The 56063-nt window shown below is 33.2% G+C and overlaps 3 protein-coding genes across 4 annotated transcripts; 2 read left to right on the top strand and 1 right to left on the bottom strand.

The window, feature by feature from the left end:
- The first annotated feature begins 8463 nt into the window (after positions 1–8463).
- Positions 8464–15998, top strand: LOC140441607 (uncharacterized). The gene is made up of 5 exons (XM_072532448.1): positions 8464–8624; positions 10133–10371; positions 11382–11604; positions 13519–13648; positions 15797–15998. Exons 1-5 carry the CDS (start codon positions 8588–8590, stop codon positions 15948–15950), a joined length of 783 nt encoding a protein of 260 aa, XP_072388549.1. The 5' UTR covers positions 8464–8587; the 3' UTR covers positions 15951–15998.
- A 4579-nt stretch (positions 15999–20577) lies between these two features.
- On the top strand, positions 20578–41151 carry LOC140441606 (uncharacterized). The gene is made up of 5 exons (XM_072532446.1): positions 20578–20735; positions 29081–29298; positions 35651–35873; positions 38197–38314; positions 40958–41151. The coding sequence occupies exons 1-5, from the start codon at positions 20693–20695 to the stop codon at positions 41094–41096; spliced, it is 741 nt and encodes a 246-aa protein (XP_072388547.1). The 5' UTR covers positions 20578–20692; the 3' UTR covers positions 41097–41151.
- Positions 41152–49070: 7919 nt separating this feature from the next.
- LOC140441605 (nucleoplasmin-like protein) lies at positions 49071–54059 on the bottom strand. 2 transcript variants are annotated; one of them, XM_072532444.1, is made up of 5 exons: positions 53900–54058; positions 53585–53707; positions 52033–52182; positions 51742–51860; positions 49071–49470 (listed from the first exon to the last, which is right to left on the bottom strand). In XM_072532444.1, exons 1-5 carry the CDS (start codon positions 53919–53921, stop codon positions 49363–49365), a joined length of 522 nt encoding a protein of 173 aa, XP_072388545.1. In that variant the 5' UTR covers positions 53922–54058; the 3' UTR covers positions 49071–49362. The 2 variants fall into 2 exon arrangements, with proteins under 2 accessions (XP_072388545.1, XP_072388546.1); XM_072532445.1 differs by having other exon boundaries at positions 49320–49559; positions 53900–54059.
- Positions 54060–56063: the final 2004 nt, after the last annotated feature.

Here is a 56063-nt window from a genome sequence, read left to right as displayed (position 1 = left end):
CTTAAATTAAATTGACAAAAATCTTATGTACATATTTACAATTTGGTTTAGTCTTCTCAGTACCTGGCCTATTTATTCAAATTAAGCTTGACCTTGTCATATGGAACTAGTCTTATCGGCAAGCGAGTGTGTATCTGAAATTTTACGGTAACGTTGTATCGATTTAATAACAGCGGACGATAGGTACAAAGGAAGGAAAGGAACTCAACACGTCCCTTAAGTGATTCGGGTTAATAGGACACTCCTCGACAGTCTCAACACGACTGCTTCAGAGTAAGGGTAGTGAAAAGCTCAACACGCTTTTCGGATAGCGGTGGTATGGGAGACGGAACAACTTGTGAACTCAACACGTCCACAAGCCGGGGTAGGGAAGAAGAGAACCTTCAGTCAACACCTGTCGATTCTGTCTCTATGAGGAAATGTTGCGGTTTATATAGCGGAGCTGTGTAATTAGTTTTGCCCTTTCTACTGTCGATACACTCCTACTTCATGGGTTGGTTCGCGCGCACGCTGGTTTAACGGTGATGGCTTTGACTCATCGTTACAATCGAATGATAATGGATGTTCTGATTGTTGGATACAATGTTCTGAGATTTAGTAAAAAATGGTGTTAAGATATTTATATTAACAATATTAGAAAAAAACATCCTATGTAGCATATCTGGAGGATAAGAGTTTTCAATTAAAATATTTTTTAACAACTGAAGATCTTCTTGTAGATAATCTGGATGAGAAAGCTTTAAAACACGTTCTTTTGATCCTGTTATAAGGTTCGTTTTCATTTTCATGTTATTTGGATGATGAGAGTAATAGCTTATAAATCTATTACTACATATGGGTTTTCTGAACCATCTGGTTTTCAACATATTGTCTGTATTTCTTACAATTCTCATGTCAAGGAATGATAGAGAATTATCTACCTTTTCCTCAACTGTAAATTGTATATGTTGATTATGATTGTTGAAAATGTTGACTGTTTCATGAATTTTGTGTTTAGGAAGTGCCAAAGCTAAATCATATATATATATATATATATATATATATATATATATATATATATATATATATATATATATATATATATATAGAGTATCAGTTACACACAGTAGCCAGCGTATTATGCCGCACACAACACAACTGACCTCTGTAGTAGCACTTTGTGATATATACTCTGCAGTAAATCAAAGAAATTGAAATATTCTGACTTCACTTCCCCCTAACACAGCATAATTATTATTAAAATATTTTTTTGTTTTTTTAATCCTATCGAAATTAATTAAAATATGAATTTTATTTATTGTTCCAATAATATATATATATATATATATATATATATATATATATATATATATATATATATATATATATATATATTATGTATATCCCAGTGTTCCATCCTGTCGCTTAGTTGTCAATACATCTAGACACGGGAGTTGTTTTTGTCTTCTAATTCTAGTGTAAATTGGATTTTGGATTAGGTCATGGAGTTTATCTATCCTGTGGGATCAAATGACGAGAATATTATCAACGTATCGAATTCATAATTTCTGTTTGATATCGTCATCTTTTTATATAGAGCTTTTTTCTCGAAATGTGTCATGTAGCGGTTCGCTATGGCAGGAGATAGTGAAGATCGTATGGCTGCGCCTTCAATTTGTCTGCATATCTGCTTATTTTAAGAGAAATAAACATTCTTCAGACAGCGTTTCACAAATATTATATTACTTGCTGTCTTCATTCGTGGAAATTGAATTTAGCTCTTCGTCAATCGGGGATATTAAGATATAGAGATTTAACATCGAAACTGACTAAAATGTCACCTTGTTCTGCGGACTGTGCTAAAAGGATTTGAATTAGATGCTGCGAATTTCGAAAACATGATGGCGCTTTTTCGACTAACGGCTGTAGTTTTATGGAAAGGTATTTTGTATAGAGATCTAGTTTGTATAGAGTTCAGTTCAACGCACTTACATCAATCTGGGAGGAGCATATTGCTTGTGATTTTGGGCAAGTCGTGTAATTTTGGACATCTGCTTGGGTTTCACGTGAAATTAGGTCCTTTTTAACCTTTTACAGTAAAGTATAATTTAATTTTGGGATCTTCAAGAATACTATTTATTTTGGACTTATAGTCGTACTACGGTTGCGTTTCCTTTGTTTGCCAATTTGATAATAATGTTATCGTTGTCATTAAGTATTTTATGGTCTCTCTTTCTACTTTGGTTAGGTTATATCTGGACGGTATGACAGTTCTTACGATCTTTGATGTCTTTTGTCAGATTTGTTCTGCTATCTCATTGTCGGTGGATTGTATGGCAGACTATACTGCCGTCCTCAAATAAAACGCGGACTCTGGACTCTATATGTTTTGATAACTTCTTAACGCAAAACATGTTCTAATGATAGTTAAACTTTATTTAAAAATATATTCTTAAAAAAAATCATGTTTTTATCAAACCTGTAAATAAAAAAGGCATATACCGTGTTCTAATTGAGCAGCGGACATATTAAACTGGATCAGAAATAGTGCCGTATCTGCATTTTATTTGAGTCACCCATTTCCAAAATCAGTTAAATCCACTTGAAAAAATTTGTGGGAATAGGCCAATAACTAGTTGTGTACCTACCGTCATAGGGAACGTGATAAAGTTGTTATCAAAAAAAATTAAAAAATAAAGCTTTTTCCTAATAAAAATTGTATAAAATTAAAGAAAAAATGTAGGCACTGTAAAATATTAAAAATTTATTATAGCTGATTTTGGAACAGTAATAGGATTTAACTACTTTTGAAACTATTATGTCATAGTATTATATTGTTGTGAGGGCAAAATTTTTGCTTTAGTTAGATTGTTACAATAATGAAGCAATTTTTACTGAAAAGTTTTATTCGTACATTTTTTTAATAGTATTTGGTGTCTATTTTTTTAATCAATAGATTCGTCCTCAGCATTCAGTTCAAAATCATCTTCTTCGTCATCTACAGGATCGATTGGTTGTTGCAACATTTCCTCAAAAAACTTTAACTTCTGGTTGTTTTTCCAGTCTGTTCCATAATGGAGATCCAATAAATACTTTATATCTTTAATTTTCGCGTCTTTAACTGCCACACCTTCTGGTATTTCCGGAACAGCTTGATTTCCGAAAACTTTTCCTCTTTTTAAAACTGACTTGGGCTCACCCGTTTCAAAGTTGTAGTTGGCCTCTCCTTGGATCAAAGCTGTGTTTGGATTTCTTGTAGATCGTGTGAAAATGAATTTTTTAGCTTTTTGAAATTGGAAATGCCACTGTCCTGGAGGTTTTACCACAGCTTCTGTGACACTTTTCCAGTTACTGACAGAGCAGTCTGCACCCAGCTTTATCACAGTACAGGTATTTTTAATGATATCAGTGTATTCGTCTGGATTGTTGATAACACTGAAATTTTGAAACTGTCTTTCTAAAATTCCAAAGACTCGGTCTGGCGGGATGAACGAATGTCCGACTACAGGAAAGTATAGTACCACCTTATTCACGTTACGAGGAGCATCCTTAATAAGCCAACTGATAAGCATACCAACAACAATGGTGTTTTTATTTTGTCCCCCACAACCATCAGAAAAGAGTTTGACTGTGGTGACATTTTCAAAGTTCGAGTTCTGTAATCTATGGTACAAAGCAGATGCTATTTGATTGGATCCCTTTTGATACTGGTTTTCTGTCCAAAGATAGGAGAATGTGTTGTGGCAATTTCGTGTGGCTTTGGAGTGCCCCTCACATATAACAAAGTTATAAAGATACAACTGACGCTTATAGTACGCAGCCTGATCAGGTATTTTAGGCAACACCAAGTTTTTTTGGCAGTCATAGCTGAACACAAGCTCGTTATCATTGTTCTCTCGTAAGAACATATAAAATTTCTCAGCACGAACTTTATGGACTTTCAACTCCAATTTTAAAGCTGCTCGTTTGTCACCATCCTTTTCGGTTGCTGTCTCGCATTCAAGTCGTATACATGTAGAACACTTATCAGTGTATGGGGTATCAAACCCGATATTAAAATTGGTGGCAAACACGTTTCTGAAGAAATCATACTTGCATGTTAATTTGGGAGTTGGATGTTGCTCACTGTACATATACCACATTTTTTTAATGCTCAGTTCACTCGGAAGATATTATCTGTGTTTGTTCTTTGCTCTACAGTAGTGTTTCTGCACTGGTACAAAAGATTTTGTACCAGTGCAGAAAGATATAAAAGTTTTGATGCTTTCTTTCTTTGTGTTAAACTTTTCAACGTGGCGGGCTCCTCCACGAGTTTCAGATGGGAGTACACCTGTCTGAAGAAATTTTTGGCAAAGTAACTGCACCCGGTTTCGACTTTCTTGGAGTATTGCAAGTAATGCCGCTCGACACACTTTAATATTTTCTGTTTTATTGTGTCTTTGCTTAGGTAAGTAGAAACTAGTGCTTACCATTCTTTTTGAGGTACGAATCCGGGTTCTTTTTGCAGAAAAAACCATAACATGTTGCAGAATAAATTGTGTCTTCGATTGTAGGTCCGCATCTTTGTAATATCTGCGATGGATTTTTGTTACGTCTTGCAAGGAAAGCTCTGAGCATCGATACTTGCTTTTGCTTAAATGTTTGCAGTTTGGCATTTGAGGAAATCCCTTTGGACGGTGCCTAAAAAAACAAATTTGTTACACTTTCAGTTACCTAATCGCTTTCGCTGTAGTTGACGTTATGAGAGTTTAGGAAAGATTAGCCTGAATCTAAAGGTATAAGTAAAGACGAATAATAACGGATTATAAAAGGTGTCTCGTAAATGTGCCAATAAATTTCAGGGGATAAAAGTATACCTCTAAAAAACATTAAAAATGGTTATGTTAACATACCATTCAAAATGTGTCGTTGTTGAGATACTTTTTTTGTATTGTTTGCCGATATCTCTTAAAATTTTAGTACCTACTGTAGATATGATGAAAGTTTGTATACTAGTACTACTTGATAAAACAAGCATTTTTTTTTTAAATTGATCATTTCCAGAGGCGCAGATACAGAGTAAATTTTGGGTTTTTATCCCAATAACTTCTACGTCACTGTAAAATAATGAAGGTTGTTGGCATATTGACGAAACACTGTATAAATTTTTATTATAATAATTACAATTAACTTACCTAGATACTTTTGCAATGGTTTTTTTCCAAGTGGAAGGATTGCTTTTTCGTTTTTTGGCCAAAGAACCAGTTGCCTCTGCTATTACTTCAACATTATCAACGATTTCAGGATTTTCCGCTGGCCCCTCCATGATATTAAGAACTGTATCGGATAGTAAAAGCACCTGTTATGGTTTATTTTAATGTTTTGAAAAAAAAAATAGTGTTATGCTTTTAGGTTTGTCTCAATACTACAATACAAGCGCTTCTATTTCTCACAAAAAATGTTTAACTACCTGCTTCGGTGGTCGATTTGTAACTAACAGTGGCTGTGGCACCGAACTCATGGTCATGTGGGTTTAGTATTTCTTTTAACTTGTTTTGACACCGTGACAGATTTAACTGGTTTTGAAACCGACCACCGAATACATTTAACTGCTTTTGGAACAGTCCGAACTTTTCAGCCGGTATTTTCAACGCAATGTAACTGAGTTTGGAACAGTTTGAAGATACACACATGTAAGGAGACTAACAAAGAATTCATTGAAATCATAACGTCCATTTTTTTAAATTTTGGATTTAACTGATTATGGAACTGGGCGACACATTTATAAATAGGATATTTTACAAGGAAGTACAGTTTCCAAAAAAGAAAAATAAATGGCTTATAATTGTTTATTATGTACGCAAAATACATAAATGTTCAAAATACAAATAATAGGTGTATTTAAAAAAGGAAAAAATAATTAACTTAAAACCAACTATAAGCAAACAATTATGATGTATCTCTCTTCTCGTCACTACCGTTATCATTTGTAAGGAACCGAGAGTTCGATTTGGTGATGAAAACTATCATGGACATAAAAGTATGTCCAGGTTCGAAGTAGTTAAAAGTTATTTTTTCGGCTTGTATTTCGTTAGAATTTATCATTTTAACTAATAAAGTTAATAAAGTCCAATTCTTGTTCTGGCTGGCACAGTTGTCCACCCATATTATTATATTAGAACAGCAACAAAAATTAACACAAAATACCACAAAACAAGCGCCAAATTCAAAGCAAAATTTAAGAAATCAACAGTTCTTAAATGCAATGCACATACGACTGAACGAATATGAGATTTTTGCAACACGAGGCTCGATGAAAACGCGGTAAATGCCCTGTGCTCAATTAAAACGCAGCAAGTACAAGATACTCGCTAGCACATACCTCTTTTTAGTTGAGTACTTTGTAGATACCGCATTTTAATTAAGCAACTATTGAAATTTGGCACATACAGCATATGCCAATTTCTTTACTTTGCTAGTAAACAAAATAATACTGATTTTGGACATTGCAAAATAAATAAGGTCACAAGGAATCCACATATAGCAAAAACTCAATTTTCAATTTTTGTGCAGATACCGCGTTTTAAATGAGGACGGCAGTATACTTAAGCAAACTCTCTGTATAAATGGTTTTAAAAAACAAATCGAAACAAATTTTTTAGTACTTTAAAAGAAGAGTTAATAATAATTAGTATATATTTATATAAATAATATACATTAATCAATTAAATGTAAATAATACTTACGAAATAATAGTAAATATTGACTTTTTTATGGAAAAATTTAACTAATTTTTCCGGGATTTTTCGATTTTTACGGTAGGTGAAAATAGTACAGTTCTTATTATTTTATCGAGCTACTGTAATAAAAAAAATCAAGTTGCTGCTTACCATATAAACCAACATATTACAAATTTTTTCAGCGTGCTCCAATTTGAAGTTCCATTAAAAAAAAAACGAGTTCGGACAGACGGTATCATTTTAACGGGTTATACCTTTTTACTCCTCGGTATGTGCCATATATAAAATGGATCATAAAATTTAGATATTCGTTTATAATATGTTCAATTTTCAACTCTTAATGTTAAAAACAATAGAATCATGATTTAAGAATAAAAATTGACATCTTTGTTTGTATTGGTCACAGAAGGTTATATTTTTTAAGATTTTTTATCACTATCCGTAAGTGAACCTACTTACAAGCGGGTGACATAAAAAATAACAAAGTTACTGTAACTGTGTATAAGTTAAAAAGTCAGTCCTTTTTCAATTGCTGTTTTAATAACAATTTTAATAAAATGTTTATGTTTTTGCGATGTCCTAAATGCCTCTAGACTCACTTTTTGGGCAAGTACAGTTGTTTAAATAATCGCACTCTGGAATAAACGAACTCCGGGTCGAGCTAGTTGAGATTTAGCACACTTCAGTAATTTATTTATTGCTATAATTTCAAGTATATATTACATCTCATTATGCAAAAAACAAAGTTATTAACATTTAAAAATTACTGCAAAAATAAGAACTTTTTGCAATTATCTCGGTCAATATTGTTCATGCATTTTAATTTAGAAACTCACAATTGTAAGTTGTAAAGAATTGTTTAAGATCTACCACTTTTAGTTGAACTATTTTTCTCTAAATTGTATAAGAAACGTTTTATAGACAACAAATTATTTTCTCACTTTTTATGATTGTTTAAGCAAAACCAACCAAAATCAGATATACATCTTCAAAGATTTGTCATCAGCTATTCCTCATACACCTTTATGAACCTTCAAAAACCCGTATAGGATTTTTTCAGCTTTTTTTTCCTTTACTGTCCTATTTCCGAAATGAAAATCGAAACGTCAAAATAAATTTTTTTCAAACTAAAATTGTGGAAAATTTCCAATAAAAATAGTAAATGACTCTCTTATAATGTCTACTGGTATGGTTTGTCATAGATATATGTAAAAACTCAAGATGGTAAAGACAATAGAAATGAGATATTATTTACAATCAGAGAAGTCAAACATAAAGTAGTCTATAAGAAGAACAATGCAAAAACAAACCCAAAAAATGACAACCAAGAAAATTTGGATAAACAGAATCAAATCAGAAAGACAGAAACAGACTTTGGAAGATAACATGCTATTCATTATTTATCGTTACTTGTTGAAATGTTTGTTGCAATTAACCCTTATCTATGATCTTTGAGCTAAGATTTCAACGTAAAAAATTTAACAAATTTCAAGAAAATAGACGTAAATTAAATATACAAGAATTTAGAAAATAAAAAATACTGATTTCGTTGTAAATTACATAAAACAGTCAGGACCACTCCCTGATACCACCTTATCGGCAAATTTCGTAATAATTTTGTAGTCCATCTCCAATCTATAGTTGTTTACGTGTTGACATAACTAATATAACCTTTCATCTAACCTTCAATATCTTCCGTTATCGAAAAATATTGTTTCCTAAAAGTCATGCAATTCGTCTTAACATTTTATCTGTGTCAAAGATATTTTGTCAAATTAACCTTTGTTTTGAGACAGGTTCAAGAAATTCAGATAGCAGAAACTATATATAAACTAAATTTATAACTCATATTTTTGTAGTTGTTTTTGGCAAAACGATAGACTGACAAAATGAACAAATTTCTAAGCCTCTATTTGGTTGTTCTTGGTGAGTACTTACTTAAAAATTTGTATAATTTATTAGTGATTAGTAACTATAGTATAGGCATCTCCTTCTTAAGATACCGGTGCATGTCATTATAGACTTTATAACAGCTTTGAATATCCTCGATTTAGCCTCAATGTCAACGTTTTTATTACGTCATGTTGTATTGTTTAGACAGCTAGCTATTTTTGTTGTTCTCGTTGTTTGTTCTCTTACTTCTGCTTTTGCTCACCATAGCCTAATAGTTTTATACCTAAATATTTAAACTTGATCTCTTTTCGGATAATTGATCCATTTACCATCATTCTATATCCTCTCATTTTTCGTAGTTTTTTATTATCTCATCCATAATTGAATCAGAGTAATAGGCTCAGTAAGTTACTCTGACGAATGACATTCCCACCTATTATTGTATTGGTAATCATCATTATCATCCTGCCTTCTGCGTCTAAAGTTAAACATAGGCTTCCCCTAATCTCTTCCACTTCTGTCGGTCTTAAGCTTCCTGCAGCCAATTCCCGGTGATTCTTTTACGTCATCAATTCATCGTGTATATGATCTACCTCTGCTTCTTCTGTCTGCTGGTGGTCTCCACACTGTAATTTTTTAAGTTCACCGCTCGTCATTTATTCTGCCCAGTTTCACTTCAGCCATGCAGTACGCTCTATGACATCTGTGACGCATATCCTTCTTATTTATTCGTTGCTAACCCTGTCTCTGAGAGTTAATCCAAGTAACGATCGCTCCATTCTTCTTTAAGCCTCTCTGAGTTTGTTTGCTGTGGCCTGGGTTAAGGAAAGTGTTTCTGTGGTGTAAGTGATAACTGGAAGCATACATTGGTCGAACGTCTTCTTTTTTTTTGAAATAATTTGGCATGTTACTCTTGAAGATTTGTGATAGAGTCCCATATGATGCCCATGCCAAAGTAATTCTTATTTTGAGTTGAGTTGTTTCTTTATCCCTGGTAATTTGGATTTCATAACCTAAATATTTATATATATATATATATATATATATACATGACATTACTTTGACAAGTAATTGAAAATCATAAAATTTTTAAGTTTTCTTTTCGTTCTTATAAAATAAAACCTATCTTTTGCGGTTTTGTAAATTATTTCATCAAAAAGTTGACATAGCAAAAAAAAATGATACGTAAGTTAAAATCGAACAAATGAGCTCAGAGGTATAGCTCTTCAAATATAGGGTAAAAAGGGGTATTTTTGACCCTTTCTCGGGACATATTTCAGGCCCAAGAGCAGCTAGAGGGCTAAAAATAGCTATAGGCTACTTTTTAAGGTACAATGATATACTAAAATTTGGTAAAATCCGTGGACCTCCCCCCCAAAAAATTTAAGCTTTTTTGTACTGTTTTCTTTTTTCTAGGTCTTTTAATGTATTCAAGTTAAAATGGTCAACATAAGTATTTTCTTTGAAGACTTCTTTGATCTTTCTATTTTATTTACCTCATTTGTTATTAAATTTATAAAAAATATATTATCTTCTTACAGCTGCAAGCTGTGTAGTTTGCGCACCAAAATCCAACGATGGTGTAAGACATCGAGGAGTGATCGAGGAAGCAGATGTTCAGATCGGTGAAATCGTCAAACCATACATCGGCGAACGAAGAGTGTTATCAAAGGCACTGCAAAAGTTTCTAAAAGAATCCGATTACCGAGTAATAACAGATCTTTCTCGTGATTTCAACAGACACAAGAACAAGTGCGAAGATATTGAAAAGAAAATGAATGTAAGTAATTTTTTGTTTGTGGTTCTTTACGATTACGAATTGTTATCAGTAATATTTTGTTCGACATTTCTAAAAGATAACCAAATAATTCATATTTTAAGTTGCCGCTTGTTTTCTTTTAAGTTAAATATTTGGTTTTCTTTATATAAAAATTGGTGGTCGGTCTCTGACTTAACATCGTCAAGCTCGGAAACTCGAGGATGCCGATTGCTAGTCAGATCGCATACCATACCATCTTTAAATCTCCTACTCCTCATAATGTTTCACTGGGGATATATAAAGTGGTAGTTATTCCGTGGCTTTCTATATCCCTATGCCGTTGATTACTTAGTAGTTTATCCTCCTTTATTTAAAGTCGATTTCTCAACTCCAGAACAAAAAACTGCTCTGCCACTTACCAATTCATCCGCTTGAAGCCTTTGGTCAGTAAGTAAGGGATTTCTTATACCGGCAATCACTCGGACGTCTCAGAGCCTCGTTTTTTATCTAGCAGAATGCACCAAATGGTTATAATCAAGATCATCACTATACGTTACGTATAGAGGCTATACGTTACGTATGACTGTCCCTTACATCCGAAGTTCAGCTAATAATATATTGAATGCATCTATTACACTTAAATATTTCCCACGATGCTGGATAGTAGCGGCAATAACTATAATAGTGAAACCTGCAAAACAGTCATGAAATGTATTATCAGATCAGCCAATATCGTTGTTACCAATTGTGTAAAAAGCTGCTTCTGTTTAAATAAAACCTATAATGTAACAAAAATGTATTACCCTACTTCATCAATTTTGGTTTAGAAATAATTACGCGACAATAGATCAGGTTCACAAAATAACTGCTTAAATAAAAAACCACTAGAAGAAAAATGCGTGTGTTCTTCAGTCTAAATTTTCTATTACGGAGGTGTATATATTTTTAAATAACTATTAATTTACTATAGTAATATTCCTATCGTCTTCCCATCCTATTTTACTACTAATTAAAAACAAACTTACTTACAGGGCACCGTCGAAGACCTCAGCAACTGTCTCGAAGGCATTTCCATTGGATCTAATACCGTCTGCTCCACCGTCCGACAAGCAGTTAAGAAATGCGCCAAGCCAGTCATTGAATTAGTAAGCGGATGTTTACCAGAAGAATCCAAAGAACTTCCCGCCTTAGCTGAAGGAATTAGTCTCGGTCTTCTCAAACAAGCTTGCAGTTCTACAGTAGAAGAAGTGTTGGGTAAGTTATTTTTTAAACTTTCTGGTTTGTGGGATGGAGGTGATTGTAAATATGTAGGACAGATTGTGACTAAAGTAAAATAATCTATTTCCAGATACCAATATATGGTGTCAATTTTACTCAGCCATTGGACCAATACAATCAAGGGGTTTCCCCTTTAAACTTTACCATCTTGCAATGTAGCAATATTTCAATGATATATATCCCATAAAACACTGATCATAGTAAATTTTAAAACTAGGAAAATTTCAGCCCTCACGACGAACCAAGATAATTTCAGCTCTTGAAATTTTGTGTAATTTTCTTTAGCAGAAATCCTTCTCCTCATTTCTTGAGCCCTTCTCAGGCTCTTCTAAATACTATTAGCTTGCTGTCTCCATTGTCTGCGAAGCTGTGTCATATGGACGACTTCATGCAGGGATTTTCCTATCAGAGTCTTCATTTGGTCTGCCCATCGTGTTGGAGATCTTCCTCTTTTGCCTTTCTCTCTACTACCACTAGTTTCATGGTCACCGTTCTAATAGCTATGTAGCCGAAGTAAATTAGGTATGCTCGGTTTACTTTTTTTAATAGCCTGTCGTTTATATGAAGCTCTTTTAGAATGAACAGGTTGTTTCTACGTTCTGTCCAGGACACGCGTAGAATTCTTTTATAAACCCATTCATTTGAAGGTTTCGATCTTACTTCTATTGATATTTTTGAAAGTCCATATTTCAGTTGAGTATGTAGCAATGATAAAAATAAGGGTATTTATCAACTTGAGCTTAGTTTTCCTTGTTAATGTTCGGTGTTTCCAATTTAGATGTTGCGGTTCATCTTGCGGATCAGAAAGCCCAAGTATATAAATCTGTATACCACTTCGAAATTCGCCACTTGGTGTATGTGCGGTACGTTAATATTTGCTCTGTCTACGATTATTATTTTTGTTTTTCCTGAATTGGAAAAGAAAAATAAAATAACTTACGGTGAATTTTGGGTTTGTTTGATTATACCTTTTTGACTGAAATCTATGCTGATCCCTCGAATAGGGAATAACTGGGTGAACTGCATCCCAGGACTGCTTCTGGTTCAAAGCAGGAATCCATAGAATTAAAACGAAACCATAACAGATTTCTCTAAATCTTTCTAAAAGTTTCTAAAAACAGAAACATTTTGAACACCTATATTGACAAAGTGGTGTTCGTTGAGGGGACGATTATATAAAATACTTTTAAAAACACAACTATACCAGGAAAAGGTATACTCAAGCAATCACAGCACCGCTTGTACTGGTGTTGCTCACTAACTGGCTGCCAGGCCAGACTGATTTTAAAATGAATGCTCATTATCTCACATCGATGATCTCTCCTACGTAAAATTATCTTAGGGCGCTTTGCTTCTCGGCAATTGTCAACGTAAATAAACAATTGCATTATGTTTGTTCTACTTGAAGATTTTAAGATGCAGATTAAAAGTGTTTAATAAGAACTCACGAGATTTACAGAGAAAAAAACGAATTAAATTAAAGACAGCGGTTGCTGTATTACAAGTCAATTGGGCACTGTAAATAAACATTAAGATATGCGTTCTCCTTCGAAATTATAAGTGTTTCTCTTTTGAAAATTTGTAAGATGCAAGTTAAAACCTTATCAAATTTTTTTATGATATAGAGTGGAAAAAAATGCAGCAATTAAATGCTACTCGATGGGGATTAAATGCTACACTTCTGCGTTGTGAATTTTGATTCCATTGATGCCGTTGAACTTCATTTTGCGCCAAGCTACTGCATCTAATTGGTTGTGTCTAGTGGTGTTTAAGAGTCAAAACGTAACTGAACATAAAAAATTGACATCCTTAGTGTTTTTATAAAACTTTGTATTAATTAGTCAAAACCAGATTTATCAATTATAAAATTATCATTTTTACTTATTTCAGAATTGTTCAACCCATGCCAATGGAAGAGTTTCGGAAGCATTGAAAAAATAGATTCCTGCAAAGCCGTCGCCACTGAAGTAGAAAGTTGGGATCCCAAGAGACCACTTCCTACCACTGAAAACATTTGCACGTGAGTATAATTTTTTTTATTTTACAATTGTAAATTTATTTCAATTTTATTATTAAATTAGTAAAAATAATATCTTAATAAGTTAAAATCTTTTGAGGATGTTCTTCCATTCAAAGTACATATTCTAGAGTTGAGAAAATGGTAAAATCAGCGATACAATGCTCACGACATAAGTAGGTTTTACGTTCGTTTATTAAAAAAAATAGTTGATATCTGCTGAGTGTGTGTAGATAAGTTGTTATTTTTGTTATAGGAATAGTATCTATATTTGCAAAATTGTACAATTGAAGCTGTTTACAATATATGTGGCACAAGCATTAAATCGATAGAAGTAAAATACAAAAATCTGTTGAAATATTGGGCAAAACCAAGTTAGAAAAAAGAAATCATTGGTTTGATCATAAGTGCGAAATGGCCCCAAATAGAAAGAACGCAGCATATCAAAAAACCATCGACGCAGGTTGTACAAGGAGAAAAAAGTATAGACGTCTTAGAAAAGAGGAAAAACATATCCATCGACGAAAGAAGAGGGAATACGACTCTCAATAAGATACAAAGTTTATTCGATAAAAATGAAACGAGGGAATACTACAAACTTAAATAATAGCCGTCGAGAATTTAAACCACGATTGAAAAATTTGTAAAGACACTAATAGTGAAATTCTACATTAAAAAAACTAATATTCTTGGTAACTATACCAGTTATACACCCATCCAGATATTGTGAAATTCGTTAAAGTGCAGAGACTTAGATGGGTGGACACATTGCTAGGATGTCAGATCACGAATACATGAAGAGATTAACATTTTCAAAACTAAAGGGCACAAGAAGTAGAGGACGACCACGAAGGAGATGGATTGATGATGTGGAAGAAGACCTACAGATTCTAAGGGTTAGAAGATGGAGGAAAGTTTCCAGGAATCGACAGGAGTGACGACTTCTTTTTGAGCAAGTTAAGATCCACAACGGATTGTCGAGCCACTTATGATGATGAAAATACATTGTAATTAAGACCGATCATGTAGAGAAATATATATACTCCAGTCAAGGAAGACTTTGAATATGTAGTGTTGGTTGAAAAATTAGGTCTCGAAATAAATAGACCAAAATTGTCTTCTAATAGCAACTCACCAGAAAAAATTCCGACAAAAGCTAAAGAAATAAGAACACTTAGTATCTACAGATACTTAGTGAGTCGCATTTGATACGACAGGGAACACGACAAATACTTAAATGAAACATGAATGAGTTCTAGTATTAGAAAACAACAAAAATGTAACATATATGACACCTTTGTTAAAAATAGTCTAAGCTATGGTGAAATGAATGTGTTTAAGCAATACTTGAGCATATCCAGAAAGAGCAGCATTAGAAAAAAAATACTTTAATAAGCAATTAATGCTAAATATTTGGGGGAGGGCCAATGGAATAATAGAAATTGGTAAAAGTTATAGTATCAATGTAAACATATGGTTTAGTAAAAATAGTTATCTTTATAGCAGAAAAGATAAATACTACAGAGAATAATAGGTTTCATAGTATATACACAGAAGATGCAGGATTTGCTCTAAATCATCAAAACAGAAAACAATACAATACCGATACAGCAAATCATAATTTTTAAAAACACTAATTAAGAATTTTTGATAGGGGATCTTTAACGAAATTTCTTGTAATTTCTTCGCTAGTGAAGAACTAAACTACATTCATTTTACATATTCCCAATTGCTAACAGAAGCACGTGAAAGCCAAACAGAGTCGTACTGATGTGTATCATATGATTTTTAAAAATATTTACTTTTAAAACTATTAGTGTAAGAATTTCTTGAAATTTAATCATTAAACCACAATTAAACTAAACTCTAAAAAATAACACGACCAGTAAATAACTTAACACTAACTATAACGTAAATATAACACAGTATATTAACTTAAAAATCAACACGATACAATTTGAATTAAAACATGCTGGCAAGTTTGGATCTGTACCATCTGTCTGGTTTAAGGCAATAAATTATATTTAATAGCCTCTTGACGAATGAGACGGCGAATATCAACATGTGCGTTTGTTGTCAGATGGGAATTTGCTAAACGAATGAACTTTAGTTTAAAATATGTTTGCTAACCAAAAGTTGTTTTGATTTCAGAGTTTTGCCCAAAATCAAGAAATGTTCATCAGACTTCCACGGACAGTACTGCAAGAATCCCGTGACCCTCAGCTCCTTCGCCAAATTCCACAAGGCCGTCGAAGATAATACTGAAAAAATTTGTCACAACCCCGTCAAAAACGAAGTCGCTTAATTTATGAATGCTAGTTTTAGTTAAATAAATTTTTTACTGTTATTTTTATTACTTTATCTTTTATTTAAAACAAATTTTTGACCAGTTTTACATTTTTTTTATAAATAAACCTATGTCAATACTAAGTTGGCTCGGCACCGGAGCAATAAACAACCAGCAATACGCAATATGCAACAGACAACATATTTTGTTGGAACTTCTCTGGTATGTCAATGAATGGTCAAAAGCATTAGACAGAAAAGCCCCGGTAGACATTATTTACCTCGATTTTGCTAAAGCTTTTGATCGAGTTCCAAAGCGAAGACTATTACATAATTTGGAACACCTTGGTATCCGTGGCCAATTACTGAGATGGATCGACGCGTATGTAACAGATAGAAAGCTTTGTGTTAGAGTTGGTGACTCTTTTTCAGTTGAGAGAACGGTTTTAAGTGGGGTACCGCAAGGATCAGTTTTGGGCCCACTTTTATTCATAGCTTACTCAAGTGATCTACAATTTCACATTAAATGCAGCAAAGCTTTCTATGCAGATGACACGAAGCTATTTTCCGATCCCTCCGTAAATTTCCAGTTACTACAAGATGACGTTGATTGCATATCGGAATGGTGCTCTACTTGGATGCTGCCTCTTAATGTGGACAAATGTGTGGTTCTGTCATCGAATGTGATAGTCTGTGGACTAGTACGCATTTCGATGCGCATCGCCCCGCCTCGAATTTTCCCATTGGCTCTTAACCTGGAAATCCCTATTTATCGCTCGAACAGCGCATATAAATATTGGCGATTTTCAGGTCAGCCAAGTCAGTCCCTCACGGGCTCTCCGAGAGCTTAGTGCTCTCGGGGCTCTGCTCCTGTTCTATTTTCCATACTCTGTGGCTGAGAGTTATTTTCAACTTTAACTTGGTGTTTTTATTTCGACAATCCTTTGTCATTTAAGAAAATATCTTGTCTTTCTCAAGACAAGCTATCGGAAGATCACAACCTAATGTACCATTTTCGACGAGGAATCTGTTGTGTAAGAAATATCGTAATGTAAGTCAATAACCCGAAAATAGACTTAAGTAGAGGAGCTCTCGATAGTATATTCGAAGCCCTCTACAGAGCACCCGGAGACAACAGAAGGTGGTTAGACCCTTAATTGTTCCCCCGAGGTGACATGGCGCCCGACAACGTGGTTAAAATCCGAACCCACGACCCAGCTCGAATTCACAGAAGGCAACACACCATTGACTTCAACATAGGTTGAAGTCAAGAGAAGAATGTGGAGAACCACGTAGTGTTAGAAAGCAATACTCTAACACTCCGACATCGAGGCCTTCTGCAGACCTGACGCCTTCGACGTGCAGACACCTTCGACGAGCCAGGCTTATTCGAAGTTAGAAGCCGATGGAAGTCCCGGAGTAGACCCAGTCATCGCCCCCCTACCGAAATTGGTTGGACGACCACGTAGGCTTCGGCACACTGGTACTCTACGAAACCCCGTTGGATATGGCAGATGGGATCCGGACGACCGAGAAGAAGACGAGCCCGTTGGAGGACTTGGCACACCGACCGAGGATGGACCTGTAGGAGCTTGAGATGCCGTCATCTCCACCGACATCCCCCTGTAAGTAGTGCAGTTTTGTGTGAATTATGAACATTTTTACTTGTATTTTTATGCATATTTTTTTGTGTATTTTCACATGTATTTTTATTGTATTTTTTATTCAATAAATATTTTTTCCAGCCGCAGAGTCTCCAGAGGAGGGGGGATGTCATTGAATGCGATAGTCTGTGGACTAGTACGCATTTCGATGCGCATCGCCCCGCCTCGAATTTTCCCATTGGCTCTTGACCTCGAAATCCCTATTTATCGCTCGAACAGCGCATATAAATATTGACGATTTTCAGGTCAGCCAAGTCAGTCCCTCACGGGCTCTCCGAGAGCTTAGTGCTCTCGGGGCTCTGCTCCTGTTCTATTTTCCATACTGTGTGGGTGAGAGTTATTTTCAACTTTACCTTGGTGTTTTTATTTCGACAATCCTTTGTCATGTAAGAAAATATCTTGTCTTTCTCAAGACAAGCCATCGGAAGACCACAACCTAATGTACCATTTTCGACGAGGAATTTGTTGTGTAAGAAATATCTTCCCTTTTTCAAGGCAAGACACCGAAGATATAAATATTTTCCAAGTCCATAACCCGAAAATGGACTTAAATAGAGGAGCTCTCGATAGTATATTCGAAGCCCTCTACAGAGCACCCGGAGACAACAGAAGGTGGTAGGACCCTTAATTGTTCCCCCGAGGTGACAGTTCTTCACATGGGTAACAATAAGCCGTGTCTTTTTTATTCTATTAATGGGCTCGTGTTAAAAAGAGTGAAATCACATAATGATCTAGGTGTTATAATTAATAACAATCTAAGTTGGTCGGAACATATTTTGCATATTTCTAAAAAAGCTAACAGTAAATTATATCTACTAAATAAAATGTTTGCGAAAGTGTCATTTATGAGCTCAGTTCATCTGTATAAACTGTACATTCGTCCAGTTCTGGAATATTGCGGAACTGTTTGGTATCCGGTATTAGTGCGCGATAGTAATATTCTCGAAAAGTACAGCGGCAGTGCACTAGGATGTCTTTTGGTCGCTCAAGACCTATATATACAGAAAGACTGAATATGGCCAATCTCACTACATTTGAAAACGTCGACTTCGAGGAGATTTAAGTATTACGTTTCGGATAGTAAAATACAAATTTGGAAATATGAGGGATATGTTAATAACATTCCTGAACGTTGGATTGTTCGTGGTAGTCATATTCCTTGGTCATGTGGTAAGATATTAATGTAATTACTTAATGCATAAAAATCCCAAAAGAATACTTATTATTATACTTATAATACTTATTATAAATACTGCAGCAGTTTCTTTAGAACCAATGATGCTATTTAATATGAGACGATCTTTTATGGAATGTATTGACAAATGAATTAAAGAAAATGGTGGACATTCATGGAATATTCGTGGAAATTGCCTAAAATTTATTAAAAACTTTTTACAAAAGCGGTCTTTTTGTGTGAGAGTATTATAATACTTAGTCAGAGAAGAAAAGTGAAGAAAATGAAACACCGCAAGGATCAGTCCTAAGCCCTACATTATTCTTAGTGGCAATAAATAATATTATAATATTAATATTTCAATAATTATGTCTATTAATATGTTAATATTATTAACAACCTTACTAAACTTCTACAGGCTCGATTTACATACATTTCTAATCATTGATCGGACTATCGAACAGCTCAAAGTAATTACAGCGTTAAGTATAATAAACATGAAACTAGTCCATTGTTTGTAAAGTCAAACTAAATTCAATCCTAGATCAACAATACAATGACTGGATTAAAATTCATACAGACGCATCTAAAGGTGACCTTGGCGTTGGGACAGCAGTGGGAGCCCCTAATAGTCCTTTTCAATTTAAACTTTCTCAAAATTCCAGAATATATACTGCAGAACTATTTGGTTTGCTTAAAGCCATTAAATATGTAAATATTAAAAACAGCCTTTGTTGTCTAGTCCTTTCCTACTCTCTCAGCGCAGTCAAAGCTATGCAAAATGTACTTTGGACACCCCATTGAGAAAATTATGAAGGCCGAACTAATAAAAGCTCAAGAAAACTTCAGAAGACTTCACTTCCTGCGGATACCAGGATACCATCTCATATGAGTATAGAAGGGAATGAACAAGCAGATACTAGTGAGCGTAACGCTATCACAAATGACGCATCAGAAACAGAGTGTCGCTAGCGATCTATAAGTTTATTTTAAAAATATGGTGTTAAGTGCGTGGAATCGGGAGTGGAATGATTCCAGTTCTAAACTCAGAACCACCAAAAGTGACATTTCTTCATGGAAGTCGACTGCCAGAAGTAGAAGATCTCAAAGTATTATTTCACGACTACGACTTGGACACTGCAGGTATACTCACGCCTATCTCTTCTCAAATAGTGAACCTCCAAAATGCGAAATATGCAATGCAGTAGAGACAGTATAAAGCACTTCTTGATACACTGTCCTAAATATATAAATCAAAGACATTCTTACAATTTTCCAAATAACCTGAAACCATTACTTGACAAAAATTTTGTTCCGTACAATTTATTAGGTTACTTAAAATGTATAAACATGTTACACAAAATTTAACTTAAATTTGATTAAAATTAATTGAAATTTAATTAATTGTTACAAATGTTTACAAATTGTAATTAATTGTTACAATGATTGATTGTTACAAATATTTAATTTAGTATTGTTACAAATGTTACAGAAATGTCGCTAATAACCTTCGGGTGGATGCGACTTTGTTTTCTTTTTAATAAAAAAAAGACGAGCAGCTTTCTATAACATTAACAACTGAATCTGATTTATAAGTGATGAAGATTGGATCTGCAACTGGTGGAGAAAAAAATTGGTGGAACCAAATCGAAATTCTAAACCACAGAGATAAGCAAAAACTATATATTTTTGTAAATTAGTAACTAAATATTAACCTTCTGACAATAATTTATCGTAAGACTCATAATATTTACGAGAGCAACTAATAGATTACTTGTTTAGTAAAACCTCGACAAAATTCTTCAGAAATGTTATCTTAAAATGTTTGTCACTCTAAGATTAACCCGTAATAGGTTATTATGGTTCAAGATATAAAAACCAAGTTTTAGATATTCCGCATTGATTTTTAATTGTTTTGGCAAAATGAACACACGCACTTTTTTGTTTTTAGTGGTTTTTCTTATTGGTAAGTCTAAAATTATAGGTATTAAAGTTGAATTTTTGATAACGTTAGGTGTTGTGAGGAATAGCTAATTTGAAATAATATTTTTTTGAATAATAATAATGTGATTATTAGTACAATCATCATCAATTTATTTGGGTATGCTTCCCAGTGCTTTCTCGTTATGTTATTCATTAATATATTTGTTTTTTTGTTTACGCTTTTATATCAGCGACGTAATGTCTACCTTGTGCATCTCGAAACAGTTAATACTTTTATCTTCAATTTTTAATTTAAAAATTTGTTCTGCTGTCACTTAAAATATGGCCATGTAAAGTTTTCATTATGTGTTCTACTGTATCCAACGTCATTCCAAAGTCGACTAAACCGATATAGACATATTTTTGTTGATTTCTACATTTTTATAATAGAACAAATAACCCACATATTACTTCCCTAGTTTTCATTCCCTCTCGAAACACAAACTATCGAAAATGGAATTATTTTAAGCAAGATTTTTAAAAACCTGGCTATGTTTTAAGCTTATTATTAAATTAAGTAACGTTAAATGTTTGCATTTGTGTGCGTTGTTGACTTCTTTAGTAGTACAACAGGTTAATAGTCTGTTCGTATATCAGGTGCTTCATATAGATTAGTGGTTCTGAAGTGTGGGTCGATCCCCTAGGATGTCGCGCGAATAGCTGAGGGGGTCGCCAAGGGATTACCAAAAAAAAAAAACTTTTTGTACAAGAATTTTTATTTCATATCTTAAATAAAAACATATCAAATGAAAATATAACCTAATTATCACAATATTGTGGTCGTTTTTTAGGCTAGGTTTAACATAAATTTGACTCCCGCGTAAAATATAAACAATAATTAAACACTTTGCGTAAAAATATATTACAAAGTAAAGAAATTCATGCTATTGCAACGTAAAATATATGTCTGTTTTTCGGAAAGTATTTTCGATTTTCGAAACGATTTCCCACTTTCATTTTAATTGCATTCAATTGATGAGAAACTCAACTTGCATTAATAAAATATTGCAAAGAGAACGAATCATTTGACTCCTTCGCTCTCCAATTCGAAATATTCTTGCATCCTTTTAGTCCAAAAGTGATCCGGGCTTTGAGACAAAAGTCTAGGTTTAACATTTCATCACTTGATATTGCAGTAAAATTTTTCTTTCATTTTTTTTCTAATGTCAGCTTTGAAAAGCATTGTTCAAAAAAGGATTCAATACCCATCTATAATTGTCATGGCTAATTTAAATTTCTTTGGGAATATATTCAGAGTTGTTGTTTTATATTTGGTCCGTTAAAAAGTTACATTTTGGTTGCATTTTTGAGAGGATGCAATTTTATTTTTTTTTTCTGTATTAGGGAGGTAAGAATAGCTTAAGTTTAACTTTGCGGGGTCGCATTCTTGTCTCCCGGCCCGTCCCCCTTGAAAAAAGTTTCACACTGTATCTGATAAACTAGCAACCCTATAGAAAAAATTTTATTAGACGTTATTTAGAGCAAATTAAATTGTCTACAACATTATTTCCAATAATTTTAATCGTAGCATGGAAAATAAATAAGTTATAAACAAAAATAACTAAATTTTTTAACTAATTTTTGTTTGCTCCTTATAATTTTTTTCTGGTCATTTTACAATAAAATGTTAGTGTAATATTATAGGGAATTTTTCAAAAGGATAATTTTAACTACAAGTTCGTTTAATTTTATTAATTTCTCTATATAAAAAAGAACCATCAGGCTAAATTTTCTATTATATATTTTTTTTATTCATATCAATCATCGGACAATTTCCAGCCGAGATAATATTGAGCATAATTATATATTTAAAAAAGTATTTTCCAGCTATTGTTTTTTTCATTTTATTTGATAGCCGAGGCTGCGGTTAAGGATCTAATTCGGTATTAAAGATGAGTGTTTCCGAAAGAATGGGAGTTAGAATTGGCGTCATTGTTGGTAATTCATTTTTGAATTCTTCGAACTTTTCGATTAATTTTGATATTTCCATGATGTTGCTATAGGTTCCACCAGAACAAGCGAAGTACAATGCAGAGCATTTGAGACCTGCTTGTCGGCAACCGGCTGCTTCCACAGTTTCCTATGCGTCTGCAGAAAATTAATTTCAAAAGTTCGGGAATGCTTTTTCCAGCCACAATTTTCAGGATAGCATTGTTTCCTAGTGATAAACTCTTAGACTGTGGAAATGAGCTGCATCTTGTATTGGCAGAAGCGGCGATAAGTTTAATGTATTTTTGGTCACTGTCTTGGTGAATATCGTTTGTACTGTCACAGAATCATCTTTTTCTCCACCATATAAAGAGACGAAAAAACGATCGGTAAGGACAGTGAGCAAAAATGGTTCAGCTTTCTCATTGAGAAATAATGCTGTTCTGCTAACTAACTCTGTAAAATTTCGATAAATGTAAGTTTGCCGACCTTGTAAACTGATGATGTTGTGAGGCAGCCTGAAAAAACATGGGAAAATAGCAAATTCTCTGCAATGACGTCAACATATATAAAACTTAAAGGACAGTATAATTTACGCCACTTACACCATTTTGAAAGTTTAAATAAATTGGACACTTTAGACACACAATATTGGACTGTTTCCTTCCTAATGCTCACTTCTTATATAGCAGTTTTGATTTATTATTTATTTTATAAATTTGATTTATTCTTTTCATTACTAAGAAATTTATCCTGTTATAATGTTGGTATGGTCAGGGCCGCCGCTACCATGTGTGCCAAGTGTGCATCGCACACGGGCGGCCAACAATAGGGGCGGCCAAAAGCATTCCACTGATGATAATACTTTTTTAAAACGAAAATAATTAAATAGTAATGATTCAGATAATTCTGTGAACTGTAATATTCCAAACAATAATAATTATTCAGTACGTGATAATACTTAAATGCGTTTCATTTATCATGTATACTTCTTTTTTTCATCCTAATCTAAAAAAAAATGTCAGAAAATATTATGTATTGTATGAACTGCCGCCCTTTTGCAGGTACAGTCATAAAGCAGTTTCGGGAATACTTTTTAATTCAAAGCGGCTGGTGGCTTTCGGACTTCAGTTATTTGAGATTTCACACGTAGATACTTTACAAGAATTTAAGCAAGTGGTTGTAAAGTTTCTGTTATAATATTGTTCCTATGGTTATGTTTATAGATGGGTTATTATGTCTTATGTTCAGTCTTAGTTGAGAATTCGATGAATTGGGACACCCTTTTGATAAAAGATTTTGTTTGTAAAATATAGTAGTGTACCCGTTTATTTTGCACAGTAGGTACTGTATTTCGAAGTAACGTCGAGATCAGAGCAATTTTATTCGTATACGCGTTACGGCTACATATTATTTGGAGAAACATTATTTGGACAACTTATCTACAGTGTTTTTGGATTTATTTTGTTAAATTCGTCCGGCTTCGTTCTTAAGTGATAATTTCAAAATGTCCGAAAGAAAAAGAAAACGACTTTCAGGTTTTTAATATAAAAAATAAAAGAGGCAAAAACTGAGGAGAAAAAAAAAACTTAGCGGTGCACTGGAATCATTTTTGATGAAAAACATACATGAAAATATAGAAGACTCAGATATAAATTTAGGACCTTCAACTTCAAGCGAAGTCCAAATCATAGAAAAAAGTACCAAACAATTGAATATTCCTGCGAATAGAGACGGATGGTTTGATGACAATAATAGCGATAGTGCGAGTGCTGATGCTGAAAAGCCTGAACCTGAAACCACCAACCAAGACAGAACAATTAATGTTCCAGTTAATCTGGATTGCAGTGTAGGAAGCTCCAGCATATACTTGGTTTCAAATGATCCCGGAAAATGATCTGAAAATATGAATCCAAGTGAAGTTCAATTTGTTGTTGAAAATTTTCCTAAGCAAATTACAAAAATTAACTTCCCCAGAGATACAAATAATAGGAAATTTTCAGAAACTTATTATTATCGCACATTACCTAATCAAGACCAAATTCATCGCCCGTGGTTACTTTACTCATTATCACTAAATAGTGTTTTTTGTGCACCTTGTAAACTGTTTTGTTGTGATGAAAGCAGCCGGCAATTACTTAGTGGAATTAATGGGGTAAGTGACTGGCAACATTTAGCTATTATTTTAAAAAGACATGAATCCTGTGCAGCTCATATAAAATATTCTCAAAAACTGTTTAAACTATCTACAACATTAAAAAAATAATTAACAGTTGACTCTGCTCATCAAAAATTATAAGAAATGGAGAAAAACCATTGGGGCGCACGTAGAACAAATAACAATTGTAGTAAGATGTGTTTCTGCAATGTTATCTATAGAACATGAAGTGTGTGCGACATTGGACATTAAAGATATTGTCAAAAAGTTTTCCGAGACGAAAGCCCGAAAAGTGCGTTTTTTGTTTTTTTATGTGTTTATGTTTCTATTCACGGTTTATTTTAATTAGGATGGAGAATAATGGACGTTTAAATTAGGATATTAGGATGGGATATTAGGATATACATTAGGATAATATTATATGGACTTTGGATCATAGAGATTAGTCTAAATGTTCAAGTATTTATCTATTTACAAATTATTATTGTTATATTATGCATCTTCTGCACATTTCTTTAAATAATAGTATGTATGTTGGAAGGGGGGCGGCAAATATTAAGTTGCACACGGGCGGCCAATACCTTAGCGGCGGCCCTGGGTATGGTGCTCTTATTAAACTCGATCTCTGTCTACTGGTGCTTTCTCGTGCGTTGCAAGTGCACGAGTTGGGGTAAGTTTTGTGGAGGCGGAAAGGGTAGATAATAAATTAATAAAAACATAGGAATGTTAAGAAAATGATAAATTAATTTAACATGATAAGAAAAAAATAATATATAATGGAAAATTAAGTCTAATGGTTCGTTTTTATCGTATTCTTACGAGTAATCAAGAACCCGGTCAATTTCGAAGCGCTAGAGAACCCAGAAAAAATAATGAAATTATACAAATTTGTAATTAAAACTATTCTTTCAAAATCCCTATATAATATTGCTTTGTCATTTTATTGTAAAATGACTAGAAAAAGAGTTATAAGATTTAAAAATAATTTGTCCAAAATAATCCAGATATTTTTGTTTATAACTTTTTATTTTCCATTTTACGATAAAAATTAATAGTAATAATACAAATAATATTTAATATTAGTCCAGTAGTCAGATATTTTATCTCTAAAAACGAGACAAACGAGGAAAAGTTAAATTTGGCCGAGAATATCAATTTTGGAACCCCAAAAAAGATGCAAAAACGTTTGCCATTCCTACTAACGGTCTTGCCCTTAAACCCCTGTCGTAGGGGGAATTTTGGAACCGGAAACATCGATTTACCAAGAATCTGCAATCCATAAAATGCTGAAAAAAATGTTTCAAACAAGAAATGTAACTGCGATAATTTTGAACAAAAATGTTTACTAAGACTTTTTGTGTAGAATAAACAGTTCTTTTAGAAACAATGCTTGAAGCGACCGGCGATTCTAAATGACAAACTCAAATGAAGTAAATTTCTATAAATCTATTAAATAAATAAACGTTGCGCGATTTTTGCCATTTTTTACGATTCTCATGAGATCAATAAAATTTATTTATTACTTCCATTGACGGGTCGCTGTGGAATTTCCATTGTTAGGGCCTAACCTAAAAATATAGAAATAACCTTATTTCTTGTATGTTAATTTGTTTGTAAAATTGTTATTCTGTTATAAATTATGTCTGTATCAAAAGGAAATCGTTTTGATACAGACATGATTTAATCTCATTCGATTTTTAAAAACTGGAAATCATCGTTTCCATATCCTGTATTTCTTTTACACAACATTTCTAGTTTGCATGAGAGATTCATTATAAAGATTATCTGCTTCTGTTCTAGCATCTTGTCTAGCCTTGTCATTAAATATGATTTCAAAGTGTGATCACACTCACTAAATATAAAAAATAGTAGGTAAAATCCTAACAAAACCTCCAGCTTCAAATATTTGTATGTCATTATTATTAAATAAAATTAAACTCAGCCATTTTGCAACAATAGTTGTAATTTTTAAACTAGTCTAGTAATTGTTTGGACATTTAATGCAAAAATTCTTTTTCTGAACGATATATTTCTGCATTTACACCTACATAAGAAGCAATTTGTATTAAAATACAAGTAAATGAAACTGTGCATCTTGGAAATCATACACTCATGGACAAAAAGATCGAATATTTTGGAATTTTCCAATTTTTTTTTGTAGTCACTATTATTTCAAAATAATTTTAGATTACTGATAATACTCATATGGTAGGCTGATGTACACAACTGGTTTGAAATATTATGATGTTTATTTTGACGTTTATTCAGTGGTTAGTGTCATTCGTACATTTTATCATAAAAAACCTTCTTCACTTAAAGTAAAAATCATAATAATTCGGTTATTTTAAGTTTAGTTTATTAAGTTTAATTAAATATTGTTTTTATTTAACTAAGTTTAAAATAAGTATCCCACCAATTTGACACTGCGATGAAGCCCATGTAGCACATATTGTAATTTTGTACTAGGAAGGATATGCACAAAAAGATATCGCACGACGCCTCAGCAGAACTGAATCTATAGTTTGGAATACTCTAAAAAGGTAAAGCGAAACAGGAAATTTTGTACGAATTCCTGGTCAAGGACGCCCAAGGTGCACAACCACAATTAATGACAGTTTTTTGGTTCTTAATTTTACACGAAATCGTTTATTGACATCGATGCACCTCAGAAATCAACTATTAAATGTTAGACAAGTTAATGTGAGTTCACAAACAGTTAGACGAAGACCAAAAGAAGCAAACTTAAAGCCCAGACGCCCTGCCAAAAGTTCCACCACGTCTTCTCCCAAATCATAAAGCTCGTCGTTTGGAATTTGCAAGAACACATATATAGTGGAATATCGAACACTGGAAAAACGTTATTTTTACTGATGAGACCAGAATCCTATTTTGGAAGCCAGATGGTCAAAACTACGTCTACAGAAGAGTTGGAGAACGATTCGCTAGCTGCAGTCTCGCCCAGACCGTTAGTTTTGGAGTTGATGGCATAATTCTTTGCGAAGATTAGTTAAGAGGCACGTACCGCGCTTGTGGAAGTGATTGGATGGATGACTAGTGGTTCTTACGTTTGAAACATCCTGCAAGATTATGTTTTTTCATATGTTGGTTACATTGAATATGAAAGATTCACGTTAATGCACGATAATGATCGACCACATGCCGCTGCCATAGTAAGTAATTATCTTGACGAGGTTCAAATTCGAAGATTAGATTGGCAACCTTTAGCCCGGATTTAAATCCAATAGAGTACATGTGGGATCACCTAAAACGCAGCATACGACAAAGAAATCCCGTTCCAAATACGATAGAGCAGATTCGGCTTGCTGCACAGGATGAATAGAATGCAATTTCCCAAGTATATGTCAAAAATTTACTTGCAAGCATGCTGAGAAAGATGCAAGCAGTAATAAGAGCTAGAGGGAGCAATACTCGTTACTGATCATGCACTTCTTTCAGTTAAAACGACTTGTTTAAGCAATTTAAATTATCATTTAAGTTTAGAGTAAAATAACCTTATTTACCTAATATTAAACATTTATTTTTTTCACAATTTTCTCCGCATAAAAACTTAAAATTGTTCATTAAACATTATTAAAATAAACTCTATTTTACAATAAACGACTTGATTGACCAGAATTTATTTTGAAAAAACAAAAATTAAAGAAAATTCCAAAATATTCGATATTTTTGTCCATGAGTGTAGAATGGCATAAAACTCTTCTTCAACTTGGACCATTTCATCATTTTCTTAATACATTTTTAATTCTTAAAGCTGTTGACCTCGATATACCCATATAGTCAGCCATTGATATTTGCATTTTTCCAGAAGCAAAAAATATTAATGTTAATAATAACTGTTGGACTGGTGAAATAGCTTCTCAGATAATCGTTGTTTTACTATCTTTTATTGACAGATATACTTTTAATTTTTGACTTTTAATCGAATGTCTGTATTTTTTAGTTATTTTTCTTGCAGTTTTTAATTTAAACTTGCTTAGAGTAAATATAAGATGACTAGAAACGAATTGATCGAGAGTAGTAAATCGATTTGAACCGCTATTTTATGACGCTACCCGTGACGATGCCATCCTGTGGCGCTGGTTTCGTGTCGCTCGCGTCAGCATTTTAATATGGAGAAAAAAGTAGTACATTGCCAGTATAGAAGCTTCGCTTCAAAAAATGTCTACTTGACCTTGATACCCTGATACTTGTATACTTATTTATTGTTCTATCTTTTTTAGTTGCACAGAGCGCTTTCTGTGCCCCAAAAGATAAAACTCACAAAAGCAAAGACAAAGGCAAATATAAAACTTGGGTTGCCGAGAACCAAGTAGGACTTGAGGGCGCTAAAAACAAAGTCATCAAATACATACAGAAAAATGACCCAGATACCACGAGGGCAATTAAAGAACTACTAGAACCAGTGAAAGACAAATGTCCACAGGTCGACAAGGTACCGGTAAGTATTTTGTTTTTCTTTTTCTCCTTGTTGTTTATGTCCATGGGAATAATCATTGACAGTGGTTAGAAGAATTTATGTTTAAATGTTTATTTAAATGCTTAAGAAAAGTACGTAACAAGTTTGTTACTCACAACACCGACGTATCTTCCTGAAAGTGGATCTCGCAATACTTATTATATCTAATGCCAGAGCTCGATAATTACAGTCAATGTAACGTATGCTTAGAAAAACCTATAATATGGATTTCATCAGAAATCAGCAATTGGGATTGCTTTAGAAAGACTTAGAAGACTTAGAAGGACAAACAAATGGTGAAAAAATAGATGGAAATAAAGCACAGAATCACACGTTCATATAGTAGGTACTCCATGCAATCTTCAGATTGTGATTGTGGCCATTAAAGACACACCATACAGACATTACTTCTTTTTTTTTTATTTATTTTGCTTCAACCACTTAGGGTTATTAGCATAAGAAAAATACAAAAGTGATAAAGACATACATAGGAATATACAAAATATCAATTACATAATAATGTATACAATATATTTTAATTATTAATATATTGTATTAAATTTTATTGAAAAGGTTTATAGTTTTCAAGAATTCTATCAAGTCAGCTACGTATTTAGATTCTCCTAAGAGTTCTTTTAATGTTTTTGGAAAGTGATGATATAGTCTTTCCACTGAGTATATTGGACACTCAATCAAAATGTGCTTCACTGTCACTTTACATTCACAAACAAAACACACTGGTTCCTCTTCTTTCTTTAACAAGTATTCATGTGTAGTAGAAGTGTGTCCTAATCTGAGACGTGTTAATAGGACTTGATGTTGTCGCTTTGAAGGCCAGAAGTTCCATGGAAGGACGGAAGATTTTATTTCTATCAATTTAGTGGTGCTTCTATTCCATTGGTTTTGCCAAACATCGTGCAATTTTGATTTTAAGTAAGGTTTTAAATCCAAATGCACCGTTAGATTTTCCACTGATGCGGCTGTATTGTTTACTGCGGACCTAGCTAGACTATCTGCCTTTTCGTTACCATCTATTCCAACGTGTGACGGTACCCAGAGGAACTCTACTGTCAAATTATTTTGGTATATACGGTATAAAATTAACTTAATCTGCTGCAATGTTGGATGAGAGGGATAAATCTGAGAAATTGATGTCAGAGAACTAAGTGAATCAGATATTATAAGAGATTTGGGAAGTTTTTTTTCTAGAATATAGGTTAGGGCCTTATTGATGGCAAATAGTTCTGCTGTAAAAATACTTGTCTTAGGAGACAATTTATAGATGGAATGTTCATGGGATGTCACAAAGCATGCTCCTACTCCATTTATGGTCTTAGATGCGTCTGTGTATATAAAATGGTAATTTTTGTACTGTGTGAGAATATGGAGAAAGTGAGTTTTAAAAAAATTTGGTATCACGTTATTTTTGTTATATGCTGTAAGTTTAAGGTTACAAAGCGGAGAGGGAACAACCCAAGGAAAACATAAATTTATTTCACAGATAGGATAAATGGGAGGTAGTTCAATATTAAAATCGAATAAGTATCTATTAGCTCGTTCATAGAAAGGTACAGGACCCCTATTTCTTTTTCGATAGACCTCCTGGAACCTGTTAGCAACAGCATGATGAAGAGCTGGATTTTTTGGGTTAGATTTTATACTCGAGACATACGATAGAGTTAAGTATTTTCTTCTTAGGTTTAAGGGTGGCTCTCCAGCTTCACAGAGTAGACTGTCCACAGGACTGGTGCAATATGCTCCTAGGGCAAGTCTAACGGCTGAACTCTGAAGAGTATCCAAAGTTTTAAGCAATGCTTGGTTTGCAGTGTTATACACAACACATCCGTAGTCCAGTTTTGATCTAATTAAAGCTCTATATAAATTTATTAGAGTTGGAAAATCTGCTCCCCAATTTTTGTGTGACACAGATTTCATAATGTTTAGTCCAGCTTGGCACGATACTCTAAGCGAGTGTATATGACTTGTCCAACTTAATTTTGAGTCCAGTTGCATCCCTAGGAATTTTATTTCTTTTGTATATTCTATAGGAGAGTTGTTTAAAAATAGATTTGGGAGCTTTTGTGGATTTGATTTTCGTGAAAAATGTATAGCTTTTGTTTTTGTGTTGGAAAACTGGAGCCCAATATTGTTAGACCACGATTCTATCGACTTAAGAGCTGCAGAAATACGATTATGAGCCGATATGTTTTTATTTCTTGCTAGAATTACCAGATCATCAGCATACAAAAAAGTTTTAATTGTGCGATTGCAGTCCGACACAACATTGTTAATAGCAATTAAAAATAGTGCTACGCTTAGATTCGAGCCCTGTGGAATTCCATTTTTCTGTAATTTAGATTCAGACAAATGGTTATTGATTCGAACTTGGAAATATCGTTGCCGTAGAAAGTTTGAAATAAAAGCAAACATGTTACCGTGAATCTTCCAATTGTGGAGTGTGGTTAAAATATCGTAGCGCCATACTGTATCAAAAGCCTTTTTTACATCAAAGAATATGGCTAAACATTCTTGATTACATATAAATGCTTCATGAATTTCTGATTCCAATGATATTAAGTTATCTAATGTTGATCTATTTTTCCTAAATCCACTTTGTTCGGGTATAATAAGATGTTTATGTTCAATATACCACATGAGTCGATTGGCAATGATCTTTTCTAGCAACTTACACATTGCATTCGTGAGAGAGATTGGTCTATAGGATTCTGCTTCAAATTTAGGTTTACCTGGTTTGTGTATTGGAACTATGATTGATGAGTGCCATATGTGTGGGAATACCTTATTGATCCATATAAAATTGAATAGTTGCAATAATAGTTCTTGGCCTACTAGTGGTAGGTTCTGTAGAAAAAGCACAGGTATATTATCTGGTCCTGGACTAGTATTTCTAACGGAGTTAAGAGTTTCAATAAGTTCAGTCAAGCTTATAGGATTGTTTATTGGTGAAGTGTCATTGATTAATGGTATTCCTTTATTTTCTTCAAATCGTTTTTTATTTAAGAATTCTACTGAATAGTTTTCATCACTAGAAGCGGTACAATATTGATTTGCCATTATTTCAGATATATTGCATTCGGACGTAAATGTCTGATTGTCTTTTATTAAGTACTTTATAGAGTGTTGTGAATTTTTTCCAGATATACTTCTAATCATGTTCCAGATTTGACCAATTGGAGTAGATCTATTGATTTCTGAAACAAACTTTTGCCATGACTCTTGCTTGCTTTTTTTAATAATAAATCTACATTTAGCTCTTATTCTTTTAAATTCTAAATGATTTTCAGTAGTTTTATATCGTTTATATCTATTAAAAGCCGATTTAGATTCCCTTATTGCCTGTTTGCATGCATCATTCCACCACGGTACAGGTGAATGTTTTGGATGAAAAGCTGTTTTTCCAATGGATTTATTCGCTGCATCAATGATGACTTTATTGAAAAATAATGTTTTCTCGTCAATATCTTGTTCTGAGTCTAACATTTCTCTAAGATTCATAGCTGATGAAGAAATCAATGTTGAGAATAGTGTCCAGTTAGCTTTATTTAAGGACCATTTGGTGATGTGTGTATTGTGCTTATGGTACAACAGATTGTTAACTAAGATGGGAAAGTGATCACTTCCATATAGATCAGGTAAAGTTTCCCACGATAAACTAGGTTGCAAGTTTGGTTCACAAATTGACAAATCAATTGCTGAAAACTCCCCTGTTGCAGCATTATATCGAGTATTCCTGCCGTCATTAAGTAGATTTAAATTGAGATTATTTAGGATATTTTCTATTTTTCTTCCCATTTTTGTCAATTTTTTTGAGCCCCATAATGAATTATGTGCATTAAAATCTCCCAGTATAATTCGAGGTGTAGGAATCTGACATAAAAGATTAGAAATATCTGCTATACTTGGATCAGAATTAGGTGCGATGTAAAGACTGCAGATGTTAACTTTTAGTGGACCTACTAAGCACACCGCTACAGCCTCTAGATTTGTTATTAGAGGAATACTGCAATATTCATAGGAATTCTCGATAAAAATTAAAACTCCACCACTGGCATGTTCTTGATTTTGCCTAATTTTAGATACGCTTGTATAATTTCTCAAATTATGAATTTTGTTATTTTTAAAATGAGTTTCTTGTAGACAAATTATAGAAGGTGAATTTTGAGCAATTATTAATTGTAACATTTCTAAACGGGTATAATAACCGTTCAAATTCCACTGTAAAATAGACTTGAACGTGAGCTTATGTAGAAGGTTCTATGGAGGAGTCGCTATCGAGCTGAGGTTTTAGTTGTCGAGTAATTGAATTAATTATTTTAGTACATCGCGATTTCATTTTTTTTGATACAATGTGAGGATAGATCTCTTTTAACAGATTAAGTAAGCCTAATGTGTCTTCTGTATAAGTTTTAGATAGACTCAATTTATCTGGAGATCCTAAAGCATTTTCAAAAAAATCAGTTAGTTGTTCAAAATTTAATATCGGTGTTATAAGTTTATTAGTAATAAAATCTTTTACGGGTTCCATACTGTTAGCAATAGTCTCAGAATTATCAATAGTTTTGGATTTTTTAAGTTTTTGTATTGGTTTTGTGAAATTTTCTTTAGGTTCTTGTAAAGGTGGGGATAAAATTTCATCAAGGCTGCGCTTACCTGTGTTTACTTCTTTACTAGGTGTATTAGTTATTTCAAGTGTATCAGTTGTATCTATTGATATGCTATTGATAGGGCATGCTAGTGTTGAAGAAGAGTTTGGGATTGATGTATGAGGTTGTGAAACATTAGGTGTTGTTGATAATTGGGTAGTTGTTATATTTGTATCTGTGCATGTAGTTTGAGAACTTGGGAGTGATGTTGAGGGTGATATTTGGGATGCAGTTAATATTGGTGTAGTTAATGAAGAAGGTATAGTCGAGGATTGTAAGGAAAAGGAATTCGCTGAAGAGGCTGATGTGGTCGGGACGTCATGTGGAAGAGTATTAACTACTGTATTTATAGTAGTAGTTGGCACTGTTGTTGTTAAGTTTTGATTTGGATTTGTACAGGATGGACAATGTGCTACAAAATGGTCAGATTGTTTACAATAGTAACACATCTGTTTTTCTAAAGATAAGAAAATACGATAAGATGTTTGTTCGTGGTTTATGACAATTGAGGGGGGAATTAATGTAGCTTCTAAAGGAGAGATAAATGTATGTCTTCGAAAGCTCAGTATATGTCTATATTCTGGGTTTGTTGTACCTATTCGTAAAAAATTAATTGGAGTTAATAAATTGAGGCCTAACTTTTTAAGTTCAGATTCTATGAAAGAGTGAGGAATACTAGGGCAAACATTAGAGATTAGTAATCTTTCATTTGGTGTAATTAAGCGTCGAGCATAAATTATTTGTTGATTGATGGTTATTCTTCCGTTGTCAGCATTCATAACAGTTTCTACTAATTCTTCACTAGCTAGGTAAATACAAATACGGTGATTTGAAATTCGTGATGAAAAAATAATATATCTTGGTTCTATAATTTTTCCCAGTGCAAGTAGGTATTCCTCAAGTTTGGCGTTTTCCAGAGCATTATATAAAATAGCTTGTTTCTTGGATGGGAATTTTGGAGTTGAATTAATTAACGCTGCAGAATATGAAGAAGTTTTGTGTGATGTCAATAACATTTGGGGCCTCGACGGCCCTTTACTATTAACATCATCCATTTTCGTTTTTTAATAACATCAGGTAATATAAACAATATGAACTTGTTGTGAAGTAAGTATCTAATTAGATTAAAATTACTTACAGATTTTCTCCAATAAGTTCACTAATTTTTATTTATAATAACACACTTTAATTATTAAGTGGATATAAATAAAAGCACAAAAACTAGGTGCGATTAGACTGGTAATTAAATACGTCCAACCTCGCCAAAGGTTCAAATCGTTCTCAGACATTACTTCTGATTTCCCTCTCAAAACATATTCAGGACTATGAAGTGATGCAATATACTTGCCTTGAAGCAATACCTGATGCAATTTACTGGATATGAAGTCTCAACATCAACGTTTAATAAATATTGTTCAGTCATATATCTCCGATTCGGCCCTGTGCTTTAGTGAAGTTCAGAATTCTCTCTTCACACGCCGAAATATTCCACAATCCATTTCTATCGATGCGGAGATAATCTTCCAAGAATTTAAGCAGTGTTCGTCGCTCGGTAAGCCACAGAAAAACGTAACAGTATATTTTCATTTTCATATGTAAAGCTGGTAATTTATAGCATTTTCCTTATTTTATACCGTACGCTAAATAGATAATTTTTTTAAATTTTGTAGCAACTCTTAAATGACGTATACGAATGCGTGAAAAATACTACAGTAGGATCAGGTACTGTATGTTCAACAATTCAGAAAACTATCGAAACATGTTACGGACCTCTAATCGAACTTGTTGGAAACTGTTTGCCCAAAGAATCCAAAGAATTGCCTTTATTGGTTGAGAAGATAATCCTTGGCGGTTTAAAACAAGTCTGTACTTTTACTGTAGAAGAATTTTTGGGTAAGTAGAGTGCAGATATTTGTTATACTAGATGATAGATAAACATGTTATAGAATGTTGCAAGAGATAAAAAGTTATTTGATAATTTGATCATATAAATACAAATAGACGTTTGCATTTCGATTCAATTCGAGTCTCTCACCATTTCCATACACATGTTTCAAGGTTTACCTTTTATCAGGAAAGACTTTGTGAGAGGACTGAATTAAACTGACGCGTACCATCTAGGTGGCAATTATTAGTAAAATATTGCATCAATAAATGCTAATAACGACCTTTAACGAGGATAAACGAAGTGAAACATTCCTTAGGTCCCCAAAGTATGTTAGATAGGCAGAATGCCTTTTTATACGAAAAAAAATTGGAAAACTTCTGTATGGTTTAGTTTTTGTTGTGAAAAATTTTCAAGAATTTCAATTTGTTTTTTAAATTTAGATTGCAAAATTATTATTTGAAATCTATTAAATCAATTTTAGTGAAGTTTGGTGGACTGTTCCAATTTGAATCTTAATACAAACCGCTTTACTTCTTCTTCTTTTTTTTTATGTAGACATGACTCTGTCCGTTTTTTAATGTGCCTTCAGTAAGTTGTCGTTCCATCGTTTTCGTGGTTTTCCTACTGATTGTCTTCCTATTGCGGAAACTTCTCTTGCCGTCCTAACTACTCTATTTGTTGTCATTCGGCTTATATGATCGTTCCATTCTACTCTTTTATTTCTTGATGTTCTCCAACTTGCATCTACGTCGTATATCTGTACTTCTAGCTCTGTCCCATAGTGTCTCACCATCAATTTTTCTAAGTGTTTTCATCTCTGCTGTTTCTAACATCCTTTTTGTCCTCTCTGTGATAGGTCGTGTTTCTGCCGCGTAAGTCATTATTGGTCTGATGACTGTTTTGTAAATTCTGCCTTTCATTTCTTTCCCGATATTTTTATTTCTCCATATTGTTTCATTCTGAAACTGGAATTCTGTTTTATTCTATTAGTTTTTGGATTAGTTTTAATAGTTCTTTTGTCAGATTTGGTCCTCCGTACTTTGGGAATGTGTTTCATTTTTATTAGTTCGTTCATCTCTTTTCTTTGTCCTCTAATCATTCTCTATATTTCTTTTTGTTTTCCATAGAAATCGTGTTCCATTTATTTTGAGAAGTTCTGCCTGTGCCCTTTTTATTTGTCTAACTAAAGTTATTCGTTTCATTTCTGATTCGTTTATAGTGGTTATATGCCTGTTGTGTTGTGTTCTGTATTGTAAAAAAGGCTTTCTTCTTTTCTTCACATTTTGTCTTTACTTCCTCTCTAAACCATGGTGTTTCCTTTTTTTATATGTTAATGTTTGTTACTTTTCTCTCTCCAAGTGATTCTTTTGCTGCGTTAATTATGTTATTTTTGAGATTTTCCCAGCTTTCCTCGATGTTATCGTGATGTAATATTTCATTCCCAGTAATCTTCTCCGATATTATTTTTCTGTGTATTAAAAAAAAGCTTTATGTGTATTAAAAATTTATTTGACTGGGCTATTGGGAATGGAATCTTGGATATTAAAAATAGTCACATCGAAACACAATAATTGACCTATTCTTCCGATTTTTCATCTTCTTCTTCTTCTGGTTCCTATCCGTTTCGGATGTTGGAAATCATATTGGCAATCATGACCTTGCTCGCTGCGGCTCGAAACAGCTCCGTTGAGGTTTTCTTAAACCATGTTCTTAAATTCCGCAGCCATGATATTCTCCTTCTACCGGGTCCTCGCTTACCTTTGACTTTACCTTGCAATATAGACTGCAGCAGGGAGTAACGGTGCTGATTTCTCATAACGTGTCCCAGATATTGCAATTTTATGCGTTTGATCGTAAACACAATCTCTGGTTCCTTCTTCATTTTTTCTAGAACTTCCTTGTTCGTGATCCTTGCTGTCCATGATATTCTCAGCATTCTTCTATAAAGCCACATCTCAAATGCTTCAAGTTTTTTAATAGTGGTGTCTGTAAGCGTCCATGCCTCCGCCCCGTACAACAACACAGAGAAAACATAGCATCTCAAATGTCTCATTTTTGTATCCAGGGATTGTTGTGACTTTTGAAGATGGCGCTCATTTTGTTAAAGACCGTTCTTGCCTTTCCTATGCGGCACTTTATTTCCTGTACATTGCTCCACTGTTCGTTTATAATAGTTCCCAGGTAGCAATACTGTTTTACTCGCTCTATCTGCGTCTGCGATTTTTCATACTATTTACATAAATGAAGATATTAATGCTAGAGAATTTGCAAATAATCATCGTTTATCAATTTTAAATATTATACAGTAACATTATATTTATTTTTAAGAACTATTTGCTCCATGTCAGTCTGAAACAAACTGGTCAGATGTTAATTCATGTAATGAAGTCAGAGCTGCCGTAGAAGAGTTCGGGGAAAAGTTGCCATCTACACAAGTTATTTGCTCGTAAGTATTTTCGAATTATAAAATAAGTAATTACAAAACAGTAGAATAAACCTACCAAGGTAAGAATTAACAACTAAAACACACTAATAAAAATGTGGATAGGTGTTCGACGGAATTACAATATGTCCCTGATAATCTCTTGTGAAGCTTTAATAAAGGAACTGTTTTGAGATTCGATATAGATTACGTCGTCCGAGTGTTTTTCCCTAAAATGAGTGAAAAATAGTGTAAGGGAGTGAGATTTTTGTTTTAGTTTGTTGCTTGTTTAAGAAATGGATTGTTGTTGTTTTGTAGGCATTTATCATCGCATCTGCGCATGCCACAGCCAATAGCGTGAACCGATCTACTCGATTATTTTAACCCAGGCTCCTGATTGGTCGTTATACTTCATATCAGCTCCTGATTGGCTACTGGGTTCGTCACGTCCTCAAATGGTCAAATCAAGGTCACAGCAACAAAATAAAACAAGACAAGACTTCTTCAGATTCAGAAGGCCTATTCCATCTACTCTCTGAAACTGATGATACTTTTTTGATTGGCTTGCACCCTATCATAGCACCTGATGGTTTTAATTACCTAGTTATACTCATCACCCTGTGTTAGTAAATAGTGTAAAAGTGATACTGAGAATTCCCCTATTTATTGAACTACCATTGTCCCTATTATTTTCTTTGTTCATCTTATTTTAAAACGATGTTTCCTAATGAGGCTAATGTTGCCAGGAACAACGATAAATTCAAATCAAAAACATATCTTTAAAACTATTGTGATCGAGCGTTCTCGACACTCGACAAAAGTAAATAATTAGAAATATTTACTTTTATTGTTTGTGTCTAGGGAAAGCATCTCAAAAACAACAAAGTGTTTGTCTCGGATGCCTTAATATCATTGCTTGTAAGCTCGAATTCTTAAGCCGCAATCAGAATTCGCTGGTTTACGTCGGCAAAGAGAAACAGAAAATCGACATTAAAGATCAGAAAAGAGACGAGTACGTTACTGTAAAATTAGTAAATATTTGCTTGTTGATAAATGCACTCGACCTATCCCAAAATGTAGTCGGACCATTCCGATAGTCAGTATCGAGGGTTAACTCTGTTGTACGCCATAAGTAAACCGCTTCATAGTAAAATTACCAAGACACCGACCGCACCTTCGTAGCCGCGACCGAAGGGTTGGATATGTGGTGCCTTAGCTTCCGATTCTTTTAAACTGGGTCGATTTACCGACAAACAACGGGATAGCACGCGTCGGCCATAAGACAGTTTTGCTATCACAGGGATCGTAAACCACAAATATTGAGAAGAAATACGGTATTCTACGTTGTGTTGGTTTCCGTCTTTATATTTTATCTTTTTCTATTACATATTTTCTATTTCTCTTCACCGATGAAGAACGCCGCTCCACGTTCTGTGAGATCGCTTCTTTACAGACACTTACTTATTTACCTTACCTTAAACCATAGAAAGAGCTACTGCAAACGATCCACAGCCTTCCATGGACCACACGCGATAGAGCGACGGAGTTGTCATCGCGTTGGATTAAGCGATGATTTTTCGGTCCGAATAATACCCTCGGACTTTCCACGACCGTCTAATACCTCTGCGCACACTTGTCCAAAGAGCCGATTATTTCTTCCCCAAGTGGAGAACAACACCACAGCTATCACATCACATCACATCGACAGCTAGGAGCTTTTTCAGATTGGTTCAGAATGCTCTTTAAATATGAGGTAAAAGGGCTCAAGCTCAATTTTTAGGTGGTCAAAAAAATAGTTGAAGGCCGGGGCCAAGAAATTCGATAAGTAGACATTGTTGTATACATACAGAGCTACCTTCAGCTAAATTTTTATACAATTTGAGATGGTCATTAAAAAGTACTATCAGTTTACAAATGATAAAAAATGCGATTTTCGAAAAACTGGCTACTTTTAAAAGGCTCTATCGTCGAATCTACTAAATGGATTGTAATTTACCAATACTCGTTATTTAAAAACCTTTGTTTTACCTGTTTCTACAATAAATTTTTTCCCTCGTATGGTCAAATTTTGACAATTAATTGAAAATCATAAAATTCTGACCTCTTCTTGACTTATAAAATAAAACTTATCTTTTGCGGTTTTGTAAATTATTTCATCAAAAAGTTATATTAAAAAAAATGAGATTTGCTGAATTAAAATCGGTTACTGGGCTCAGAGGTATAGCTCTTCAAATAAAGGATAAAAAGGGCTATTTTTGACCATTTCGAGGAGTATATCTCAGGCCCAGAGGCACCTAGTTGTCTAAAAAAATAGCTATAGACTAGTTTCTTACGTTAGAATAATTTACTAAAATTTGGTAAAAATACGTGGATTTTTACCAAATTTCGGATTTTGACCACTTTGGCCCCCCTGAAAAAGTGGTCGAAAAGTAAAAATATTGCTCACTTATATAGTACGTTCAGATTGATGTGAGATTACTAACTGAACAATGATATTTGCAGTTTTTCTCGTTTGGAACATACTATGTATAAGATTGTTGCTGACTTCCTTGTGTCTTTTTTATAGGGTAACTTCATAGACATTAAAATTTTCTATTCCATAATGTTTTGTACTTTTTAAAACAGTATTTGATATAACATTCATTCATAAAAACAAATTTGTTACAGATTGCTGCCCAAATTAAAAACGTGTGCCAATGATGTCCACGGAAGGTCATGCAAAAATCCCATAACTTTAAGATCTTTCGCTAGAGTTGAAGAGAGCGTGTTGAAAGAAACTGAACCTGTTTGCCGAGGCAAAAATTAAAAATTTTGTATATTTCTCGACAAGAATATTAAATAAAATATATGTTTAAAAATTTTCTGTTTATTTAGTATGCCCAATACAAAATTTCATTACTACTAACATGCTAAGAAAAGCTGAAAAAAAAACGACTGGTACATATTGAAAACAAATTATCCACTGTGGATTGTTCTCTTTAATTTGCAGATATATCAAATGAAGCGGTTGATCGCATTAAACGCACTGTGCATCGTATGGTGCAATGTGAGAAATTATTAAGATTTACCTTAAAATACAAACACTGAAAACCTTTGTTTTTTACACTTCCACAAAATTTATTACAATTTATTTTAAATACAGCTTTTTTGGTCTTAAGCGTTGTATTTTTACTATGCGTCTACACTTTAGAGTCTTTAAATGAATAAGTTGAGAAGGAGAGAGCTGTTTGTTTAAGTTGATATTAACTAAGATAGCTAATAAAGATAGCTTACGGCCTTTATTTTGAATATGGAGAATTTAAAATTGGTCACTAAAAGAATGACTATGGTCTAGAAGGTGAAATGCGTGCGTAGAATCTGTTTTTCTTCTATTGAAAGTCCTTTTGTGTTATGCTATTCATTTGTTAAAGGTTCTACCAGTTTGACCAATGTAAGTTTTTGGGCAGTTATCACATGTCATGTAAGTTTTTTTGATCCAATCTCGAAATCGTTTTCAAAAAAGATTAATAACTCCTTATTTATAATAACTCTTTTTGAAAATAATTTCCGGAGTGGAAATTGAAACGTCAAAACAAGTTTAAAACGTAATTGTTATTATAGACGGTTGTCTATTCCTAGTCCGAACTGTCTATTGCATTTAGTAATTATTTTTTTGCAAAGTTAGTTACTTTTTGACAGACTAGAAGTGGCTGGAAATTACTATAAAACCAAGCACACGTGCTCGTATCCAATATTAATGTTAACAAACGTAAATAAAATAGAACTTTACGAATTACCGACAAAATATTTATTTATTTACACCATATAATGTATAGTAATCAATAATAAAATTATAAGCTTGATTTATACAAATATTTACTGGAATATATTAAATTATAACAACTGAAATATATTTTTTAAATATATACTACCCAAAATTTTATGGGTTTAGTATACACTTCTATTATTTATAATAATTCTTCTTTTTTTAATGAAAGAAGTCTGTCATAAAAGTTTATTTAAGCGGTTAATACTGTGAGATAGGAACTTTTGTGTTGTAGATTTCCAGTTATGAATCTGTCAAAATATGACCGAGCTGAGCGAATGGAGCTTAGAATCAATTGTTTAATCGACGCTCAAAACTGGTGCTATAAATATCAAAGTTAACTGAACAAAGTGGAAACTATATTAGTCTAGTCGTCAGTGAGTTGACCCCTAAAAATCATACGAACAAGCTGAATTTTGTCGAGAATATTAATTTTGGGACCCCAAAAGTTTATCGCTTTTACCCCCAGGCTTCCCCCCTAAAGTAAATTCCGCTATTTGGAAGAGTGAGTTCATCGTTTAAACGCCGAATGTCCATAAATTTAAATGTACTCAGCAGCCCCCGAAAACTACCCGTTTAATTTGCGTTTTCTCATCATAAAACATAGAATGTGTAATTAGTACATTTATTTGTGCTTCTCTATAGCAGAAGTAACCACAAGATGCCGTGCAGTATAGCCGATTCTTGTTTACAAGTACCAGTTATGATCATACAAACCTAAATTCTTCGACGCAGCGACTATTACCGACATAAAAATTCCAAAAAAAAATGAGTTTTTCAATAGTAAAAATTGAGCAGAAAATTGTATTGAAATAAATTTTATTTACACGTTCTGTTTTGTTACATATTTAAGTTTATAAAATAAAAATTGATATGTTACATTTCATTCCCATTCCGTTTCAAAAACTTGGCAACTTGGGAATTTGTAAAGCATCGTATCGGTATTACCACCGCACCTGCCGAAGCAAGAAACGTTCATTTACAAGGCGGTGCTGGCGGGAGTGCTTCTGTTGCCTTTTGTGATTATATTTTTTGCGGTTGAAGTTTGTGGTGATAATCCTAGTGTTATTGGAGTTTGTCGTTTTATAGTAAATATTTATTTATATTCTGCGATTATTAAAATATAATGGACGAACAACCGAGTTGTTCCAAGAGAAGACAGCCAAATGTTAACGTCAGAAGAAAAGGTAGTGATACGATATGAAAGAATTAAATTGCAGGATGCAGAAAAATGGCATCAAATATTAGCCAAGCAGTCGATATTTGTAGCAGTTTAACAAAAGTATCCATTAGCTGTATTTATCATGTGCCTAAAAATGGGAAAATAAAAAGCAAAACTAGAGGTAGAAAAAACATTGTTTTGGATGACGAGACAAGACATTTTATTTTCGGAGTAAAATTCCAACACTGAAAAAATTTCTCAAGAGCTCGAAAACAATTACTTTTTACCCAAGATATCTAGTAGAGTATTAATCAGAACTATGCGCGAAATGAACTTTCGATATGTAAAAACAGAAAAAACGTTTCGTTTTTCCTTTTGTATGTTTCTCAGCTATTTTGCTTAAAATATGCCGTTCAGACCAGTTATTCAATGTTTTAGGAACATTTTTTCCAGTCAAAAGTCATAAAGAGAGTTTTGTTCCAGAATATTTGTTAAATAAAAAATAAGACTTGTTAAACTGTTTGTTCGGGCTGTTAGGCCGTTGTCTTCTGAGATTAGTTCTCGACGTTTCGCCAACACTAGGGGTTGGCATCTTAGGTATACCACATGCGCTGCACATCTCACATCTTCCTCTTCTTTCTTTAAATTTGGGCCAGTGGTTACCACGATTTGAAAGTCGAATAGTATCAGGTACACTATACTTGTAACATCTTCTTTTTGGACTTGGTCCACCTTGTGAACCTTAAAGTCGCCGAGTGGTAGGACATTGAGATTTTCCGAGGAGCCCCATTGTCAGATCACGTCGGTAATCCAGTAAATTTTTTGCGTTGTCTAAAAGCTGATTGGATATTACGTATGAATTAAGAAATTTAATTTCAATGGACCCCCAAAATATTCTGTGCCAACATTTGTTTAATCTCCTATCCCATAACATTGGCGAAGTTGATCATGGTAATCTACTCCACCCATGTACAAGTTATAATCATTTATAACTTGTGCAGCCGAAACTGGAACGGTCTTCCCATCTTCGAGTTTTCGAGGGACACTCGTAGTCAGTTCCATGGAAATTTGATGCCAAATTTATCACTTTGTTGTCTTTCCATTTGAAAAATATAATATTTGTATTTGAGACCCGGTAATCAAAGTCTCCTCTTTTCATATTTTTATCATTTAAGTTTTTTAGGTTACCTTTTCTGTTTGAACGTATTGTACCACATTCTAATGTTTTTTAGCTTATAATTTTTGCAGTAATTTTACAGTAGTAAAAAGTTATTAAAATATACAGTTCTATGCTTTCCCAATTCATATTCAGTCATTTGCAAAACAACTCGTTCACCGAGTTGATAGTCTTCATATTTATTACCGAAACGAAAGCCTCGTGCCTTGATATATATCAATTTTTTTTATAAATCCTTTCATATCAGAAAGACACCATAACTTGAATCCGCTTTTTATGGGTTTCATGGGATTATACTGCTTTATGGACAAACGATCTTTAAATTTAACAGTGGATTGATCTACGCACACTGTTCTTGTACCAGCATATGAATTTTCAAATTGTTTATTCAATATCTTTGTCAGAAGTCTTACTTTATACAATTTGTCTTTATTGTCCTTTGGTATCATTGAGTTGTTTAAGTGCAAATTAGAGAGAATTTCTTTGAATCTCTTTGTCATAGTTTTTGCCACAAGTGGTATTTGGAAATTAGGGGAAGTGGACCAATAACTTTCGATAGGTACTGGGCAAGATGTGGTACTCCATAAAAAAATTCAGACCTACAAATACTAGAAATTCATTATTCGTCATTTGCAATTTTTTCCTTTTTGGGTTGCATATACATTCTTCTGAAAAACGATATGGTCGGATACTATTCGTGAGACTCAAAACTATACAATAAGCCTCTAAAACTCATACTTTTTCATATTTTAAACCTTTTGTTTGTATATTTCTGAATAATGCGAAAAAACCTGCATTTTTTAGGGGTAAGTCGCCCCGTAAAAAAGGGGGGGGTATTTTTTCAAACTTTTAGAGGCTTATTGTTTACTTTTTTTTATTAGGTAATCCAATGCTCTTTGTTTTTTTAAAATCGGTCAAGTAAATTCGGAGAAAAATGTCCTACCAGTTTGAAAAAGGTAGTTTCGAGAAAAATGCGTTTATAGTTTTTATACCGTAATTTTATTGAATAAAAGGTCGAAAACTTTTGTTTACCTTTAATCGGCCATTCCTGGTGAATATTGAGGACCCTCGTTGTCTAATAATTGCTGTAAGTGACTGGCCAAAAATTTTTTTCTTCTGAATTCGACCTTCTTTTGAGTGCTCACTGCTCCTCCTATTGGCTTGAGAGATACGGTCCTCGTCAACTTTTTGCGCAAAAGCCCAAAAAATTTTGATGCCCAAATGATCCATAATAGTTAGGTAAGTTCTCGAGCCTTCGTTGAAGATAGATGCTGCGATCCACGATGCAATTTCAGTTACATTTTTGCCAGCAAACTTGCTTTTCGGAGAAATATTCCAAATCAAATGGTTGTACCTGTCGTTACTATTTTGAGTATTTTTTCCAAGACATCTTTGCAGCAACTCATCACTACTGAGTGACTCATAAACTGGCAAAATGTACTCACACATGCTTGGATCTAATGGTGGCTTAGGAGTAAAAGGCTCATTTCTCTCCTTACTTTGCAAAAATTTACACTACTCCTTATTACAATACTCGTGACGAGGTTCCGCATCTGTTGAAATTCTGTGATAATAGCCGACAAGAATTTCTTTTTTCATGTTCTCGATGGAATCGGGATATCTCTGAATTGCAAGACTATAAAAAACAGACAATTCTCGAATCATTTAGCCACTTTAGGTTTAGGTACGGCTTGTACAGGGGCGTCATTTTTTATTTCAGTTTTTGATTTTCTACCTCGTTTTACTGGCTTTTTTGAATTTTTTCTTCTCCTCCTCTTTTCTTTACTTTCTTCGTTCTGTCTTTCTCTAACATTGTCAAAAATTTTTTTACTTCAACTAAGCGACGGTACATACGTTTTCCTACGTGAAGAACACACTCTAATTTATTTATGGGTATATCATCTCCATAAGGTTTGCTATTTACAACATTTGTAGAAGACATCATAAACTTCTTTTGATCTATGAAAAATGCTTACGGCTGAGTCACTTTCCATTTTTCCAGCAGATCCTTCGTGATTAGCTGAGCATTCAGATTTATGTTCGTCGTACCACATAGCAAAGTCTGCCCCACCAAACTGAGATTTATGTATATTACACGCTTGACAATATGACGATTTAACGTCCACATCCAAAATTTTGCCTGTAAATTTTCCTATGATTAAAAAAACACCCATTAACGATATGTTTCTTAGCCCAAGTACCGTCCTCTGATACAGTCAAAACGTTAGCTTCATTGCCAGCCTCCTGATTTAATTGTATTTCTTCTTTGACTGCTTTTTTAGTAACAAAATCATTTGTAAACATTGTTTACAAGAAAAAGAGAAATCAAATGATTTCTGCCTAGCGAAACCGAATTCAAATTTTTACCACTGTTTCCTAAAATTTGCGAAACAAACAGCTGGATAAATTACTCGACAAGGGAATCTAAAATTGCATTCCACATGCCGTTTATCCTGGTCAAAATTCGTAGTGAATTCAGTTTCTTGTACTCCCAAACGAAGTAAGTAATAAAACATAATGACGGTACTAGATTTTTGTTTTGATACAGGGCAGCGACAACCGCTGATACGTATTTCGACCTCTTTAGGTCTCGTCAGAACGGTATAGTCACTGCTCTGAACCAAAACAAAAATCTCTCCCGTCTTAGACAATAGTTATCAAAATAACTATATACGGACGTAACTACGCCATCTAAAAACAAAAAGAGAAATCAAACGATTTCTGCCTAGCGAAACTGAATTCAAATTTTTACCACTGTTTCCTAAAATTTGCGAAACAAACAGCTGGATAAATTCCGTTATATACAGTTCTGACGAGACCTAAAGAGGTCGAAATACGTATCAGCGGTTGTCGCTGCCCTGTATCAAAACAAAACTCTAGTACCGTCATTATGTATTGTTTACAAGCTTTATGTATTCTTGAAATTGCAGAATAATAAAGCGTTTCCGATAATGTTGCAGGAATATCCATCAAACTCAAAAATATTTGCACGCCATTGTACCCTACGCCGAGAATTCTCAAGACAAATACGAGCCTCTGATTTATTTCGAACAAATTTCGAAATATACATGGGGAAGATTCAATAAATTTTCTACCACACGAACATTCCACACACATTTTAAATCCAAGGCCTCTTCCTTTTTGTTGGGTAAATGAAATTTCATCATTACATTCTTTGCACTTAATATATTGAGAAAGAGCCGAAAAAACTAAATTAAAACACAAAATCACATACTGCATAGAGCTGTCCGTAGGAGGGTGCAATTCACTGCTTGTTTTTAATTTTTTAGCACATGAACTTGGTAAATCGGAATTTTTTTCTTCAGTATACTGATTGCCAGTAAATTTTCTTTTTTTGTCTTATGTCTAAAATGAGGATTACTCCGATTGACTTTAAAATGACCTCCAGATTTTGACATTTTTTACAATTTTTCAGCTAATTTTTAACAAATTTCACGCAAATAATAAACGTGCTTACTGAAAAAAATAACACAGAGCAACTGTCGAACAGTATAATATCACATATATGTATACAAAAGATGTTTACAACGGGAGAAGAAGCAGCTGGCGCGTCGAGCTACACGCATGAATAGAAACCGGTTTTTACTCATACGCATGCGCTCTAACAAATATGGCAGTAACTTTTTTCTATTACGAATTTATTACTGAAATTTTGAGAGGGAACCATCGAGCAAAAAGACAAAAGAGGGAATGTAAAGGTAGTGGGGGCAAAAATATTGTTAGACAGGAAGTGCCATCTTGAGAGGCCAAATTAAACAAGGAAAGAGAGTCTTTCCTTGTTTAAGAAATCAAATTTAGTTGGGTTATGTTATTATTTGTCCCAACTGTCGCATGAAATCTTATTTCTATTGAAGTTTTTTAACAATTGTTGCACATTTTAGACTATTATCGTTAATATTTAATTAAAATTTTCTCGTCTAAGACACATTCTGAAAACTATTTTATAGCTACTGTTAATAAGTGTCGGAAAATTTAAATTTGGCGCATTCGCATTTCCGGATATGTCCGCCATCAGAGGCCACTTTTTTGGTCGCCTTTTCATAACGATTAGATTCCCTCTTTTGTCTTTTTGCTCGATGGAGGGAACTTTTGAACGTATATAGAATCAAAATATGTAAAAATCTCAAAATCGATTTTTTTTCAATTCCAAAGGAAAATGTCCCCTATATGGCGCCAATATCTAAATTCTGACTAAAAATGGAATCTCTTGGCACTTCAGATTTGAAGTTATCATAATATTCAAAAAATCGAATTGAGACTGTTTTTGCAATAATTAAGGAACAAATTAACAAAAAAACTTAAAATGTCACTTTGCCATATAATTTACCAGTCTTCAGCTGAAGTATTTAAAATCCAAATAGCAATCTTACATTGTTTCTAAACAAAAATGATGTTCAATCTTTTGCAAATTGTGTTAATTACATATTGTCATCTATAAATTTATCAAAAGCAGTTATCAGATACCTGTATCAAAGAGTGTCAGGGAAAAATCGTTACTTCTCTGGTCTATATTATCTTCTTTACATACACTTTACCTGTATATTACAAGCAAGTATATTACAATTTATAATGCCATTTACCTACACTGTTGAAAAATAAATAAAACACTAAAGGATTTACTACAAAAAATGGTTTAATGAGGGCTGCATATTTACAACAAAATTGGATGATTTTAAAGGAAATAAATACGTTTCCAACTTAAAAATATTAATCACATTAAAACTAAGAGTTACACCTGGAATAAAAGAAACTTTCACAAAATCTTATGACGTCAAGAAACATATTATACTTATATTATAAGAGAAATTGTTACTATTGATCTGTTGATGAATAACAACTCCGAGAGATACATTAAAAAACTAACTTAACATTACAAAGGAGGTGGTTTTGGGGATTAGATGAACTTTTTATTTCTTTGCAGCCTTTGAATTGTTTTTAACGGGAGTTTTGCCCTTGGCGTTAGTCGCTGATTTTGCTTTTTTGGCTTTGGGTTCATCTTCATCTTCGTCCTCCTCCTGAAATATAAAAAAATATTGGAACTAGAGGGATTTGGATCAAGTCACACCTTTACTTTTCCATTTGATTTCCGTTTTTTTATGTTCGCCTAAAAAATGGTAATGCCCTGTCAATAAAATTATTGGCCTTATAACCAACCACTCTTTATTAATTGGCTGTACTAAAACCTTATCAATATAATTAGATTACTTTCATAAAAAACACAAAGAAAAAGTAAACTCATGGACATAGAACAAAAGTATGTGACTATCGAAAATAATAAGCAATAGTCAAAGGATTTCAGCACACAAAAATGTCCATCCTCTATATTAACTGCTGGTCTTCAGACTATGGCCAAAATATTTCAAATGTGAAATGAAACACAATAAAATTATTGTATTAAATAATTCATTTTAAATACCACCATCTTTTTCCTTTTTTTTATCCAATACAATCGTCTTTTTCAGATTGAAGTTACATATTTGTGTTCATATACCATACTTAAACGTGAAACAATATTTTTAACCATTGGAATTTACTGAATTGATTTGAATCGTGTAGAATCCATCTCAATTCTTTTGGCTATCAAGGTTTTCTGTGCATATTGGCAAATATTCTTCTGAATTTGTGAGTTTTAAGTATATGTTCACATAGTAATCAAAACATGGCAAATTCCCCTTTTAAAAGTTTCATTTACTAAGTACCTGAGCTACTATGACCAACAGTTCTCTTTTCTCATTTTGCAGAACTGTACAAGACAACAAAGATTCCTTTTTTTAAAGATTTTAATTAACTTTGTAATAAACTTTGGCTGTATTAAGTATTTAGAAAAACAAGTAAGTAAATTTTGCAAACCAGCTTATAAATCTAGAAAACAATGTGAGTTCACAGAAAACAATTCTTTGGACTGGAAAAAATATGTAACAAAAATAAAAAAAAAAAAACCACAAGGAATGAACTAGAAATGACAAAGTATTGGGAAATGTTTGTCTCTTATCTAAATTTAAGTATTTTAAGGTATATAGACTGACAACGAACAGCAAAATACCTAAGAACAAGTGACAGTTGATATACTTCAAGCAGGTCAAATATTCCCTTTACATGCAGCTCACTTTTGCAGCAGTGAGCAGGGAAGTTAGCATCTTGAGTATGTAAATATGTCGCTCACACTGCCATTACTCATACTACTGCCGCTGTTGCATGCTCCCTTCATTGGAGGTTTTTTGGCAGAAATTAAAGGACTTGCAGTGCGAGTGACAGTGACTTGTTTACATGCTGCTCTCTGTCGTGTCAGTGCCTGGACTTATTTGTTTGTTTGGTAAATTATTCTTTAACTATGGTTGAGTGGAGCAATAACCAAGTGCTGAAATTTTTAGAGCTATATGCTACTGAGAGATTGTTGTTGATTTTTCACATAAAGATCACAAAAAAACACAATGTACCCGATGCAGTTTGTCTTTTCAATTTGGTCCTTTGCTGATGACACTTTAAATAAATAATGCAAACTTTGGTAACTGTTCCCAGTTGCCAAATATCGTAATGTTATTGCCAAGCGTATTTTTGGTGGTATTGGAATTCTCACTTTAGTCTGTTTTTTATCATGGGCTCAATTTTCTGAAGCAAAAAATTCAAAATCTAAGCATGACATTCCCAGAGCTGTCCCTGCAGTAATTTCTGTGCTCTTCATTGCTGATGATACACTGATGTATGTAAACAGCCATTTGCCTTAAATGCTGCCATGGAATTATTTCAGACAGGACAGTGGGCAACGCGAGTAGCAGCAGCCATGGCTGCATATAAAAGGGGTAAAATAATATGACAAGCAGAATTAAGGAAAATAAAGGTTGCTGCTTTTCCCAAATTTCCAAGATGATAAAAATATATAATAAAATATGACATTATGTGATAAACCTAATGAGATAAAAGAAAGCATAGAGTAAATGAAAAAAAAAATAATCAAAACTTACCAAAAACATGAAAAATATCAAATATAGATAAAATTAATTATCAAATGTGATAAATCACATCAAAAATATTTTGGGAATTGTTTCCAAAAACATCACAATGAAAGAAATATAAAAAAAAAATGACAAAATTAATTAACATATGTGGCGAATTGTGCCAAAAATGTTTTGGATTTGTGTAACTGAATTTAACAGAACAGTTTGTGCATGTACCTATTTAAAAATGTGTAATCAACATATATTTTCTTACATCATAAAACGGAAATTTATTAAGAAAAGTCAGAAGGATCAAAAACCACAAAAGATCAAGAAACAGTCAATACTTACAGCTCCTTCTTCCCCTTCTTCATCATCCAACATTTCCTCTTCTAATTCGTCCATTTCATCAAATTCTTCCATAGGACTACCAATTAAATGATGGCCTACAATGTGAACTGGTCCATTACCTAAAAATTTACACAATTTTTAGGACCAAACATTAAAAATATACAAATATGATACTTTAATCCTGAGTGACTTCTAAAACTTTTTATATGTCTAGGAAATTAGTATTGAACTTATGTTACGAATCTTCTTGTTCCTACATTTATAAAGAAAAAATAACTGTAAAAAACTTACCTTGTATAAGTGAAAATGTGACTGGTGGGTCTGGGAATGACAGATCTAACAATACTTGGTTGTTTGGGCCTCCGGCTTTTAATGTGGCAATTGGAATTTTAACTGAGTCTTTCCACGTCATAGCTTCTACTTGAACAACATTTACTTCACCTACAATGGGAATTACATATCAAAAAAGCACTCTTTTTTGTATTAAGTCTTCACAAACTACTAATAACCACATTATTCACACAGAATTGTACATGTAACGCACATGGGAAGCTTCATAAGAGAAGAAGACTTGGCTGGATGGAAGTGCATACCACAAGGAACATCAAAAGTGTGTTAAAAATGTTTACATGATCTTCACTAACAATAAGAATCAATTTGAATGGAAATGAGTGTTGAGGACTGCTATTAGCAATTCTAATAAGATATTAGAATTGCTACAATTTTTTAGTGTTTAGACCATTTAATGGTGGGAACATTGAAAAAGGCTTAACATTTCACTTACATACAAAATTTGGATAAATTTCTGGTCCTATAGTCAAGAATTTTTCAGTTCAGTTAAAAGGTAACAAAATGTTGACCTTGAATTTTAATACATGTAGATTTTGCAAAACAGTAATTGGGTTTAACAGCCAGACAGTAGGATAACAGAATGATTTCCATTCCTAACAATAGATCTAAGGATGATAAGAACTAGAAATATGAAGATTTCGCTGAATTTTAAAATCTTTATCGGCATTTTCATAGTATAATTGATAAAAAGAAGGCAATGAGGAATTTTTTGATCAATTTTTTATTTATTTATATTTTTTTTTGGAATTGTGATGAAGACCTAAGTACAATGTGTATTTATGACTCAGAATATTGTGCAATATAATGCAATAAAACCTTACCTAAATAACAACTACGGTTTTTATGTGAAACATGCAAAAGTAAAAAAAAAGTATGTACAGTGGAACATATACAAAATCTGTCTTATCTTCTGCAATGGTGAGTAAACTGAAAAAAAAAATGTTGGAACTAGGAAGAGAGAAAACAAATGTTAATTTTGAAGCATTGTTAAGCATGGATGTAATATGAACTACGCAGAGCAATTTTTATAAGGAAGCAAAGCCAGAATACAAAACATTCAAAAATGGAGGGAGAATTCATGAGTGTAGTTACATTAAATTCTCATGGCGTTTTATTAATTAGCTAGAAACTTAGGGTGAAATTGTTATTGAATACAAAATAACCTTTTGACGAATTGTGCTGTGAGAACTAAAAGAGATAAAGTCATCAGATTCAGCATAAATTTTACAATATTCTGCAAGAAAAGCTATTATTTATTCAGAACAGGCAGACTACTAATTTTTCTTAATAAAAACACTCTTAATGAAACTGTTTTAGCGAAAACGTGTATATTGCATCTAGACGCCGAAATAATGGCGTTTGAAATGGGCGGGCGTAATAAACAAAGTGAATATCTATAGGATTAAAGAAATGTGCAATGTTTTGATAAAACTATCTAAATAAATACTGATTAGATTAAAAAACCGCAAATAGATATATAAAACACACTCACCTTCTTGGGCTTCGGGTCCCAACAAAGCTTGTTTAATGATCAATTTGTGTCCCCCTTGATAATCCTCAGCTCCCTTCGCTTCTGGATCCCAGATTTCACTGTTTTTACCTTTGAGGGTTAAAGCTGCAAAATGAAGAGAAACAACCATTGTTAATTGCAAAAATAACTGCCGTTTTCCTAGTACTAACTACAATGGCGCGCAAATGCCGGCTTCCAGAACAAGACTAACTTGATCTAACGTATCTTTACTGAACGAAGTGACATTTATATAAAAAAAATATACTTCGTAATAATGCTAAAATATGTTAAACTTACCAAAAAAATATTCATCTGCCATTTCTTTTAACGGATGGTTCGTGATTTTAACAGAAATGTTTTAGAAGCAGACGCCGGCAAACGGGTCGAAGATGAAAAGAGGTTGTTGAGTTCAGTTTGTAATGGCGGTAGAAAGAGAAGCCGGTCAGAGGGCGCTGCTTCAGACAACCAAATCCGTTATGGCTAATGTTCCAATGCAGTAAACTTAAATTAAACTTCCAATCAGGACTAATCCAATTTCCACTTCGGAAATCGATTTAAAAAATATTTTCTTTATAATATGTAAGTTGTAAACTGTAAGTTGTTACACACACACTTTATGCATGTTGGACATATTTAGACATCACTGTATCAAAAAATTTACCTCAAACCGTATTTATGATTCTATATATTCTTTGCTCAAACTATGATTTTCTCATTTCTGGATGGTTATGAAACCCACCTGAGAATCACTTATTTATCTTTACAATGTTCTAAATTTTCTACTACGTATATTTTTAAAGAAAGTTTTCAGAATACGACTCTTGATTATTTTAATGGTCTAACATTCATTGAAAACTTTTGTATCTGTTATTTTGGAATCACTACGAAAGTTAAGAGAATTCAGTCTTTGAGTGTACGTTCTGTCTCTACAGTAATACGGTTGTATCTATCAAAAGATTAATATTTTTTATTTAATTATTGTTAACAGCAGTAGCGCACCTATAATTTTCCTGTGGGGGGGGGGGGTAGTTTTGATTGGGCACCGAAATATGCTACCTCCATTTTGAGGCCTTAAAATGTGACTAACAGTGTCAGAATAGTGTCCTGGGGGGTTTTAACTCGCAAAACCCCCCCTGGGTTGGCCACGGGTTAACAGTTTTATTGGTATTTCATTTGGTGTTGTGGCTTTTCCGCCATTTATGTGTGTGTGTGTGTGTGTGTGTGTGTGTGTGTGTGTGTGTGTGTGTGTGTGTGTGTGTGTGTGTGTGTGTGTGTGTGTGTGTGTGTGTGTGTGTGTGTGTATGTGTGTGTGTGTGTGTTGTTTGTGTGTGTGTGTGTGTGTGTGTGTGTGTGTGTGTGTGTGTGTGTGTGCGTGTGTGAGTGTGTTTTTGTTTGTGTGTGTGTGTGTGTGTTTACGCAATAAATTACTTATTTTATCATTTCTGATCCTGTAGTTTCTTTTTTATCTTCTTCTTATTATACTTTGTCGTCGTAAAATACCTAGTTGTTTTTTATAAATTTTTCCGTAACTTTTGTTTTGTTTCAGTTATAATTGTGTCGTTGGTAATTTTGTTTTTTAGGGTTTTTCTTATGATCACGGAAGTTGAATTCTAAACAGAACTTTTGTCTTATGGTTTGAACTAAAATGAAATTTTTTAAAACATTCCCCAAATTCCAAGATCAAACTGCAGGGTATTTATACAACACATCATATTGTAAGCACTTTCTTAATAAATGTTTTTAATTTGATAAATAAAATACTGCTTGGTTTGCAGTTTTATACAATCATATAATTCCGCCAAATTTGAATTATATATCGTTAGTTTAGGCGTAAACTGCACAGATGGTGCTACAAAAGAAATAAGTATATTTTTTATCATTTTATTATGTTCAAAGTTTGATTATGTAGAAACAATGGTAGAATGTACAAGTAAAAATATTATATGCGATAATATTTTGTTTTCCTTTAAAAATATATTTCTCATATTTGTCATGATGAATATAGTCATTCATAAAGACATCATGAATTATTTTCTGTGTGTGAAAAAAATTACGACTGCGGAGTGCAAGACGCATTGCTGTGTTTTACTTTTATTTGGTTTTGTATCTAATGTAAATATTCGACAAAAATTAAAGTCATAACAACGACGCGTTGTGAAATTTAAATTATCAAAATATTTTGTTTCCAAATATTTTATCTTCTAAAGTATAACAAAATAATATATGGCAAAACTACAGTTCATAACAGTGCCTTATGCTCATAGATGGCGCTAACAAACGAAAGTATTTCGAATTTATGTAATAAAATAATAAAAATAAATAGTAAATTGGTAAAACTATAATGTACAATAAGATTTTGGTCGACTTAAAAAAATTATTTTTTCATATTTATTTAATAAACAAATCATTTTATTTTACTATTACAGAAATCATGTTCTCAAACATTTTATTTGGAAATTGA

Source organism: Diabrotica undecimpunctata, chromosome 5 (assembly GCF_040954645.1).
Source record: "Diabrotica undecimpunctata isolate CICGRU chromosome 5, icDiaUnde3, whole genome shotgun sequence".
NCBI lineage: Eukaryota > Metazoa > Arthropoda > Insecta > Coleoptera > Chrysomelidae > Diabrotica > Diabrotica undecimpunctata.
This window is presented reverse-complemented; position numbering and strand designations above follow the sequence as displayed.

What these genes read in the sequence shown, in the direction of transcription:
- LOC140441607 (XM_072532448.1), top strand. Translation starts at nt 8,588, where the DNA reads ATGAACAAATTTCTAAGCCTCTATTTGGTTGTTCTTG. An exon ending in ATATTGAAAAGAAAATGAAT is followed by an intron (nt 10,372 to 11,381) that starts GTAAGTAATTTT and finishes ACTTACTTACAG; the next exon opens with GGCACCGTCGAAGACCTCAG. An exon ending in ACCACTGAAAACATTTGCAC is followed by an intron (nt 13,649 to 15,796) that starts GTGAGTATAATT and finishes TTTTGATTTCAG; the next exon opens with AGTTTTGCCCAAAATCAAGA.
- LOC140441606 (XM_072532446.1), top strand. Translation starts at nt 20,693, where the DNA reads ATGAACACACGCACTTTTTTGTTTTTAGTGGTTTTTCTTATTG. An exon ending in CACAGGTCGACAAGGTACCG is followed by an intron (nt 29,299 to 35,650) that starts GTAAGTATTTTG and finishes TAAATTTTGTAG; the next exon opens with CAACTCTTAAATGACGTATA. An exon ending in TCTACACAAGTTATTTGCTC is followed by an intron (nt 38,315 to 40,957) that starts GTAAGTATTTTC and finishes AATTTGTTACAG; the next exon opens with ATTGCTGCCCAAATTAAAAA.
- LOC140441605 (XM_072532444.1), bottom strand. Translation starts at nt 53,921, where the DNA reads ATGGCAGATGAATATTTTTTTG. An exon ending in CACATTTTCACTTATACAAG is followed by an intron (nt 51,861 to 52,032) that starts GTAAGTTTTTTA and finishes GTAAATTTTTAG; the next exon opens with GTAATGGACCAGTTCACATT. An exon ending in AAGAAGGGGAAGAAGGAGCT is followed by an intron (nt 49,471 to 51,741) that starts GTAAGTATTGAC and finishes TTTATATTTCAG; the next exon opens with GAGGAGGACGAAGATGAAGA.